Genomic DNA, 72,089 nt, shown 5'->3' with positions numbered 1-72,089 from the left:
TATGTTGTAATATAACTTATGTTGTTCAATAGAAGGGGTGTGTAAGTAGTTTAAACAATGGTGTTTACCTATTTATACACCCCGTCTGTTGAAACAACATAAGGTGTTGGTTTTATTAAATAATGATGAGTCTTTTTTATTGAGATGCCCAACTTTAAATGCCCTATCTTTCTGTTGTCCTTAGAGAATAACTCAGAGTACTCTTGAATTATTTTCTTTGCTGACTATGGATTGTTAGTGGAAGTTTGGTTGGAGTGTCAATGATGCTTGGGGACAATCTGAGTTAAACATAACATAGTGCAATGACATTTTTTAGAGCACTTTGTTTAGCAAAATAAAATGCTTGTTTCATTTCATAATAAAGAATTTGATTACATATTTATATTAACCTAATGTCATAAGCAAAACATGAGCAATAAATACATGTCAAAATATTTAACACTTGACCTCTGTTCACTAGTGTGCATTGGCATTTGAAGTAGATGCCTCATGATCAATGGCCATAACAGGCCTATATGCATCTATGTTTGGCCTTTCTTGTGTGTTGTGTTCTTCATTTGCTTGTGTGTTGTCAATGTTGACCTCTTCAGTGTCTTGCTCATCATCTGAGTCTGGCTTGTCCATGTACACTCTCTCCCATGCATCAATCACAGCCCACATAGGAGCTTATATAGGATCTTGCAGTCTTCCCTCTCTTTCCAGCTTATCTTTGTTAACATGTGGAGGTTCAAACCTGTTAGAACCTTTACTTTTCAGAATTTGATTCATTATGTGGCACAAAGTTACCCAAACCTTGAACAACCTTGTAGAAGGTAGCTCACTGAATGCATCTTCAACAGCCTTTATCAACTGGTCTGGTGTCTTAGCCATTTTCTTGTGTTGAAGTGATTGGATGCTTCTGAAAATCCCAAGTCCAGAACATTCACGTCTGGATTGTTTGGTGGCTGTTGAGTTAATATAAAAGTAAACCTTGGATGTTCACAATGTTCTTGCCAAACTGCATCATCTTGAGTAATATGAGCCTTTGCATTATCTTGCTAAATGTATATTGTGTTGTGTTGACCTATGTGAGGCCATTTTTCCATAATTGTTGGAATGACCTTTTCAATCAACATCCACCTTGATACATCCCTGTTGATTGGATCAATAACCTTTGTGACCATTTCTCCGTTTTTCTTGTATTTTGAGGACCTAAGTGCTGGCTCCTTTTTTGCAAAAGGAAAAATGCCTATTTTCCCATCAAAAATAACTTCCTTTTGTGCATTGTACCAAGGTTTTGCAACTGCTCCTTGGAACATGAATTTGGGAATAAACTTGGTTGATTGTGTTACTCTATGTAGACCTCTTTCTCCTTTTGCTAAGTATGACCTATGTGTTTTTTTACTTAGTGTAAACCACTTTTCATCAATGTGCACTGTGTTGTACATTGGCTGGTACACTCTTTTTGTGCCTGGTGAATCACCTATAATGTTGTTGAGAATGAATCTGAGCATATCTAGTCTGTTTGCTGGTGTAAGCTTTGGCTTTAATGCATTCTTGTGAGGTCTGACTTCCCCTCTCTTAATTAGTCTATGGATTGTGCTTTTACCAACATTAAGCATTGCTGCTAAGTCCCTTTGGCATGATCTGTTCCCCATTGCCACTTCCCTAATGGCATCATTTGGGATAGATATTCTCTTTCTTCCACAATTGTGGAAGCCTGTTAACATATTGTATTGTAGATGTGCTTCCCTTTGTTGCTTCCCCTTTTTCTAGATTCTGAGTACAGTTCTTGTGCACAGATTTAAATGATTAGCTTCTTGTTGAATGGATCCATATTTCAGGTTTCCATTTGTTGATCTTGTCAACAACCATATCAAAATGTCTAACTTGGCCCCAATACTGAGCCTCCTCCTTGTTGGTTAATGGCGAACTTCAGCATTTTCTGGGTTGATTGGTGCTTGCTTATTGTTGTTGTTGCTTGCTGTGTCTTGTTGATCTACTGATGCTTGTTGATTGTTGTTGTTACCTGCTGTCTCCATCTAGTTGCTGTTGTTACCAGGGGAAGGGGTTTGGTTTAAGTCCAACCCAATGTTGTCATGGGTATTTTTTGAGTCAATTTCATCATCGTAGGCAAAGTTGAGATCATACTCAAACATTTCTTGCATTTCAGCATCATTAGCAGCAGCATCTTCATCCATGTCATCATTCAAATCGAAGTTTGAAGCCATTTGGAGTTGGAGGCAATGATGTGATTTGGGCTTTTTTTTTTGTTTCAAAGATTTTTTTGATAATTATGCTTTGTAAAATTCCCTCTCAAATGATTTGAAAATTTGAGAAGGAGTGATTTTCATAAGGAATTCATTCTGAAGCTTAGTCATGAATCTATGTACTTTCATTCTATTGGATGTTGTAATTTTTCAGCTAATTTGATTGGTTTAAAATCAATCACATGGATTAGTATTGCATTGTTTTAATTTCATTGACTGTGTAATAATGACAAAAAAAACCAAGGGTTTCCTCTTTTTTATCCGCCCTTTTTAATGACAATCAGTTTCTCTCTCTCTTTTTTTGTTTTGCAAATGATTGGGTTTTAGTTCCCATGTACTTTCTTTATTTCTACTTAATTCCCGTGATTTTCACCCAAAAGTGACTATCAATCGGGGATGGAGGGAGTAGTATATATTGCTGGAAATTTGTGTAGAGAGGATTTTAATACTCTCCTATGATTTTAATTGTAGGAGACTTTGAAGTGAGTGATTTCTATTAATCATGGCGATATTAAGATCGTATTCAAGGTACGTTCGCGTACTTAGCATATTTTTGATGATGTAATAGCATGCTAGATGTGATTAATTGATTACAAGTAGTATCATGCTAGATTTGGAATGGAAATTATTATTTGGTTGTTATTGGTGATTGAATTATGAAGCATGATTTATTTGTGATGGATTAATCGTTGGAAAATAATAGTTTGGAATATTGAATATGAACCACACTTTTATTTATGGCATGATAGAAAACATGTTTAATTAAATTAAATGTTTAATTTGGTTTGGAATATTAAAAGAGAATTTTATTATGGTTCATATAATTTTTATTGATGTTTTAAGCATGAGAAAGGATCTATGTAAGTGTCTAAGTACACGAGGAATAAATTGTATGTTGGTGCCTTAGTGCACTTAAGGTGTTTTTAACACCGAGGAATAGGATTTTTGGCGTATTAAGCGTTTAAGGTGTCTTTGACACCGGAGGGAATATTTCAAGCATCCCACACTTGAGCCCCACTGTGATCATACACTTAAGCATGGTGGCGTCCAAAGGGAAGGAAGCTAGAGTAAAAGAGTTGTCAACAAGTTTTAGGAACTTGTAAACCGTTCACAGGGTGAAGGTTACACCCCTTAACGATCCAGAAGATCGTTAACTTCAATAGGTTTGGAATTATGACTGGAAGTTCGGGGATGAAGGTACGAATCCAACCTAAAAGAAATTTATTCTGCCCTAAAAATAGGTCTCTACTTTATTCTTCTCGTATTCATGTGCGCTTTTTGACTAACATACAATCAATATATTAACCCTAAACCTGTTTATCTATGTTGGTTGAATATTAATGGACAAACAAATATATTATTGGCGATCACTTGAATTATAATCATATTAACCTAAACAAGATTATTAATTATCTTATTAAGCGTGATTACAAGTACAAATTCCATTTAAACATTCATAAAAGGCGTGATCATCAAGCAACATAACAATAATCTTTATAATAATAAAGCATAATATTAATAGCAAGATCCTAGGCATGATACTAACAAGATTAATAACAAACCCTAGCATGTCACTAAACATTAAGATTAAATCTTTAGCCCTAACATGATATTAAAAAGAATAGGAAGCATCATATAAACATGCATGATATTAGAAATTTTAGTTTACCCTAAACATGATACTAGGAAACAATAAAACATCCTAACATGATACTAGGAATCAGCAAAATAATCTAAACAGGATTCTATATTAAAATAATAACAATTAAATTACTTACTTGGATGCTTCGTATCTCTTTCTAATAAAAAAAAATACACACGTTAGTAACTTCAAGGAAAATAATAAATCAAACAATTAAATTAAATAATTGAAATAGAGATTTGGGACCAAACCCTCAGAAATATTAAACCTTTCATGTAATACCCCGTATTTTTATAAGTATTTTATTTAAAGTATGTATTTTATAAAGTATTTAAATAGTTGTAATTATTTTAATTAAAGTATTTTAATTAATATTATTATTAAAGGAAAGTTTATTTAATTACTTTATTTAAAAGTTGGGGTTTTATTTTAGGAAAGTTTAATTTTTTCAACAAGTTTATTAGGGAAGGAATTAGGAAAACCTGGAAGAGGGTTAGTAGAGAAGGGGTATAAATATCCCACTTATGAGGCAAATCAAACTTTGCCCAGAGTGGAGAAAACCCAACGTAAACTTCTCTCTCTCTCCTCCTTATTTTTTCTTTCTTTTTCTTTTTCCCCTTCCCCTTATTTTTTCGGCTGCCCTCCTCCCTCACCACCGCTGCCAGCCACAGGCAGCTAGTGGCCACCGCCGGCAGCCGGCAGCCGGTGGTGGCTGCCGTTCTTCCTCCCCTTTTTCCCCCTTTTTCGAACTACATATATAAAAAAAAAAAAAAAAAAAAAAAAAAAAAAAAAAAAAAACCTAAGCTTTCTTGTTTTAATTTAATCTATTCTTGGATCTAAAAATAAATTATGAGTTTGGGGGTTTAATTTTGATGTTTGATAATTGTAATTGTATGAATTAATTTTCAGATTTGGTTTTTAATTAAAAAGCCCCAATTTTTGGAACCTTAGGTCCTTGATTTATGAAAATTATGAAAGTATATGAGGTATTAATGTTTAGATCTTCAATTTAAGTGTTTTAAGACTAAATTACAGCAAGTTTTAATTAGAAATAAAGTGCTGGAATTTTATGTAGAGCACTTAATATTATGTTTTTGAAGGAAATTTAAATTACCCATTAAGTGGGACTTAATTAGGGTGTTTTAAATATAATTTCAGCTTATTCTAATTATTTTAAGAGGGGTTTTAGAATAGTATATATTGCTGGAAATTTGTTTAGAGTGGGTTTTAATGCTCTATTATAATTTTAATGTGTAGGAGACTTCGAAGTGAGCAATTTTTACTAGTCGTGACGATTTTAAGATCGTATTCAAGGTACGTTCGCGTACTTAGCATATTTTGATGATGTAGAATCATGCTAGGTTTAATTTCAATCAATTACAAGTAGTATCATGCTAAGGTTTATGTATTGAATTGTGAATTATTGGTGTTGGTGATTGAATTGTGAAGCATGAATTATTTGTGATGGTTTATGGATTGGAAAATTATATTTTTGGCATGATTATATGGACTACATATTTATTTATGGCATGATAGAGAGCATGTTTAATTAAAATAATTGTTTAATTATGTTTGGAATATTGAAAAAAAAATTTATTATGGTTCATATAATTTTTATTGATACTTTAAGCATGAGAAAGGAGCTATATAAGTGTCTATGTACACAAGGAATAAATTGTATGTTGGTGCCTTTGTGCACTTAAGGTGTTTTTAACACCGAGGGATAGGATTTTTGGCGATTTATGCGTTTAAGGTGTCTTTGACACTGAGGTAGAATTAAAAAGGGTTCAACATTAAATATTATGTGGTCACTAAATATTCAAGAATTAAATTGGTATGTTTGAGTGATTGAGTTATTATTGATGATTGAATTGTTATGCTTTGAGGGTCATCACCAGGTCTAATAATATGTAAATAACGTAAAGTGAAAGAGATTACGCACCAAAACTCTTGGAACGTATATACCTTGAGTATGAACATATGGGGGGAGTTATGTGACTTTACATTTGATCATAACTTCTAACGGAGTACAGGACGCTGTATATTCCGATTTTATTTTATTTTAATTTATTTATTAAGAGGGCCGAAATTTTTTTTTTTCATTTTTTTTTTATTTTGGTCCGAAATTTTTTTTTAGGGACACTCGAAATTTTTTTTTAGTGTCCGAAATTTATTTATTTTTTTATTTTTTTTGTGAAGGCCGAAAATTTGGCCCCTTCCCTATAATTTCGAAAAAAAAAATTTAGCAGGGTAAAATATTTTTTAGTTTGTTAATTTTGCAGGGAGCAAGGATTGAGGTAAGAATTATGTGTTAAAAGCTTTTATTAATATGTTGGTGAGCTTGGGTAGGAAAGAAAAGGGCATATAGGCTAGAATTTAATTTCTTCCCTGTGTGCATGAATTTTATTTTAGGGTGTTCAAGCATGTTGTATGACTAAATGTTTGTGATGAAAGCATGCAATATATGTATTATTTTATGTGATTCTTCAGATTGTATGATTGAACACTGAACTTTGTATTATTTATTTAATTTTATTTTATTTCTTTAGGGAAGGGAAATATTTTCTAAAGCTTTTCTCTACAGGATGCCAATTTTTCCTAGCAAGTTTACCCAAATGGGATCTCTCGTAAAGAAAAATAATGAACACCCCTATGACTTTGTAGAAAAGATCAGATACTTTTGTTCCTACATGAGCAATGTCCTACGGGAGAAAGTTTATGACACCCCTGATCGTATTTCGGCAATGATTGTCCATTGTCTTCCAGAGGAGCCCCCTTACTTTGCTGTCAAACAAAGATTTTCTAATTTTTATCTTCCAGGAGACATCCCAAATTACCATAAATACAGAGACTATTATGGCCAGTGGTATCCAGACTATATTTTCTTAACCAAATATCTCGTAAGGGTGGAGAAAGTTTGTTGTCAGCGCTTAAACCTTCCCTACCCTGACTACTACTTTGATAACCCAGCAAAGAACAATCCTCCTCCAAATCAACAACCAGAAAATTCCGCTTCTTCTTCTTCTTCGTCGGGGGGTAATCCAGCAGAGAATGGAGAACAACAAGAGGGTAATAGTTCACTTATGGACATTTCTGATCCAAACCCACCTCCAACTCCAATAATTATAGATATTTCATCGGATGAGGAAGAAGAAGGGGAGTTTGTTCCAGTAGAACCTGAACCTGAATCACCTGAACCAATGGAGGAGTCAAATGATTCTAACTTTGATCCTTCAAGCTACAAGCAATCCACCGACAAAAAGGACAACGTTCGAAAGGATTAAATCTTATGACTTTCCTCGCAACGAGTTCATATTCTTTATTTTAAAAACTTATTTGTTATTTCAGTTTTAGCAAATAAGTGGCATGACCACATCAGTTTTTGGATCACACTTTTTATTTTAATATCTTCAGTCTATTTTAATTAATAAACCTTATTTATTTCTTTGATAGATTTTTATTTATAAATTCTTTTGTTTTACAAATATTCCATTTCCCACCATTATTCTAGTAATCACCATTCCAAGCAACTTATCTCCAACAAACATTTATAAACCACAAACGTCCATGGGAATTATTTTTATATTTATTGTGATGCTTTATTAAATGCATGGTTGGTTAGCAATCAATATTAATTGATAAAGCTACATTAAGGGAATTTTTAGCAATTGCTATCCCAAATTGTTAGCTTCAAATTTTACTGTAAGTGTTTAAAAGTCGTTAAATATATACGGGTGTTCGTCTTGAGAGCTAAACCTAGCCATTTCTAATAGTTATCCTTGTCCTATATTCAGGAGAAACTAAATGGCAGGGGGACGAAGCTCAAGTAGTGGTGGAAATGATTTGAATGATGTAGTGAGGCAATTGACAGCGGTTGCCCAACAATTGGCAAGGAACTCAACTGGTAACGGGGATGCTCAAGGGGAGCTCTTTAAAAAGGTGGCGCAAAGCAAGCCACCAACCTATCAGGGCGAGCCTGATCCTGTGGTGTTGGAAAATTGGTTAAGGGAATTTGAGAAACTGTTTGGAGCTGTGGGATGCCCTGAAAACTCCAAAGTAGGTTGTGCTACCTACTATCTGAGGGGTGAAGCTGACCTTTGGTGGCAACAAAACGAGGCTACCATTAGAGCATTACCTGGGTTCAACTGGACCAAATTCCAAGAAAAAGTGAGAGACAAGTTTTATCCTAGCTTTTTGCAGAAGCAGAAGGCTGAGGAATTTTCAAACCTTAGGATGGATAAGATGACAGTTACGGAATATTACACCAAGTTTATTGAGTTGTCCCGTTTTGCTGAAGGATCCGTCTCTACGGAGAAAGCAAAAGCTAGGAAGTTTGAGAGTGGGTTAACTACTGATCTGCAGTTGAAGCTGTGCGGGCAGGTATTTGAGACCCTGGATGAAGTATATGGAAGGGCCGCACACCTTTATGCTCTGGAGGAAAAGAAGAAGAAAGAGTTAGCTGAAATAGAAGAAAGAGAGAAGAGGAAGGAAGTGGGACAAGTTTCTGGAAACCAACAGGGAAACCAGAATGGTTTTAAGAAGCAGAAGTACCACCATAACAATAATTTCCCCAATAATAATAATTTCCAAAATAATAACCGCCAAGGGGGACGTAGCAACAATGGAGGGGCTAGAACCAATAACCAAGGGAATAATAAGAATGGAAGGACTTACTTCTGCAAGAGGTGTAGGAACAATCACCCTAGGAGGGATTGTGAAGGCAATTTGGTTGCTTGTCGCGCTTGCAACAAACTGGGGCATAGGGAGTACGAGTGTTACTCTAAGAATGCTAATGGGAATAAACAGAACAACTATAACTCAGGAGGAAACCAGAAGAATTTCCAAGGGAACAACAACAATTTTTCTGGGAATAAGGGAGTGCAGCAGAATGGGGTGAGAAACAGTAACACCAACAATAGTAACAGCCAACAAAAGGGAGGAACTGCAGGGAAACTGAATGTTTTGAGTAGGCACGAGGCAAAGGCCACGAAAGATGTTATCACTGGTACTTTTTCTATTAACTCTATTCCTGTTAAAGTATTGTTTGATTTTGGTGCAACTTTTTCTTTTGTTTCTAAGGGTATTGTTTCAAAACTTAAGGACTACTTAAAAACAGTAGAGGCAGTAGATTTACCTATAACCATCCCGACAGGTGGGGTAGTGAATTGTACCAAAACTTATAGAAACGTGCCTTTAGAAATAGAGGGAAAGATATTTCCGTCTGATCTTATTGAGTTTGGGCTGAGCGACTTTGACCTTATCTTAGGGATGGACTGGCTGAGTAAGTATAATGCTGAGATTAGTTGTAGATCACATAAAGTGAAGATGGTCACAAGTGGAAATGAATCAGTGACTTACTGGATGAATGGTAAAACAAAGTGCCCAAGGGTAATATCAGTGTTAAAATTAGCAAAGTACATGAAGAAGGGACATCCAGTATATTTCTGCAGCGTTAGGGATATGAACCATGAACAAGTGGCAAATCCAGAAAATATAGAAGTGGTCAACGAATTTCTGGATTTGTTTCCGGAAGAGATCCCTGGGATGCCACCAAAAAGGGCAATCGACTTTACCATAGATTTAGTTCCCGGAACAGCCCCAATATCCAAGGCACCATATAGAATGGCACCTGCAGAAATGAGTGAATTAAAGGATCAGTTACAAGATTTGTTGGACAAAGGGTACATTAGACCAAGTGCTTCTCCTTGGGGAGCACCAGTTCTATTTGTGAAGAAAAAGGATGGAAGCATAAGACTGTGCATTGATTACAGGGAATTAAATAAGGTGACCATAAAGAATAAGTATCCCTTACCAAGAATAGATGATCTGTTTGACCAACTAAAGGGTGCCACAGTGTTTTCGAAAATTGACTTGAGGTCTGGATATCACCAATTGAGAATTGGCGATGAGGACATCCCTAAAACGACATTTAGGACAAGATATGGACACTACGAATTTACAGTTATGCCTTTTGGATTGACGAATGCTCCGGCAATCTTTATGGATTTGATGAATAGGGTGTTTCATCAATTTATGGATAAGTTTGTAGTGGTGTTCATAGATGACATTTTGGTATACTCAAAGAACAAAGAAGAGCATGCAGAACACCTAAGGACAATTCTGCAAACATTGAGAGAAAACCATCTTTATGCAAAGTTCTCTAAGTGTGAGTTTTGGTTGGAAAAGGTAGCCTTCTTAGGACACTTTGTGTCCAAGGACGGGGTAGAGGTAGACCCAGCCAAAATAGAAGCTGTTAAGAGTTGGCCGACACCCAAAACAGTATCTGATGTGAGAAGTTTCTTAGGTTTAGCAGGGTATTATAGGCGTTTTGTTAAGGATTTTTCCAAGATTGCTAAACCTATGACTACTCTAATGAAGAAGGACAAGAAGTTTGAATGGGATGAGAAGTGTGAAGAGGTGTTCCAACTCTTAAAACACAAATTAGTTACAGCACCAGTGCTTACACTTCCAGATGATAGTGGACTGTATGATGTATATAGTGATGCATCAAAGAATGGTTTGGGGTGTGTGCTTATGCAAAATGGAAAGGTGATTGCATACGCATCAAGGCAGCTAAAAACACACGAGGTAAACTATCCAACCCATGATTTGGAATTAGCCGCCATCATTTTTGCACTGAAAATTTGGCGCCATTATCTGTATGGAGTGAAATGTAGAATTTACACAGACCACAAGAGCTTAAAGTACATTTTCACCCAAAAGGATTTGAACTCTCATCAAAGGAGATGGCTAGAGTATACGACGGATTACGATCTAGACATACAATACCACGAAGGGAAGGCAAATGTGGTTGCGGATGCTCTAAGTCGTAAAACTAGTCATGGATTAAACTCGTTAGTAGTAGCTAATGAGTTATGTAGAGAAATGGCGAAATTGAATTTAGAAGTCGTGGAATGGGGAGTACCAGCAGGTATTTTTGCGAATCTGAGTATCCAACCAACAATATTCGACGAGATTCGAGAGAACCAAGAGGGAGATGTAAAGTTGGATAGGATTCATGAGAAAATTAAGCAAGGAAAAGCTATAGACTTCAAAATTCACGAAGATGGGAGCTTGAGGTATAAAGGTCGATGGTGTGTACCACAGAAATGTGAGGAAGTGAAGAAAAAGTTGATGGAAGAAGGCCACAACATACCTTACTCAGTACACCTGGGAGGAGACAAGTTATATAAGGATTTGAAGAAGATGTTTTGGTGGCCTAGAATGAAAAAGGAGGTTGCTGAATTTGTGGCAAAGTGTTTAACATGTCAAAAGGTGAAAATAGAGCACAAGAGGCCTCAAGGGACTGTACAGTCATTAGAAATCCCAGGATGGAAGTAAGATTGCATTTCAATGGATTTCGTGACTGGCTTACCTAAGTCAAGGAGTGGAAATGATACCATTTGGGTAGTGGTGGACAGACTTACGAAATCATCAGTGTTTATAGCAATGAAAGAAAATTGGAAGATGGAGCAACTTGCGAAGGCTTACATCAAGCATGTAGTAAGGTTACATGGAGTTCCAAAAGATATTGTTTCTGACAGGGATTCCAGATTTCTCTCAAAATTCTGGAAAAGTGTTCAAGGAAATTTTGGTACCATACTTAAGATGAGTACAGCATTTCACCCTGCCACAGATGGGCAAACTAAAAGAACTATTCAAACCTTGGAGGACATGTTGAGAGCTTGTGTAATAGACTTCCAGGGAGGTTGGGAAGACAGTTTGGATTTAATTGAATTTTCCTATAATAATAGTTACCACGCAAGCATAGGAATGGCACCATTCGAGGCTTTATATGGGAGAAAATGTAGAAGTCCAATTTGTTGGAACGACATTAGTGAAACTATGATTCTTGGGCCTCAAATGATTGAAGACACAGTCAAGCAAGTAAGGGAAATTCAATCTAAAATCCAAGCAGCTCAAGATCGCCAAAAGAGTTATGCAGACTTAAAGCGAAGAGAAGAAGAATTTGAAATTGGCGATAAGGTGTTACTAAAAGTGTCACCAATGAAAGGAGTGATGAGATTTGGGAAGAAAGGAAAGCTCAGTCCAAAATACATCGGTCCATATGAAATACTACAAAGAATAGGCAAAGTAGCTTATAAGTTAGCCTTACCTATGGAGCTTAGTAAAGTACATGACGTATTTCATGTGTCCTAATTGAGAAGGTACATCCCCGATAATTCCCATGTGCTACAACCCGAAACCATCGAGTTAGATCAAAGTTTAACCTATGAAGAGAGACCTGTCAAGATTCTTGACAGTAAAATGTGTAGTACACGCAACAAGAACGTTAAGATTGTAAAAGTACTTTGGTCTAACCAAGAATATGAGGAAGCCACTTGGGAAGCAGAGGATGAAATGAAAAAGAAATACCCAGAGTTGTTTCAGGTATGTAGAGTTACGGGGGCGTAACTCGTTTTCTTTAAGGGGGGTAGAATGCGGTAGAATTTCGCGCTTTTTCCCTATATTTCAGTTATTTTTGCGCGCTTTTTCCCTATATTTCAGTTATTTTTGTGCTCTTTGCACGAATTTAAACAAGTATTTCGAGTATTTATGCTCTCAAAGAGACATAAAACAGTAAAGGAGTGACAAAAAGTACAACAATACTATACATATTAAGGAAAAAGGTTTGAATTTCGTTCCCCAAGTTTCGGGACGAAACTTTTTTTAAGGGGGGTAGAATGTAATACCCCGTATTTTTATACGTATTTTATTTAAAGTATGTATTTTATAAAGTATTTAAATAGTTATAATTATTTTAATTAAAGTATTTTAATTAATATTATTATTAAAGGAAAGTTTATTTAATTACTTTATTTAAAAGTTGGGGTTTTATTTTAGGAAAGTTTAATTTTTTCAACAAGTTTATTAGGGAAAGAATTAGGAAAACCTGGAAGAGGGTTAGTAGAGAAGGGGTATAAATATCCCACTTATGAGGCAAATCAAACTTTGCCCAGAGTGGAGAAAACCCAAGGTAAACTTATCTCTCTCTCCTCCTTATTTTTTCTTTCTTTTTCTTTTTCCCCTTCCCCTTATTTTTTCGGCTGCCCTCCTCCCTCACCACCGCTGCCAGCCACCGGCAGCTGGTGGCCGCCGCCGCCAGCAGCCGGCAGCCGGTGGTGGCTGCCGTTCTTCCTCCCCTTTTCCCCCTTTTTCGAACTACATATATATATATAAAAAAAAAAAAAAAAAAAAAAAAAAAAAAAAAAAACCTAAGCTTTCTTGTTTTAATTTAATCTATTCTTGGATCTAAAAATAAATTATGAGTTTGGGGGTTTAATTTTGATGTTTGATAATTGTAATTGTATGAATTAAATTTCAGATTTGGTTTTTAATTAAAAAGCCCCAATTTTTGAAACCTTAGGTCCTTGATTTATGAAAATTATGAAAGTATATGAGGTATTAATGTTTAGATCTTCAATTTAAGTGTTTTAAGACTAAATTACAGCAAGTTTTAATTAGAAATAAAGTGCTGGAATTTTATGTAGAGCACTTAATATTATGTTTTTGAAGGAAATTTAAATTACCCATTAAGTGGGACTTAATTAGGGTGTTTTAAATATAATTTCAAATTATTCTAATTATTTTAAGAGGGGTTTTAGAATAGTATATATTGCTGGAAATTTGTTTAGAGTGGGTTTTAATGCTCTATTATAATTTTAATGTGTAGGAGACTTCGAAGTGAGCAATTTTTACTAGTCTGACGATTTTAAGATCGTATTCAAGGTACGTTCACGTACTTAGCATATTTTGATGATGTAGAATCATGCTAGGTTTAATTTCAATCAATTACAAGTAGTATCATGCTAAGGTTTATGTATTGAATTGTGAATTATTGGTGTTGGTGATTGAATTGTGAAGCATGAATTATTTGTGATGGTTTATGGATTGGAAAATTATATTTTTGGCATGATTATATGGACTACATATTTATTTATGGCATGATAGAGAGCATGTTTAATTAAAATAATTGTTTAATTATGTTTGGAATATTGAAAAAAAAATTTATTATGGTTCATATAATTTTTATTGATACTTTAAGCATGAGAAAGGAGCTATATAAGTGTCTATGTACACAAGGAATAAATTGTATGTTGGTGCCTTTGTGCACTTAAGGTGTTTTTAACACCGAGGGATAGGATTTTTGGCGCTTTATGCGTTTAAGGTGTCTTTGACACTGAGGTAGAATTAAAAAGGGTTCAACATTAAATATTATGTGGTCACTAAATATTCAAGAATTAAATTGGTATGTTTGAGTGATTGAGTTATTATTGATGATTGAATTGTTATGCTTTGAGGGTCATCACCAGGTCTAATAATATGTAAATAACGTAAAGTGAAAGAGATTACGCACCAAAACTCTTGGAACGTATATACCTTGAGTATGAACATATGGGGGGAGTTATGTGACTTTACATTTGATCATAACTTCTAACGGAGTACAGGACGTTGTATATTCCTTTTTATTTTTATGCGCTGGAATTCCGCCACCTATGTGTGGCACAGGTTTGTTGCTGGCACGGTTAGCTCTCGTGTCAGTTAACCCCAATTTATTGGGATAGGTATAGTTGGAAACCCATTCGATGCGTAATCAACGCTAAATGAATTAGTTAGTGTCTAGTTAGAGTGTCTTGTTGATTGTTGTGTGTGCTTGTAAACAGGTGCAATGAGGTAAGTGTGTGTGATGATAGGAGAATGCATGTTAGTGTGTTTAATTACGCTTATGTACTCAGCTTTGCTGATTGTGTGTGTTATTTGTGTCTGGCCATGTCTTTATCTTGGCCCTACGATGATCCATTTTAATGGAGAGTAGTGGGGGCAAGTAGAGATACACTTTTCAGGTATTGAAGCATGTTCATGACGGGGCATGAGTGAAGAGAGAATCATGCTAACTTCCATTAGAATATGATGTGTTTTATGCATTGAATATTTTATTATATTACTTTATGGACTAACACAAAAGTTTGGTTGTTTCGGTTTTGAATAAGGGCCTTAAATGGTTCCAAGTTGTAGTGGATTTTATTTGACTTTGGTTTTGTTGATTTTCAACTTTACTTTCGTTGGTTTGGTTTTTAAATTGTGTTATTTAAATAGTTTTGGTTTTCAAGTCTTCCGCTGTGTATCTTTGATAGTTGCCTTGGCCGTTTTCACGGTGGCGGTAATGTCTTAGATATTCCTAAAACGTATTTTAAAAAGAGTAAAGTGTGTATTTAAAGGAAAGGAATTTCTAGGGTGTTACATTTCACGTCTAGGGCGAAGGCAACTTCGAACTTGGCTAGGTGTGTCTAGAACTAATGAATGAGGAATTTTGTGGGAGGGAAGGTTTAGAAAGAGAATAGAGAGAGAGAAAGCTTCTAGCTTTTAGAGAGAGAATAGCGAGAGATGATTATTGTGAATGATGAAAAACAGGGAGATACGATCCTTATTTATAGAAAAAAATAGCTCAGAATCAAATCAAGTCATATTCGGAATAAAATACCTCTTGTCTCCAACGAAAGGAGTTAGCGCCAGACGACAGCTGTCAGTGCCAGGCGACAGCTGTTAGCGCCAGGCGACAGTTTTGTCGTCTCGCGCTAAGTCAAAATTAAAACCGCGCTTGATACGCGGAATCATCTTCTTAATACGATTAAGCAGCTAATTCCGCGTTAAGTAGATTAAAATCATATTTGTGACAAATCACATATTTTATTCAAAATAAAACTCTTTAAAATATAATTATCAATCCTAATCTCATTAGAATTTAAAAGAACCTTCTAGATATTTCTAGAAGATTAAAATCAATCCTAATAACTTTAGGAATAATAATTAATAAGCCCTCCTCTATTTCATTGGGCCACAACTAAAATTTTTTTGGGCCTAATTTAATTTAATCCATAACTTCCTCTTTATTCATCGGAATTGGGCTTATAATATATCGTTGGAAAGCTCTTCTCGACCCCAATCCAACTTTACTATTATTGGACTCTTATCATGGACCAAACTAAATTGGACTGGCTATTTTCATAAATAGAGTGAAAGGAGAAATATTTTTTAAACAGAAAGAGAGATATTTTAATAAAAACATCCACATCATTAGACATTTCATACTTTCACTTTGTTCAATAATCAAATGACATGAAAGGTATTCATCAATGGGTTTGGTTTTGGGGAGACACATTTGGGTGTACAGACACCGGGTAGATTTAAAAAAGGTTTAACATTAAATATTATGTGGTCACTAATTAATCAAGAATTAAATTAAAGTGTTTAATTGTTTGAATAATCATGATGTTTGATGTTGTTATGATTTGAGATTCATCACCAATTCTAATAAATTGTAAAGAACATAAAGTGAAAGAGATTACGCACCAAAACTCTTGGAACGTATAAACCTTGAGTATTTACATATGGGGGGAGTTATGGGGTTTTATATTTAACCAAAACTTCTACTGGAGTACAGGACGTTGTACATTCCTTTTATTATTATTATGCGCAAGAATTCCACCACTTACGAGTGGTTCTTTTATACTGGCACGGTTAGCTCCCGTGTTAGTACCCCTTTATTGGGGCAGGTTAGGGGGGAAACTCATTCGATGCGTAATCAAAACTAAATAAATTATTTAGTTACTTAGTTGAGAAGTTTTGTTGAATTTTGTATGCTTGAAAAACAAGTGCAAGAAGGTAAGTTGTGTGTTGATAGGAAAATGCATGTTAGTGTGTTTAAATATGCTTATGTACTAAGCTTTGTTGATTGTGTGTTTGTGTGTTTGTTGGTCTTGTCTTTACATTGGCCCTATGATGACCCCTTTTTAATAATGGAGAATAGTGGAAACAAGTAGAGAGAAGCTTTTCAGGTGATAAAGCATATTCATGATGGGCATGAGTGAAGAGCGAATCATGCTAGTTTCCATAAGTATATGATGTGTTATTGCTTTATTTATAGGAAATTTTACAAAAAATTACCTTTTATAAGCATTTTTTTGCAAGAAACCACCTTATAAATTTTTTTTTTGCAAAGACACACCTTAATCAAAATTTTTTTGCAAAACCATACCTTTATGCTAGAAAATAGAGTCAAACCCTATTTTCCGGCGTTGACTACACCATTTGCACCCACGAAACTGACAGTGGAGGGGAAAAGGGTGGCTAGGGCTATAGAGGAGGGTTTAGGGTGATCAACATTGTTAAAGGGGTGTGTTTAGGGTGGTCAACGCCGTAAAAGGGGGTGTGTTTATGGTGGTCAACGCCATGAAAGGGTGGTTTTGTTGGTGGGGCTTAGAAGGGAGGTGGTTTCGTGGGTGGGGCTGGGGAGAGAGGTGGTTTCGTGGGTAGGTTGGGGTAGTCAATGCCAAAAAATGGGGTCAAACCTCATTTTCCGACATAAAGGTATTGATTTGCAAAAAAACATTTTGATTAAGGTGTGTCATTGCAAAAAAAAATTATAAGGTGGTTTCTTGCAAAAAAATTGCTTATAAAATGTGGTTTTTTGAAAAACTAGTTGTGGTGCACGCGCGCGATGCGCGCGCAACACTTTGGTTATCGGGATAAATAAATCAAATATAAATCAACAAGTCGAATAAATTGACAACATTATAGAACGATCTTTTAATTTAGTATCTACAAGCTAAATGTGTAAATTTATTATTGGAAAGCATTTAAGATGTTAGGGTGATAGATATATCGAAACAATGACAATGTGTTAATTAATAGGATTTGGTATATAAAAATCTTAAACAATAACCCATGTAAAATGTGGGAGGCCCAAATTCAATGTTGTTGGTTATTGAATTCACTGGAAAACTATCGTTGATTAAATGAAGCAGATCTATTTTCTGATCCTAAAAGAAAGCCTTGACGTTCAATTTATAAAAAAATAAAAATATTATTATATTAAATATTAATGTAACATCATTTTGATTTTATTGTCGTAGTAAATCTGCCTCGTAAGGAGGCCTTGCAAATTTTCATCACATTATTGCGATTTTTAATGATCAAATTTCTATATTTTTGAAGTACTTTTTTTACATTTTGAAATTATTTATTTATCAAAAGGACCTCTTATGTAACATTGAACCTAAAGCCAAGTTTTATTGGACTTACATTCATTCAAAACATAAAACTAAAAAAATGGAATATAATTAGCTTACCTTTTTTCGTCTTTGGATACTAAATTTCTCTTGTTATTACGTTTTGCCTTTTTTTTTGAAAAAAAAGAAAACTTTCTTATAAATTTATTAAAAAAAAAACAATTACAATAAAAAAAAATCCCTCAATAATCAATACTTGTATAGTTGTATGATGTTTACCCTTGATAAATTTATTTTCCCCTTTTTTTTTACAAACATAAAGGAATTTAATAAAAAAAAACTAAATAAGCTAAATTAAATATATTCGTTAGATGAATAATATTCGTTTTGATTTTTTAGGCGAATTATTTAAAAGATTTAAATGTGTTTTATTTAATATAGATGATTATTTTAGATTGTCGAGTGAAATTATTATATGGCGTTTGTACATGTAACATATTAAACTGAACAATTAAGAAAGAAACTTACATTTAATTTTTGGAAAATGCTTATGTAGTTGATATGCATAACAATATTGGATAATAAGATGTTTTTATCTAAAGTGCCTTTTTGGTTTACGTGTACTATATGAAACAGTGCAATTTTTTAGTCTTCCATGCAGTGAAAGACATTTGAAGAGATACACTAAAGTGACGGCTTGACTCTTAAATAGCCATCAACTTCAATCACTTTTCTGTATTGAAAGGCCTTTTTTATTTTATTTTACTTTCTATCTTCCATTTTCTTTTTCAAGGTTTGAGTTCTCTGTATTCACAAAAGTTTTTGCCTTTCAATCTCCTTTCTTTCTCTTTATTTGTGAATTTCTCCATGGCAGGGAGTAATGATGATACCATTTTTTATGATTGGTATCGCAATTTCCTTGTTAAAAGAAAAGATAATTTAAGGGGGAAAATGTTTGCAGCGGCTGAAACCCGGTTGGAAGCTACCAAGAAGTTGGACATGTTAATGGAGGAGATGAAGGATGGTGATTCTCAAATTGCTAAGTGTGATGAAGTGGCTCGAAACAGGAATAAGGATAAGAAGCCTAAAATTGGGAGCTCTTTTGACTGTCCAATTGAAGTTGACAGTGATAAGGATGAAGAACCGGTGAGGATGGGAAACGTTGTGAGTTTTAGAGGGCCAACATGTAAAAGCAAGGGTGAGTGTAGTAAGTTCAATGAGGTTCAAGTTGATGGTGTTCAAGGTGGGGAGGCCGATATGGATATAAGTGATGAGGAGACTGTTGAGAAGGAAGTCATCTCGTCATTAGTTGCTGCCAGGCTGGAGAGGTTCAGCAACAACTTGCAATTCAAGAAGACAATGTTAATGCATTTCAAGGAAGGCAACCACAGCCACAGCAAGGAGGGCCAGAGGAGGAGGACGAAGATGATGAGGAGGAAGGAAATGAGGAGCAGCAAACTGAAGAGGATACCTCGGAGGATGATTTTGGTGTTCCATACCATTATCACTCCCCTGAGGTCTCTCATAGTGATGATGATGCATATGGATTTAATTCTAATTAGAATTATCAGTTAGATTAAGTTATTAGTAATTTAGAAACAATGTAGATGTTAAAGTACTCTTTATTTTATATTATTGCTCTAAGTATTGGCTTCAATCCAATTTTGTTATGCTTGTAAGGATTGGATGCCTTGGTTTGTATAAGGAATCTATTTTGGATGTTTAGTAATATAAAAGGTGTTTGGATATGTTGGTTGGAATTTGCTATACAGTTTTTAAATTTGAAGTATTCTGCTTGAAATATGTTGGCTGCAATTTTGAGTTGAAATGTGTGATATATTTTGGGTGAAATATAATGTATGATGTGCAATTTAACAAAGAAATATGTAGTTTAATATTAGCTAAATAACTATACAAAATTTGGGTAATCAACTCTGAGTGACATATTTTTGTGAAATTTTTAACACATATATGATCAAAATTGAAAAAGGCAAAGGGTTCTAAATGTTTCAGTAATTTTTCTTAGGCAAATAAAATGCATCCTAAGGAGCACTAAATTTCTGAATTAGCAATATTAATGAAGTTTAGTTTAACAAATAAGGCCAATAGTGTAATCAGAAAGTATCACATAAACTAACAGTACTTGAAGTAAAATGTAATTAGATTTGTTATTCAAATTGATTCCTAACTTGGAACCAAATTGATGAATTAATTAAAAACCATGGTATCATTCAGGCATTCCTTGAATATTTTAGTTAGAACATGGTTGGCCTATTTCAAGGTCATCACTCAACACCAAATAAGCCATTACTAAGGAATACAGAACATAAAAGCAACAATTGCTTGATCTGAGATTTGTTGGTCATCATGCTTGCATAACAAAAGTGCAGCCATAAGGTCTTAGTTTTGAAGTTAGGCATGATAACCATACATAAGTTGCTACTTAAGTACACAAATTATATAAAAGTTCACATGGCAAAGAATTTAAGGAGTACAGAATCATCACCAGTGATTTGTGCAAAAGGAACTTACTATTGTTTCAAAAGGTGTCCAGCAAGAACACGTTCAAAATAACAAGCTACTCTTGTTTGATATAACGTGTTCTTACAAGAAGCCTTAGTTCTTGGCATTCATGACTTCTTTTGGAGCAACTGATTTGGCTTTCTTGACTTCTTTTAGAGCAGTTGTTTTGGCAGTCATGACTTCCTTTGCGGCAACTGATTTGGCATCTACAGCTTCTTTTGCACCCACTGATTTGGCATTCATGGGTTCTTCTATAATAACTGATTTGATAACCCATTTGAGGTAGCCAACCCTCTTGATTGCACCTATTGGCCCAACTTCAACTTTCACTGGTTTTCCTTTAAGTGCAGCAGCTAATTCGTCAAAGCCATCCCATCCTGAAATTTGCATAACAAAGGAAAAGAGTTAATTAAGGTGTGGTCTGGTTTACTTTAAAGCGTGGACAATAAGTAATTACTAAGAGCAGCATATTGAATGTTTTTACCTTCTTTTCAATCAGTTCTGCTTCTTTCAGGCCTAATAATTTTTCACACTGCTTCCCATATGCAGTTAACCGAATAGTTGCAGTATCATCGGCTGCATAGAAGGTGATACTGACCCTGTAAGAGGTCAGGTATAGTTAGCAATAGAACAAAATACAACTCATGATGTTAGTGAAAGGATATTCTACCTCTTTTCTGTAGTGCAAGTATCATTGCACATATCACAGTAAAATTTAGCTGCGTCAACATTGTCACAGTGGTTACCACAAACGCTGCATCCAACATAAGCAATAATATCCTCTTTCCGTGCAGTTAGTATTGTGATTTTGAGCCAGTGGCGCTCATGTGCAGTAGTTGTTAGAGGCTGCAAGTGCAGAAATTAACATCAAAATAATTCATCGAATGTAATATTTATACGATGTAGTCTTCATATGTATAAATAATGAAAATTTCATTATAGTTTTCTTCTTAAGATCTTCAAATGAAGTCAGGACATTTGAGCTGCTAGCTTCCCTGGACTGCAGTTGATGCGCCACATGATCAGCAAGGCGATCTTCATTTTCCAGCACCCTGTCCCATACAAAGTAGCAACCATTACTCAAGCATCTTGAAAACAAAAAAGCTTTAAAAATTATACTCAAGTATCTTGAAAGCAAAATAACTTTAAAAATTATATGAACTTACCAAGCTTTTAGTGCACTAACTTCAGGGCCTGCTAGATCGGGATCAATTATTGTGGACATAGAAGATGCCAAGGAGAATCCTAAGCAATGAAAACAAAAATAAGCTATAATATAGTTAAGGTACAGGATTCTAGTATTTTGAGTAGGAATTAACCTCCGTGGGTGGCTGCCTTCGGAAACTGACCACCAGGAAAGATTCACACCAAGAAGCTAATTTGGCACACTCTTTAGTAGCTAACTCTCCATACACAGAAATAACAAGAGCATCAGCCATCCTGCATATATATCAAATCACTATTAAAAGAAAACACAGAAATAAGTTTCATTTGCTTGAATGTATCTGTTAGTGTGTAATAACCTTTGCACACTGGCATCCACAACAACAATATCTCGTACATCAAACTCATAACCATTGCTTGTTTTTTTCTTGCGTGTGTCTTCCAGATGCACAATGACTCCAAGAATATCTACATGTAATCCACATAATAAGGGTTAAAAAGTAAGCTGCAATAGAAATAAAAATACCAAAGCACATAATATATATTACCATAGAGATCATCCTCACTGCTTGTAGGTGGGACTTCAGCAATGGGAGTGTATTTTGGCACAATAGGACCAGAATTGGGATTTAGTGATTGAATTGTTGTTGTGCCTCCAAAAGACAGGTAGTAGTCACCTTCTTTGTGACGAAACATGGGATTGGTGTTTCTGATTGGTGCATCTGATATGATGTATTCTTTCTGGTGCTCCAAAACAGTCTTAAAGTTCTCAATGTCATCATCAAACAAAGTTCCTCTCATTTCATTCCCCTAACAGCACACCATTAAAATGTATCAGAACATGTCTAATTTCTTTAGCTAACTACACAACAAATTCAGAGCACTATTGTAGGCGTCGTTCGAAGTGCACCTACGTTAAAAGCATGTGGTGAATATGCTTGGCACTCTTAGTAAGTGGGAATTGACATATACGATTAGGGACAAGGAAAGTAGGGAGCCGCCAACAAGTTTTTAAGGAACTTGTAAACCGTTCACGAATCATAAAAGGCAACCACGATTAAGGGACAACGATAGGCAACAACGATTGACCCGTGAAGGTTACACCCCATTCATAATCCATGAGATTACTAACTCCATATGGTTTGGAACCACGAAAGGAGGATCGGGGATGATGGTACGAAGTGAGTCATGGAGTCGCATTCGCCCGTATTGGCCTCTATCGATTCTTATAGTGAAAAGTGATTCCTGCGATCTCAAAGGCATGCAAACAAAGATTCAATTTGCTTCAAACTATTATTAGGCTAAATTGGTTGAATATTAATGCAACATATAATTCTAATATATTTGTGATCACTTGATTAAAAAACAAGATTAAAAGGAACCTAAACCGGTTGTCCAAATTATCTTATTAGGCGTGATTTTCAATCATATATTCCCTTTAAACATGCAATATGGTGATCAATAAATATAATAAAATAAACATTAACATTGGAAGCAATTTAACCATAATAGTGTTAGTCAAATCAAATATAAAATAACCTAATCATGATACTAGCAATAAGAAAATAAAAAAAGAGTAATTAAATTAAGGAAAAATTGATTTTAATAATCCCACCTTTTGCCGGTTCGCTGTTAATAATCCCACCTTTTGATTATTATCTAATAATCCCACCTTTATAGGGCATTCTCTTCTATTGGTCCATTTTGACCGGTAACCTGTACATTGGGTAATTTTTTGTAAAAAAAATTTAATTGACAAAAAAACCTAAAAAATATGTATATATATATGGCTAGCCAAACCTCCACGCGCCACCCGCCACCCGCCACCCCACCTTCCAGCCCTCACCGGAGTGCCGACCGACTCAATCTCCTTCCAACGCCGGCCAACCATCCTCCTCGCCCGCTCCATCTGACGACCCAACCCCCTCACTTAGTCCCTTTCCTCCTTAACCCCACCACGACCATCCACCGTCGGCTAAACCCTTAACCCGAAAAACCCTATTTGCTGCCTTTTTCCCCTTTCATCAGTCGTCCAAATTCTCCGTCGATCTCCTTTTCCTTTTAACCCTTTTCAACACAATAAATCGCAACCAGTTTGTCGCCAATTAGGTTCCGTCGTTCCGATAACCATCGATGTCACAATCTTCGTTTTCAATTTTATCAAGTGTTCATCAATTCACGGGGGAGGGGACTGGTCGGCCAGTGCGTAGGAGGGGGATAGATTGGCGGTGCAGGGGAAGAGGCTGGGTGAGCCGGTGCTCCGGGGAAGGCTGCAGGAGGGTTGGCGTGGGGGGTTAAAGTTAGGTGGGCTGGTTATTTTTCTGTTTTTTTTTTTTTTTTAGTTTTTTTTTAGTTTTAGTTTTTTTAATAAAAAAATATTTTCAACCAATCACAAAGTGACACATAACATCTTAACCTATTAAAACCGGTTACCAACAGGTTAGGAACCAATAGAAGAGAATGCCCTATAAAGGTGGGATTATTAGATAATAATCAAAAGGTGGGATCATTAACAGCGAACCGGCAAAAGGTGGGATTATTAAAATCAATTTTTCCTTAAATTAATTAATTACTCACATTCCGCGCGTTCCTTTAAATTGCTACATCATGAATAAACTGTTAGTAACTTCAATAAAAAATATAAAGCAAATTGAAACAATTAAATTAAATAAAAAGTAGAGTTGATTTGGTCCGAACCCTCAGTTAATTCTACCTTTCACGCCTTGGTTTAAGTATAGAACTTTGGGTTAAGTATGAACTCCTTGGAGTGCTTAAAGGAAGAATGGTGTAATTAGAAATATAGATTTAAGGCTTAGAATATGAGAGAGAGAAAGAAGAGAATGATTTTTGGTGTAAAAGAGAGGAAGAGAGAATGATTTGATGATCAAGATTGTTGATGATTGAAAAAGGGGTGATATGACCTCTATTTATAGGGAAAAAAGAGGGTCGAAGAATCAAGAAAAGATCGAGTTCGAATCGGATTAAAACTCTTGCGATAGACAGCAGTTTTTGTGGTTTTTGTTTTTATCATATCTTTTGATCCAGAAATCGAAATAAGATGAATTAGATATTGTTGGAATGCTCTTGAAGTCTACTTTCTAACCCAATTAGAATCAGTTAAAATATTTTGTATAACAAAAGATATAGCCGAAATGGTGTCAGTTTTGGATAGAGTTTGACATTTTATTCATATCTTTTCCGTTATAGCTCGGAATTGATATTATAATATATCATTGGAAATATAATTCCAAGGGCTACCCAACCATATAAAATTTGGATAAAAACTATGAGGCACGAAAATAATATCTTTCTATCTTTGAATGTCTTTCAATTCGAATAAAATTAGGACTTTAAAAAAAAGGAGTTTTATTCAATTTCAAACTCTTTAATCTTATCTTTTCAAAAAGGATAATTAGGATCTTTTAGAAACTTATAGAATTTTCTAATTAATCCTAATTGGTTTAGGAATCGGATTAAATAATTTGGACCCTCCACATGATTATTGGGTCGTAGGTAAGGTGGGCTTAGGTTCGGTTTGGGCTCAGTTTAATATTTTGGCCATAACTTATTCGTTATAACTCGGATTTAGGCTTATAATATATTGTTGGAAAGATATTTTCAAACCCCATCCAATTATTAAATCATTGGACCCAAATTATGGACCAAAATAAACTGGATTAAACGTTTTTATAAAAAGGACACGAAATGAATTATTTTGGGTTTTAAGGCACGAAAAGAGGAAAATAAGTTATGGTTTGGGGAAATGGGCTAGGAATTGGGTTGGTTTATGAAATGGAAATGTGCATTTAAGCTCTCCAAGATTAAATACTCAACCCAACTAATAATGGCGGTGAAAGGTTGTTCATCATCGGGTTTGGTTTTGGGGAGACATTTTTAGGTGTCTACAACTATATATACCTCATCATCTTCAAATACAAGCTTCTAGAAAGCTTTCTTGCCTTCTGGATATTTAGTAGGAGACTTCTCCTTCACCTTAACCTTGATCTTGTACCTCTTGTTTTTGGGAGTTAGCTTATGGAGAGGCACATATTGAGGTTTCATCTAGTTCATTTACATACAAGAAAAGGTTATTCCATAGCATTTAACAATCTTATAGATTGTATAGAATTACTTAACTTGAGATTATAAATGAATATTGTTCCAAAATGTTTATATATTTTGTTCACAAATCAAGGTATATAAGTTATGTTGTGCAATTTAACAAAGAAACATGTTCTTTAACATTAGCTAAATAATTATACAAAATTTTGGTAATCAACACTAAATGACATAATTTTGTGAAATTTGTAACACATATATGGTCAGAATTGAAAAAAGGCAAAGGGTTCTAGATGTATTAGTAATTTTTCTTAGATAGATAAAATGTATCCTAAGTAGGGGTGTTCAAATCCGGGTACCCGAGGTTTTGGGTACCCGAAAAAGCGGGTACCCGGATCTTCAGGTAGTTTGGAACTCGGCCCATGTCCCAACCCGAGAAAATCGGGTACCCGGTTTTCGGGTACCCGAGTTTTCCGGGTCGGGTTAGAGGGTACCCGATTTTTTTTTTTTTTTGGAGATTAACCATTAACAATTAGAAAAGAAGCAATTCAGTAGCTCTAATCCACCAATTAATACATATTCAACCGAAAATTAGTCTGCTTCCCTTCTCTAACCATGAACCCTATATAATTTATACATATTACATATCATAAATCTTTAATAATGTAAATCCCACATCAAGTTCACAAACACACCTTCAATGAAAGGGATTTATATGACAAAAATATTCAATATACAAATTGAAGAATACCAAAAATCGATTACGAAAGAGAAATTGAATAATACACAACAAAATGGACATCAGCTCCCTCTACCCCTCGTCCGACGACCACATCATAGTCAGCCTACAGGGCCCTACACCATCAATCTCCAACTCAAACAATCTCCGACCTTGATAAATGGTGAGGTGAGATGGTGAGGTTGTTGCAAATTGTGGATATTGTTGTCGCCGCTTGCATGCATTGGGGTGAGATGTAGAGAAAATTTTACATTTTACTGTGAGAAGAGAGTGGAGGGATGAATTGAAATCAGAAGAACAAAGAGAAAGTGAAAAAAAAAAAGGAAAGAGAAAGAGGTAGGAGGGAATGACGGCTAAGAATTTTGGAGTGAGAAAAAAAAACCCTAAAAGGCTAAGATTTAGTGGGCTGGGCTGAGAATACAAAGTAAGTGACGGTTGTTGTTGTTCATTTCTTTTTTTTTTTTTGTTGATTTATTTTTTAACCGGGTATTTGGGTACCCGATATTAGCACAACGTGTCCCATGTCCCGGCCCACAAAACTGTTATTTTACCGGGACGGGTACCCGACCTGCCTAAAACAGAAAAAAATTCCTAATTTCCCATCGGGTTTTTACGGGTCATCGGGTAATCGGGACGGGACAACCGGGTCGGGTTTTTTTGAACACCCCTAATCTTAAGGAGCACTTAATTTCATAATTAACAATAATAATTAAGTTTTTGTTTCACAAATAAGCCCAATAATGTAATCAGAAAGTATCACATAAACTAACAGTGAAGTTGATGTTTTTTACATAAATAAAATACACCCTAAGCAGCACTAAATTTGTTGAATGTAGTAGTAATAATTAAGTTTCATTTTTAAAAATAAGTGTAGCAATTTTATTAGTCAATATCAGATAAATTGACAGTGAAGTTGTTGGAAATACTATTAGAAAGATAGAAATGTGGTTTGTAATAAGAACTATATGAACTATGTATTAGCAAGTTAGGAATCTTAAATATAGGCTTGTAATACAACATTAAATGAAAGAAAACATGCTCAAAGCTGAAAATAGGACAAGGCTAGCAACTTAACTAAATTATGGTCAGAGAAACATTTTTTGACACTAAATATAGAAGTGCTATAGTAACAAGATGTGCAGCAAAGATACTAATAAAGTAATAACAATTATTACCATTAATGAAGGCATGCTATTTATTGAAGACATGTAAGAAGCAAATTTTGTAAAGAAATGAAAACAAGAACATTAATGCACATACCTTAACAATCGAAAAGTATGAGCTGCCAGCTGCAGAGATACTATATTTTAAGAGAGAAATGAGATAAGCATTTTGAAGGAAGAAGGTTCTTTTAAATAGAACAAGGACAACACTTGAACTCACATTTTTTAAAAAGGAGAAGGCTTCTGAGAATTCATAATGTGTATTGTCCAGTGGAAATAAACTTACCATGATGATACTTGGTTAACCAATAGATATTTTACTGCTGAAATTTTATTGGGACTTATGAATATTGCAAAACTTTTTGGTTAACATCTCTGTTAATTCTTGGAAGTGTAACAATAGTTTTTTTGAAATTGAACCATTTTAGTTTAATATTTGTTTAATATAATTTGCACAAGGCATTTTTTAAGATGCTTTATGGGAGATCATCAAATATATCTGTTTTAAAAATTAGTCTCCTAGCATTAAATATATGTAGTCTTATGTTGCACATTATATGCTAAGCAAATAATATATGTAATATGTAGATGAAAATATGTTTATAAATATCAAAATAGTCATGCCAGATACAGAATAATTGCAAACAATGTATTGTTGTTGCATAGCAAGTTGAAGGTGCATACAAAAAAGGCCACAAAATATAACAACATGTTCATAGTACTTCCTGTATAAAAGAACAGGGAAAAAATGTGTTGTTATAAAATGATCACTAAAAGAAGAAATAAAAAAAAAAAAACTTGTCTGACCAATGTGTGTTCATGCCAAAAAGAACTACTGCTATAACACATAGTCTACAAGTGTTTAATGTTGTGCCAAATGAGAAGCATGCATCATCAATGCCTGGAACAACTGCAGAACAAAGACATAAACATAAGTCTCTATATAATATGGTAATTTGTAGTAAAATTGCCTTAGATATATATATATATATAAGGGTGCATACCATAAATTCAACCTTATTTAAAACCACTTTAGTTAGATGATATTGGCTAGCCTCAAAACCTCATAGGACACGATGTTTCGAACAGCCGTTGATGAGACAGAATCAGATTGCTGAGTTGTATACACTGTCACTTCTTTAGACTTTTTTACACGTGAGAGAGCAACATACAGTTGACCATGCGAGAAGCATGGCTTTGGTAGGTACACTAAAACACGACTGAGAGTTTGCCCCTGAGACTTTTTTATAGTCAAAGCAAAGCTGAGTTTAAGAGGAAATTGTATCCGTTCAAACTGAAAAGGATACTTGGAAGAAGCTGAAGGCCTTAAGTTCACGCGTGGAACAAAATAAAATGTTTCTTTATAATGTCCATTGGCTATTTCACAAATAATTGAATTAGGAAAAAAGTGCCTACAAATAAGGCGAGTACCATAACACATTCCCTTAGATGGTGCCAGATTACGTAATAAAATAACAAGACTATTAACCTTAAGCACAAGTTGATGCGGGCTCATCCCTCCTAGGCAAAGTGTGTTTAGAAATTCTGTTGGATAGAGGCTGCAATTATCATCAAGGATTGAATCGTAGCTTAGATAGACAGTAGGTATGCAAGGAAACTGTTCAATTAAGTAGTCATTTATGGAATCAACTTCCTCATTCATTGGTGTGAGGATTGCTCTTTCATTGAATATGCCACTATCAAATGTTGGATTTGAAATTTCTGGAAAGATCATTGCAGTTAGTACAGAAATTGAATCCTCATTTGCAACTATATTATGAACTATGTGTTCAGGTAGTTGCACATTAGCACTTTCATCTGATTGTAATTGGCCATTGCCTAAGGCTAGGAGAAAAGCTGAATAGGATAAGTCTTCCTTAGCTCTGATGTTCTCTGTTAACCGAAATTTGACTAAAAGGGGCCAAATGTAAGAGCTGATAACACTGACACCAACAACCTCTCTTTGTGAACGACGGGGCAAAATAGGCAAAACTTGTCTAAAATCTCCCCCAAAGACAATTACTTAGCCTCCGAATGGCTGATCAGGATGGCAGAGATCGCGCAACAACAAATCCAATGATTCTATGTTCTCTTTACGAGCCATGGATGCTTCATCCCAAATTATCAGGGCAGTAGCTTTGATTAGAGCAGCTAAGCTTCCCTGTTTTGGGACATCACAAGCAAGTGACACCTCTGAATCAAGTGGAATTTTAAACCTGGAGTGAGCTGTTCTGCCAGAGGGAATATTAGAAGTAGCTATGCATGATGTCGCTGTTGGCAGCACAATCTTGCCTGCCAAACGTACTTCAGCATATAAAGCATTATAGAGAAATGTTTTTCCTGTCCCACCTGGCCCATCAACAAAAAAACAACCAGGTTTCTCTTCATTGACATAAGCCATAATGTTATTGAATGCATTTGCTTGAGCTTCGTTGAGCTTCTCTCGACAATCAATGCATTCTGGAGGAATTGGTGCTTCAAGTGCATCTTCGATATCCTTTGTAATGCGTATTTCAATACTGTCTTCTTCAATCAAATGGCCTAGGCCAAAATCTTCCAATGACTTTCCCATGGCTTCTAAGTTTTTTTCAAGGTCTCTTACAGTTAGTCTCATCACTTTCTCTTGCTGGTTGGTATTTTGATATGCAAAATCTTCAGAGAGTGAAGTATAAAAATGCAACCAGAGAGCATTTGGGTTGCTTGGTTGGCAAAAGATCAACACGGTTGCAAACAGCTGCCTCAGTGCAGAAGGCATCTGTGCTTCTGATGCTTCCTGCAAACATAATGTAACTGCATTGTCTTGTTGAAATAACCCGAGCTTGATTGCAGCTTCCTGGAAGGTAGGGTAGAGCACACCATCTACAGTTCTAAGATGGTCAAATGAGATTGGACTAATGACTTTACCAAGCAATAAACGTAATAAGAAGCGTTCTCCTTCTACTGGGCTCACAAAAGCCATTCGCCCAACATTTTTTTTTTTGTAACTTCTTCTAATCCATATTTTCTTGCTAGTGTCCCACCTATAATGTGCATTTATTTCAGTGTATCGATACCCTGTGCCTCCAGGGATGTTTGCATTTAGTCTAAAGAATTCTAGCAAAGCAGTAGTACTTCTCTTTTCATCTTGCACAACAGAACCAAGCTGCTCATGAGACCTCATATAAATAGTTTGCATATTTGGTAGGTGCACTGGAAGGAGCTGTACAGAAGGAGTCATCTCAAAGAGATCAAATCCAAATATTCGCCAAGCCGCCTCACATGGTGAAACCCATCTACCAACTTGGAAAGCATCAATTTCATCAACTCCTTGATTTTGTTCACCAACAACATTAAAAGATACACGATTATGACCTTTGTACACATATTTGTACAGGTATTTGACAGCTTGAATAGTTGAACAGACTTCAACATTTAAATGGCAGTCAAATAGCATAGATAAATATGGATTATAAGGTATAACCCAACGGTTATCAAGATTAGCACCGCTGTAGGGAATATTTCAAGCATTAACCCCTAGCTTGAACCCCACTGTGGTCATACACTAAAGTACGGTGGAGTCCAAAGGGAAAGAAGATAGAGCAAAAGAGTCGCCAACAAGTTTTTTTAGGAACTTGTAAACCGTTCACGAGGTGAAGCTTACACCCCTTAACGATCCAAGAGATCGTCAACTCCAAAAGGTCTTGAACCAAATAGGGTTCGGGGATGAAGATACAAATCCAACCTAAAAGAGATTGAACCTGCCCTAATAATAGGCCTCTACTTTATTCTGATCGTATTCATGTGCGCTTTCTGACTAACATGCAATCAATAGGATTAACCCTAAACATGTTTATCTATGTTGGTTGAATATTAATGCACAAATAAATCTATTATTGGTGATCACTTGAATTATAATCATATTAACCCTAAACAAGATTATTAATTATCTTATTAAGCGTGATAACAAGTACAAATTCCCTTTAAACATGCATAAAAGGCGTAATCAAGCAATAGAAATCAATATACCAAGCAACATAATAATAATCATAAAAATAATTATCGTAACAATTATAATCATGATAATAATAATCATCATAAAATAATCATATTTATCATAATCATGTTAAAGTATAATAATAGCAAGATCCCAGGCATGATACTAACAAGATTAATAACAAACCCTATCATGTCACTAAGCATTAAAAATCAAAGCTTTAACCCTAACATGATACTAACAATCATAAATATTAGGAAGAACATAAAAGGCATCATACTTTTAATCATACTTAATATTAAAGTTACCCTAGACATGATACTAGGAAGATCAAAATGCCCTAACATAACATTAGGAATCATAATAATAACCTAAGCATGATTTCTACATAATAACATCAATAAAAACCATTAAAGTACTTACTTGGATGCCGCGTACCTCTTTCTAATAACAAAATACACACGTTAGTAACTTCAAGGAAAATAATAATCAAAACAATTAAATTAAATAATTGAAAGAGAGATTTGGGACCAAACCCTCATAAATTAAAACCTTTCACGTCTAGGGCGAAGGCAACTTCGAATATGGCTAGGTGTTTCTAAATCTAATGAATACGGAATTTTGTATTTGAGAGAAGGCTAGTTTAGAAAAGAGAGAGAGAGAGAGAGAGAGAGAGAGAGAGTAATCAAGAGAGTCTTGATGAGAGTTGGTGAGAAAGAGAATTGATGAATGAAAACGGAGTTTTAGGAGACTATTAATAAAGAAAATCAACCCAAAAGATAGAACATCAAAAAACAGAGTTCTGACGCATATAAGAATAGAACATCAATTAGCATAGATCATTGGGCCGCATATAAGGCTCAAACCAGGCCCAGTTCAGTAATTTGGCCATAACTTCCTCAATATTCATCGGAATTGGGCTTATAATATATCGTTGGAAAGCTCTTTTCAAGCCCTATCCAACTACACTACTATTGGACCCATATCATGGAGCAACCAAATTGGATTGGCTATTTTCTTAAAATAGGTTTTCAAAAACAAAGAGAAGAGAAAAGAAATTAAAACTATCTGCAACACTAAACTTTCCACACTTTCACTTCATTCGATTATGATTCGACGTGAAAGGTACTCATCACTGGGTTTGGTTTTGGGGAGACACAAATGGGTGTCTACAACCGCGAATTCTTACATGCTCACCAGTGTTCCTTCTTCTGTACATGGGAAAACCATCTTCATTTGTGGTAGTCTCCTCTAAATATGGCTTAGGGTACTTGTACTTACAGAGAACTTCATTGCCATGATTTTTTTTCATACATGCACATCTAGGATTTAAACTAACACATGGACCATGCATCATGTGACCAAGAACAATTTTGTGTAACTGAGGACATTCAGTTGAAGGGTTTTCTGCAGCTACGAATTTGTCATAATCAGAAGGCCCCTTTAGCTTGTATGCATCTTCCAAGATAATTAAAAAGTGAGCATGAGGTAGACCTCTCTTTTGAAATTCCACAACATAGACCATAGCTGCAACTTTTCCAAAAACCATGTCTTCCATTATTTTTTTCTTTAGAGCTATTGACTTTGCTCTGAAAATTCGAGCAACAATGTCTGGTCGATCACATGCAACTTCTCCAGGAGCTAGCTCAGCTGTGATTTCAGGCCATTTGGCATTACACGTCATTGTTACAAACAAATCAGGCTTGCCAAAGCACTGCACAAGGGCCATTGCATTTAAGTACCTTCGCTTCATATCTCGTGGACCACCAATAAAAGTTGGAGGCAATATCACTCGATGACCAATGTTGTTGGCACTTGTTTCTCCATCTTCAACTGTATCCACAATACCTTGGTAGAAATCAGCCCTTATTGTCTGCTGATTTCGCCTAAAAAAATCAAGCCTTGTGTTCTCAATTTTAACATACATATCCACAATGTATTGTTGAAAACATCGTCCTCCCGGAAGTAGCATGTTCCCTGGCCTTATCTGTATCTTGTAGGCATAGTATTCCCGAGGGGATATATGCCTTTTAGAGGTGCCTGAATTATCTGCTGCCTCTGTATACAGACAACAAAATGGCAATTAATTTGGCTATTTAGACATGCAAGAGTACAAGACAACATAATTTGAATTAGCTATAATTGAGCACGTACGTTTTGCTTCCTCTGCCACCAGGTCCTCTTCAGTATGAACAACACATGAAGAAACAGGGTTAACATCCATTATAGCCTTTTTCTGTGCACTGACATAATCCTTCCTAAGACCTTGTGTCCAACCACAATCACCACTTGGAAATAAAAGAGGATACTGCAATGGATCATAACATCCATAATAGTGATATATCCGATGAGGCACAGTGGATCTCCCTGATACAACTATGTATGGACTATTAGATTCACTGGAAGACGCATTCTCTGGCCATATAGCAGCCACTTCATCAGTTGAAGGTGCATTATACACGCGCTGATCTAGAACTGTGCTCTGGTTGATGATTATTTGTGTAGTCTCAGTTACTGTGAGTTCTCGTAAGGATCTAAAAAGGCGAGCATATGGATTTACACTCATGACACGCATTAGAATGTTTACTATGTCTTCCCTCACTTCAGGGAAAATTTCTGTTCTGCGCGTAGCTTCATAATGTACATCATAAAAATAAAGCTGCAGGTATTTAGGCACTTCATTGTCAGGCAGCACATCTGGCAATTGGTGATAAATTTGTCCATGTAATAAGAAGACAAAGATCCCTTTCTCAAAGCTAGCATTTGTTTTGCCTCCAAGCGAGCAAAATGCAAACAAGTTATTATACATACGAGCATATTTTGTGAAATGCAATGAGTCTTCATCTTGAGATGTAAAAAGCCGATGCAGCTCAGGAGGAATATTATTTGTAACAATTCTAATACTCCCATTGCCACAACAAAAGTGAAGCCATTCATACTGAAATTTCTTAGCACCACATTTAAGACAATAATGAGGTGCTTCCAACTGTAAAGAGGTCAATGGTAGTGGCTAACCGATAGCAGCAGCTTGTTCATCTAGAAAATAGGATACTAAAATCATATTCCTACTAACACTGGGAAATTTTAGGCAAAAGAACTGAAGATAGACTCACTAATTTTTTCCTTCTTAGGTTGGTTTTGTTTGCCTTTAACCCCCCTTTTTTTGTCAGTGTTTCTCAGCGCACCCCGTGCACTGGTTTCACCATATTCACTATATACACACAGATCAGCAAAGAAGTTAGTGCAAGCACGGCTATAAAATAAAAATAAGTGCACTCCAATATTTAAGGTGTCACAACCTTACTGAATAATCTACTGAAAGATTTGTTGTTGTCTGTAAAGTACCACAAGCAGCAGTTCCTGCTTCTATTAAGAAACCCAAAAGAAGATTGTTAGCCAGTGTTTGCAAACCTTAAAACATAAGAAAATGCTACCTGGTTACCTTTGTTTTTCCCCTTAGTTTGTTTTGTATTTTTTTTGGAAGATTTTGCTTTGGGGCCTCTATTTTGTGAAGCTCCCTGTGCACTGATTTCGCCAAGCTCACTAAATGTATAAATGCAAGGACAAATCCTCTAAGCAAAATACATTCATATTTCATAATACTGATGATAGATTTAGAACACAAATTCTAACCTAGCTGAAACTGGTTCAGAAAGAGCATCAATTGCTCGTTAACGCTTGCTAGAACGTTTCCTAACATAGTCTGCATATCCAGGTTCCTTATCTGGAAGCCCAAGCAGTTAAATATCAGTGACAATTGCAATGGCCATAATATTGTTAAGTGCAAATCAATCCTAACATAAAATCTGCTCCAATGTGAACAGTTTCTTTTTTCTAAAAAATGCAAAAATAGTTTTCCAACCCCCTAGCTAAAATGTACATACTCATTTAAATTATCACGCTTGTCTAAAATCTCTCTTGTAGCAATAGAATATATGAGTAAGGCCTGCAAATAAAATGTTGGTTCATGCTTAGTAAATCTAATTAAGCACGAATAGGAAACAACTAACAACTGACAGTTGAGAAGTAGCAACAAGCCAACCAAAATATATACCAAACATAACACCGATAATTTCATTTAATTAAAACGAACATAATGTAGTACATAGAACATTGCTGCTAAAAACGAAACTATTACACCCCATAGTTTAATAAACTAAAACATAGAGAAGACAATAAAAGCTACTTAGACATCAGAAAGCCTGGAAACGCAAAATATTTAAGCAGCAGCATAACCCTAGTAGTCTAGATAAGTCAGGGATATAAGGACTCCTATTTAAATCTTCCTACGCTTAAAAACTATTTCTAAGTCAGCTGGGATTGGAACAGATATAGCACTTGGGATCGAAGCAGGATGTGCTCTAGGCCGGTTACTAAAAGAAGATGAAGCCTTTGGCTTGCAAGGGGCAGCTGGAGGCAATGCATGACTTGGAATCTTGTTTCCACCAGACTTGGGTGTCACACAGTCAGCTTTACCAAGGAAAGGAGCTAGATGCAGGTCGCCTTGCTTACCTAGAACGCGTTCCCTTACAGTCATGTAGCTTTCTCTAGCCAATGAGCACTTGATGCCAGAGTAAACACCATTGCCATAGTTCAGGTCCACTATGTCCACATTGTAAAAAGCACGTAGAAACTTCACACCTCTCCTTGCAGCATCTTGCTTCGCACCCTTACAAGTCCCATTCAAAGAGCTACAAATGCACTCCATTCCAACACTGGAAGGAGTATATATTGTCAGCCAGGACACCCATTTATTTACAGCAAGCTCAGCCACTTCTATGCCAGAAACCCTAGCCTTAGTTGCTACTGCAACAACACGGAGAACATCAATGTAGTCAATGGTGATGCAGTTGGCACTTTGTTTCTTGACTGGGATCGCGGGCCATTTAGTTCGACCACTCCTTGTGGGCTTATTCAGTGATTCCAAGGAAATGCGCTTCATTTCATATAAGAAGGCACACTGATCCAACTTGTAGATATTCTCTGAAGTGATGTCAAGGATATGCAGCCCATACTGAGCTCTCAGGAAGCGAATAGTTTGCTTAGCAGCATTTTCACGAGACGCATTCAATGTAGCAGCAACACCACCTTCAAAGATGTAAGGTGACAGGATACAATCATTGACGAACTTTATGTTGACAGCATTCCCATCATCACCTGCAAGGGAGTAGGTCGGAGCAGGCAACCTTAAGAACCCGACAACCTGGTTAAGCAAGCTCTGGAAAGAAATGGCTACTTTGAGTGGTTCTGACCCCATAACCTATGCGAACGATAATGTATCACATCAGAAGGTAGTCTACAGCAGGAGCCTCCAACTTACATTGCATTGCAGCTCCAACTTCTCAGCTAATCTTAAAATAAACTACACCTCTAACTAACAAAAACCTCCTAATAACCATAAGACATAAGGATACACACTTGAGAGTAAGGCCAGAAATTTAGTGACACATGCCTTAACAACTAATAGATTCAACTAACAACAACAAGCACATGTATATTAAGACAACAACAAATAATTGTTTAAGCACAAAACCATCACCAGAAATAACAAAATATGTGCCTAGACAACTAAAAACTAAAGAAAACAACATATAGCCTTGCAGGGATCAACAACAATAGTCAAACACAACAACATCAAGCTATTCACATGCACAGACATAAAAATGCATATATAAATAACAATAAGCAAACACAAGAACACCAGGTTCCTTAAGTATAGACAACAAATAACAGTAAGCAAGCAGAAGATATAAACTTACAGCCACCTATGCAGCATAAGGAATGCAGGACACCTGGCTCAGATCACCTGCCAACACAACAGAAACCAAGCATCACTAATCTATGATCCAATAACAAGGTTTCAACCTTAATAACATCTGCTCGAATTAAGTATGCATATAAACAAAAATGACAACTCTATATGGTTTAAAAATTAATGAGTTTAGACCAAAGTGTTAGAAATCGCAAACCTCAAACACACCATTACTTGACTTGTTTTTAAAAACAGCACCACAAAAGGGCACATTAAAACAACCAAAATCCACAAAAACTTAAAAATCCTAAATTATGTAAGTTGCAAAACTGTGTAATTATCAAGCACCCCCTTTTTGCAAAGAAATTTTCAGAACAACCCAAAATATAAACATTTGTTGCCATTACCATGACAACAAACCCAATTCTTTTGCTAGAAACCCAAACAAAATACTATCTAACCTATCAAAAACTATTTACATGATCATTAGTTATGGCTGGAGGTGGCTAATGCATTTTTCTTGTACAAACTAAGATAAGCAACAGTCCATATTATACATTCAATTCGGTACAAATAGATGTGTACAATGTCCAAAGCATCAATCCAAGTTTAATACAATAGTCATACTCTTAAGTTTAATATAATGTAAATGGGGCTAAATTGATCCAATATTCAAAGCAATAGAAACATAAAGCAATTGAACACTACCTCAACTGGAGGTTTTGTTTGTTATTTTTCTCTCTTTCTGTATTGTTGAAACCCTTACCTCTACTGAGCAAGGGCAAGAGAAGCAGCTCCCTTTATATAGAAAGTAACATATAACTTTTGCACCCAACAACCACTTTAAGCATGATTACACAGCTGTAATACAATAACACATATACCCTCAAATGCATTTTTACATAGGTAATCTAAAGCATGCGCATAAGGGTGCAGAAGTACAAAAATGAAACCAACAGACAGCCCTATTACCCAGCAGGTAACAAGGTATATCTACATCAACAAGTAATTCAAATTGAATTAATATATCCAACAATGATAGAAGCCTCAATTTCAGATTAAGCAAATAATAATAAGGTAGATGGAACATATATCTTGACACAAATTAGATTAGCTTTTCCTTAAGATTGAAATCCAAATGTACATAGAACACTAATCGGAACAAATCTAATATTCATGAAATTTTTAAAGACAGTAATACATCATTAAGTAAACATACCACATTAACATGCAAGTTAAGCTAAAAAAACAAAAGAATTTTAAACCCAAAAAATTCTAGCTTTTAACCAACAGGTAATAAGATGATACTCCATCATTAGGGATACTCAATCTTTGTGCTTAAGAAAAGCAGCAAAGCTATCAACTGTGACATAAAACAAGCAATTGCTTATTTCCAAGATTTGTAAAAATTTCCATACTTCAAATCAGTAAAATTACCAAGACCAACAAACTGATAAATCCTAAGGAAACCCAAAATGGCGCACAATTTTTACAATCCAACTATCAAAGCATTGAAAATAAAGCAATCACAAGCTTAGTTCAAGCAAAACAAAATTAGCCTTAAGAGTATAATTAAAAATGTGTTATGTTTCTGTACAAACTAATCTAAAAATTGAATAACCACTCAACTCATGAACCTAAACTTAAAAGTAATAATTGTACAATGAAATTTGTAACTTAAAATTCAAACTGCCAAAAAATACAAATTTAAAAAAATTAAGATGAACAACTACAAAAGTACAATCGCTATTAGTACTCCAAAGCCAACCAAAAAATAAGAACTTTGCCTAAAAAAATACAATTCAGTAGTTGAAGGATGAACAACTATGAGCAATTCCGGCAGCTATCCACCATGAAAGAAGAGTGTACATAACGTGGCTTGCAATAGAGCTATCAGCACGCATGTGGCAAAACAAAGAGGAGAAGCTTGAGCATGCAAGTGGCAACTGTACAAGGAACACCTACAGTAAGGACAAAACAGTAAATACACTTTTTGAAGGGAATTTTGTAAGGGTAAAAAGGGAAGTATACTGTTCAAAAGCATAGGAATGAAAGAACCATTTTTTCACCAATTTGGCTTTTAAGGTGTATAGATATCCTTATTTATATTATGACATTTCTATTGCGAGACTAACGTAAAAGTTTTAAGTTGAATTGATTTGGTTAAGGGCCTACAATGGTTTCAAGTTGTAGGTTTGACTTTGTTTTACTTTGGTTTGACTTTACTTTCGTGAGTTGAATTTTAAGTTGAGTCGTTTTAAATTATTTTAAAGGAGAGTCTTCCGTTATGTGTCTTTGATAGTTGCCTTAGCCGTTTTTACGGTGGCGGTAATATCTTTGATGTTCCTATTTAAAGTTTTAAATAGAGCAAAACAGGTATTTTAAAAGAAAGGAATTTCTAGGATGTTACACCAATCATCTCACATATCGGTAAAATGCTTGTTTTGAGCAAATGGGGGTTATAGGTGGGATTGTTTCAAGATTTCAAAAGGTGGGATTGTTTTCAAATTTCCAGAACATGGAATTGTTTTAAGCAAAAATGATAAAAGTGGGATATTATTTTTCCATTTTTCCTTTATAATTTTATATTATTATTACATACAGTACATATGAAGTTAATAAAAAAAATTATAAATTAAATTAGAATTAATAATCCCAATTTTTACGAATTTTTTTTCAATAATCCCAATTTTGGATTATTCTAGAATAATCCGAACTTTAGGGTTGTTTTTTCTTCAATTCAAAAAACCGGTACTGGTTGAATGAGTTCATTTTTTAAAAGTGATACATGTCACAAGTTAATTGGTTAAATTTTTTTTAAAAAAACAAACAAACATGTACATAATAATAAAAAAAACCAGCCAAATTAAACCTTTGACGTTGGCCACCAGCCACGGACGCTGGGCACCAACCATGAAGTCTTCTTTTCTACTAGTGACCAGAACCATCAACTGTGCTCCAGCCACCACCACCACCACTTGAAACTCCCTTTAAACCACTTCCCCAACTCTCGAAAGCCCCCAAACCACTCGAAAATCCTTTTAAACCACCTCTCTTACTATCGAAAACCCCCCAAAAACTTTCCCCCACCATCGAAAACCCTAGTTGCTAGGGTTTTGAGGTGGAGGAGGAGTGTTTGGGGGGTTTTTGGGAGTGGGAAAGGCCGAAAGGGGTTTTTGTGGTTGTCGCGTAGAGGAATTGGAGGGGATTTCAGGGAAAGGGAAAACAGTGGTCAGGCGATAGAGACGTGGCGGGCTGGGCAGTGGTGTGGAGGGTAGGGTAGGCCGGTGGGGAAGGGGAGGCTGGCTAGGTTTTTATGGTTTTTTTAAAAAAAAAAATGTGTGGACTAATCAGGACTTGACACTAGTCAAGTGACCTAATAAAATAGGTCATTGACTTGTTTTTAACCAATTAGGGATTTACAAAAATCAACAGCCTCCAAAATTCGGATTATTCTAGAATATCCAAAGTTAAGGTTATTGAAACAGAATACGTGAAAGTTGCACTGCGTGGTTCCTACAGGAACTTGTACCATGCATTGTACAGACGTTTCTCGCGGAAAGAACATATTATACAAATGTAAAGAACATATATATATATATATATATATATATATATATATATATATATATATAGTGAAAAGAACATACTATTAAATTATAATGAACACATACCTAGAGTAAAAAGAACATATTTTAACCAAAAAAGAGTAAAAAGAACATTTTTCCATGTTCTTTTATTGTCAGTGTAATGTAGTTTTATTTGTAATATTATGTTTGTTGCTTATTGCGAAATGCTCTTTGAATTTCATCTTTAAATTATGGTGGGTATATATTAATAATGTTTATTACATAATATTGTAGACGCCTAATTGTGTCTCTCCAAAACCAAACTCAGTGATGAATATCTTTCACGTCATTTGATTATCGAAAGAGGTGAAATGTGAAAAGTCTTGTGATGTGGTTGTTTTAATAAAAAATACTTCTTTCTGTTTTTGAAAATATTTCTTTTCTTACTCTATTTATGAAAAACGTCCAGTCCAGTTTAGTTTGTTCCATGATGTGGGTCCAATAATGGTGTAGTTGGATGGGGTTTGAAAATACCTTTCCAACGATATATTATAAGCCCAATTACGATGAATAATGAGGAAGTTATGACCAAAATACTAAATTGGGCTCAAACCGAATTTTACCTACGGCCCAATGATCATGTGGAGGGTCCAAAGATTTAATCCCATTCCTAAAATAAGTAGGATTTATTAGAAGATTCTATAAGTTTCTAAGAGATCTTAATTATCCTTTTTTGAAAATATAAGATCAAAGAATTCGAAATTGAATAAAACTTCTCTTTTTGAGAGTCCTTGTTCTGTGCGAAATGGAAGATGGCCAGATATTATTTTCGTACCTCATAATTTTTATCCAAGTATTTTATGGTTGGATAGCTCTTGAAATTATCTTTCCAGTGATATATTATAAAATTAATTCCAAGCTATTATGAAAAATATATGAAAGAAATACAAAACTCTATAAAAAAAAATGACACCCTTCCACTATTTCGGCCATATCTTTTTATCTACAAAATATTTTAATCTGATTAATTGGGTTAGAAAGTAGACTTCAAGAGCTTTCTAAGATCAAAAGATATGATAAAAACAAAATCCGCAAAGAACTGTCCCAACGCTAAACGACAGCCTTGTCGCCAAATGACAGAGCCTGTCGCCATGCGTGATCCTTGTCGTTTCGCGACAGACTCTGTCGCGCGCGACAGCTCTGCGACAAGAGCTACTTTCATTCTGATTCGAATTCTAACTCTTTTCTATCGTTTCCAGGCTATTTTCTCTATAAATAGGGGTCGTATTTCCCCCTTTTTAACCATTCACAATCATCATCTAATTTCTATTCTCTCTCTATTTCTCTTTCTAAACCTTCCCTCTTACAAAATTCCGCATTCACGAGTTCTAGACACACCTATCCAAGTTCGAAGTTGTATTCTCCCTAGACGTGAAAGGTTGATATTTTCTGAGGGTTTGGTCTCAAATCTCTATTTCAATTATTTAATTTAATTGTTTGATTTTTTATTTTCATTAAAGTTAATTACTAATGTGTGTATTTTGTTATTAGAAAGAGATACGAGACATCCAAGTAAGTAATTTAATTGTTATTCTTTTGATGTAGAAATCATGCTTTGATTATATTAATTTCTAGTATCATGTTAGGATGTTATTTATTGTTTTTTAGTATCATGTTTAGGTTGCTTCCTATTCTTTCCAATATCATGTTAGTATCATGTCAGGGCTAAATCTGTGATCTTTATTATTTAGTGACATGCTAGGATTTCTGTTATTAATCATCTAAGCATCATGCCTAGGATCTTGCTAATATTATTATGTTTTTTTTTTATTATTATTTTATTTATTTATTTATTTTTTTTTATGATGATGATTGTTATATTGTTGCTCGATATATTATTATGTTATTGCTTGATCACGCCTTTTATGTATGTTTAAAGGGAATTTGTATTTGTAATCACGCTTAATGAGATAATTAATAATCTTATTTAGGCTAATATGATTATAATTCAAGTGATCGCCGATAATAGATTTGTTTGTGCATTAATATTCAACCACATAGATTAAAAAGGTTTAGGATTAACCTATTGATTGTATGTTAGTCAGAAAGCACACATGAAAATTTAAAAAATAAAATAGAGGCCTATTTTTAAGGCAGATTCAATCTCTTTTAGGTTGGATTTGTACCTTCATCCCCGAATATCCAGTCATGGTTCCAGACTAGTATGGAGTTAGCGATCTCATGGATCGTGAAGGGTAATCTTCACCCTGTGAACGGTTTACAAATTCCTAAAACTTGTTGGCGACTATTTTATTATAGCTTCCTTTCCGCGTTTGTTGTATGTACCAAGCATGGTACTACCGCCTAGCCTAAAATTTTCATTAAAGTTGGGATCATTATTTCTTATTTTCCTTGAATTGGAAAAACCAAACTTTAAATTCTTGAAATTGAATAATATAAAGTAATATGCTATGTTATACAGAATAGACCGCATAGCGCAGTGGATTAGCGCGTCTGACTTCGGATCAGAAGGTCGTGGGTTCGACTCCCACTGTGGTCGTTTTCTATTTTTATTTTTTTTTTTGAAAAAAAATGCTCAAAACAACAAGTTATGGGATACGAGTAAAATTGTTATGGTTTTTGGTATGGCGCAAAACCGCCATTGCTCTTGATTTTCTCTCTCATTCAAACCCTAAACCTAGTTTTACTCATCAATTCTTCAATTGCAATTCCCAATTTTCTGAAGATCATCAAATTCAAATTCGGAGTGATACAGATTAATTGATGGAGACTCAGATGTCGCATAGTTTGTTCGACAGACGACCAATTGTAAAATCCAAAACACCAGCTTTGAAATGGGTTAAAGAATGGTATTTCTCACCCTTTTAATTTCTGCTATTTGCAATTTTTATCTATAATAATTTGTAAAAAAAATCTTTTTTTCTTTTTCGATATTGGTTCAGTTGATTGTTATGATGTGTTAATGATTAATCGAATAATCGTGATTTTTAATACTTGTGATTGTGATTTAAAATAGTCTGTTGATGGGTGTCCATTGATTTGATACTGCTGATTTTGGTATTTGATGCTATTTTCTGGGAGAAATGATTTTGGAATTTGCGCAATTTATCTTTCATTGATTGAATTACACTTGGTTAATCATTATTATGATCATTAGTTATTATGATCATTAGTTATTATGATCAATATTATTATGATCGTTTTCTATTTTTATTTTTTTTTTTTGAAAAAAAATGCTCAAAACAACAAGTTATGGGATACGAGTAAAATTGTTATGGTTTTTGGTATGGCGCAAAACCGCCATTGCTCTTGATTTTCTCTCTCATTCAAACCCTAAACCTAGTTTTACTCATCAATTCTTCAATTGCAATTCCCAATTTTCTGAAGATCATCAAATTCAAATTCGGAGTCAATCAATCAATCAAAGCCTTAATCCCAAAAGTGGGGTCGGCTAACATGAACCAAATTTGATTATTCCGTGTAGTCATCAACATAAATCTTTCTCCTCCATCCCTTACGATCCAAAACTTCATCCTCACGTAAATCCATGCACTTCATATCCTTCCTCACTCCTTCCAACCAAGTCATCTTTGGTCTCCCTCTTCCTCGTTTAATCCCTCCATGGTCCCACTCTTCCACTTTTCGCACCGGTGCACCCTCGGGTCTCCGTCTTACATGTCCAAACCAACGCAGACGATTTTCCCTTAATTTATCTACAATGCCCGCCACACCTACTTTCTTGCGAATAACCTCATTTCTGATTCTATCTCTTAAAGTGTTTCCACACATCCACCTTAACATGCGCATTTCCGTAACCTCCATCTTTTTAATATGCTCTTTCTTAGAAGCCCAACATTCTGTACCATAGAGCAACACTGGTCTTATGGCAGTCCTGTAGAATTTTCCCTTCAACTTTAAGGGAATGCTGCGGTCGCATAACACTCCCGTGGCCGCTCAAATTCGGAGTGATACAGATTAATTGATGGAGACTCAGATGTCGCATAGTTTGTTCGACAGACGACCAATTGTAAAATCCAAAACACCAGCTTTGAAATGGGTTAAAGAATGGTATTTCTCACCCTTTTAATTTCTGCTATTTGCAATTTTTATCTATAATAATTTGTAAAAAAAATCTTTTTTTCTTTTTCGATATTGGTTCAGTTGATTGTTATGATGTGTTAATGATTAATCGAATAATCGTGATTTTTAATACTTGTGATTGTGATTTAAAATAGTCTGTTGATGGGTGTCCATTGATTTGATACTGCTGATTTTGGTATTTGATGCTATTTTCTGGGAGAAATGATTTTGGAATTTGCGCAATTTATCTTTCATTGATTGAATTACACTTGGTTAATCATTATTATGATCATTAGTTATTGTGATATTTTTTTGGTGTTCCACCCGGTTCACCTCTGGGCTAATCCGGATTCGAGGATCAGTTTTGGGTGGTTAGGTAGGTTCTGGTCCCCTTCCAATTGTTGCTGTGGGGGATCAAACACGGGTTCTCCCTACCAAGTGCAGTCTCAATCACCACTGCACCAACAACCAGTTGGTAGTTATTGTTATATTTGATAACCGTTATGTTTGGGTGTCTATAGTGGAAGTCGAAAATTATCTAAGGGCGTCAAACTTGAAGTAATTATGGTACAAGATGCCGTGCGAGTATGAGGTTCGAGGAATATATGACATTGAATAACATGTTATGCTTGATATAAACATAATGAATAAATGGTGTGCAATTGTGCATAGAGAAGATTAATCAAACCATGATAGATGCTTAATGCTCTATCTGCATTCTTTATCGACTAGATTATCATCTACTCGATGTGCTTTATCACAGAAATAACGGTGGTATTAGATGGTTAGATAGACTTTGGTACTTGTGAAGTATCAGTTGAGAACAAAATATAGTATTACGTTGTGCTACTTTTTGGGGAGATGTAGAAATAACCAGAGAAATAGTGATTTATGTAGTTACCTGATTTTAAGATATGTAGCTGAAGTATAACAAATTGACTGTGTAATAACATTCTGTAAGCTATAGTTTTTCAAATGTAAATGTTGGAAGACAGTTATTATGTTGAGAAATGAGGGAGTTCAATGTGGTATAGTATTGAAAATTTGTGTGAAAGTGTAGCTACTTGTGTGTTGTGTGAAGTGTGTGAGGTTGGTCTTGAAGGATTCCTCCAGGGGTTGCTGTTAATATTGCTTTAACATAAAGATTATGTTAATGATGGTTTTGAAATTTTGTGTATAAATAAGAGGAATATGATTTATTCCTCTAATTTGCAAACATAAAGGGGTAAAGTCAAGGTGAGCTTTGATTCTGATTACGACACAAGGAAAGGAAATAAGAACAAAGCAAGAATTTATGTAGTCAATACAATTTAAAAGCTCATAATTCCAAAGGGTGAATAAAATTAATCAATCAAACAATAATGAGTAACAAAAGACCTTGAGATAAAACATTTTCCAAGCCTCAAGCTTCATTTCTCTTAAATCTATTGGCGCTTCCATAACTTGAAGTATTATCAGAGGCAAAACCCAAGTGAAAATATGTTTTTTGGCCACAAGTTCATTCAGAATAGATATGAGTCAAAAGCATGTTGTCAAGGGCTAGGGTGTTAATGTGAAAAGGTGGTTTATTTGGCCAATGGTACCTTTTACTTGAACACTCGTGCCGGGAGATCTTGCCTTCTTGCTTGGCCTTATTTGGTTTTGTGCCCCACAGTCAGCCTTCTTATAGTCCTCATCAATATGCTCCGGAGCTTAAGATATCAATTTTGGTATGCTCAGTTGCTCACATATCACTGGTGGTGTGCCTTGCTTGCTTTATTCATATTGTCGGATCTTTTGGATTTTTTTTTTTTGCAAATTTCCTTTATTTACCTAATTTATTCATTGTTTCTGATAAGCCAGTGGCTTTTTGTAGGGTTCCTCAAGATGTTGTGGCTACTGGAGGGAAATGCTATCTTCTAAAATGGATTACAGGTTAACTTGCTCACTTTGCTGCAACTTTTACGCATATGCAGCTCTTTGCCTCTTCCCATTGTCTCGTTTTAAATTTTTTTGAGTTCGAAATGAAGTCACTTGTACGTACGAGTCTGAAAGGTTTAGGTAGTCTTATAATTATAATAGTACTAGAATAAATGAGATGGATGGTTTAAAATACAAAAATATATAGTGAGAAACATTACTAAGGTAAAGAAGTCCTATTTTGTCTCTCCAAATGTCTGTTTCTTGTTGGTGACTTTTTCCTTCTTTCACCTTTTAAGTAAGGCAGGGGTTGGTGTTTGGCGGTAACAACACAGATACTTATAATTTATGCAATTGAACTAAAGATGGTGACCATGGTGTGTTCAACTCCAGAAAATTAATCACATTAGGATAGTTGGGACCCCTTGGATTGAAATATCATTCATTCCTTTGTTCGTGCTTTCAATCTGAAGTTAGCAGATTGTAGGTGATGTTAATCTTGCTTTCAAGAATACTGTGTTGATTAAAGTACTATAAGGATTCGCCTGTTCTCATTTGCTACATATGTATTTACTGTCAGATTTACTGGAACATTATATTTCTTCACTTGATTACTAGTAGGGTTGTTCATCGGTCAAATACCGGGCCAAACCGACAACTGATAATTTAAAAGTTGAGACTTGTAGACCGGAGTGATAAATTCGGTCCAATAGCCTAACCAGTCCGATTTCTAAATTTTTTTTCTATATTTTACAATATTTCTGTAGTAATATATGGAAATAAGAAAAAGAAAACTAATTATTTAATGCTTTTTTTGAAAGTCTAATACATAGTACAAAATAACTCATAATATGTAAATATTCTTGACATATTCGAAGATGTAAAGTATCTAGAGGTTTTTATGCGTAATTTAAACAAAAATTGGTCCAAGACCGGTTATTAAAAGGTTTTGGACAAGACTGAACTAGGGACCGGTAATTTAAATTTCTCGGCTTGGAGGAGGTAATGATTCTCTTTGGTTCGGTTTGATTCGGTCCATTTTTTCTGTCTTGCTTTTAAACTCTTCGTGCCTGTCTTCATCCTTATGTATGATGGCATTTATAAAATTATTATTTATTGTAGCTGTATCAAATATTCGTCCAACTTCTTAAATCTTATACCCATTTATTTTTTTGTTTTTAATTTCAGAGGATGCCTTGAAGGCTTTGAAAGAGAAGGCAAAAGAACCAGAGGCACCAGAACCAGAGCCTGAACCAACAACGGAGGTTCTTTTCCTTTGTAGCTATGAAGGTTGTGGAAAGACTTTTATTGATGCTGGGGCTTTGAGAAAACACTCTCATATCCATGGAGAGAGGCAATATGTTTGTCACTACGAGGGGTGTGGAAAGGTTATACTTTTGTTTTGCCCCTTGTTTTACAAGAAGTCCTTTATGGCACTGTGTCTCAATTTGGGTTTTTTTTGTTAATTATTTTATTAAACCCTGAGCATGAGATAATCTTGCTAAGGTAAATTCTAAATTTGTAGTATGACTAGAAATAGGTACTCAATTTCAAACTCCTATTGCTCCATAGATGATTCAAGTTCTGACTTGTCAAAATTATTGTGGCCAAAAAAAAAAATCTCTATAAAAAGAATAGATAATTTAAAAAGTAAATAAATAAACACTAGTGTAGCTATGAAGCATACTTTGTGCATTGATTTGATTATTTGGCAGCTTTTTTTTTTTTTTTTTTTTTTTTTAACAATTTGAGGAAAAAAAAATCATTAAATAAACAATCTCTACTTTAATTTTGATCTCCTTACTCCAAAATTATACTGTTGTTACTTTCATTCTATAGAATATTTACATGCTCTCACATGTTCTTGTGGATATTGTGTAGTGATGGGGAAAAAAATTAAAGATACTATCAGACTTGTGTTTTGCTTATACACCTTGTTTCTCATCTTTGTACTTGCTCCTTTACAAAATCTTTGTGAAATATGTGAACAGCTAATGTTATAAAGCGACATGAACATAGAATCTTAGGCATTGCCAGGTTTTAAAACAAGGAGAAATAATACTTCTTGCATTCTTAATTACTTGCAAAACACCACTTTCGCTCGCAATTTAAGAAATATATTAGACTAGGTAAACGTACAAATTAGTAATAAAAAAAATAAAAAAAATAAAAAAAAATAAAAAAAAATAAAATTACCGCCATTAAGAAGTTGTTAAAGTATAGATTTTATAGTATGATGGAACAGAGGAACTTGCTAATGGTTGTTAATTGTATCCCAACTTAGACATGCCATTAATTGGTTAAACCTCTGTGACTAGTTTTGATATTCTGATATCTAGTAGTGCTGCAAATTTAGTCATATATTCTAAGTTGTGCTTTGTTCTGGTCTTTAGTAATATTTCCATTGATTTATTCTCATAGTTTATATCACATCTATGTATGGTATCATAAACAACTGTCTGTTTTATACTGCAGAAATTTTTGGATAGTTCAAAGTTAAAGAGACATTTTCTTATTCATACCGGTGAAAGAGATTTCGTATGCCCCCACGAGGGATGTGGTAAGGTGAACCATCTATCTTTTAACTAACTCTAGTACGCCCACAAGTGAATTTGAAATGGACTTATTTTTATTTTTTCAAGATTATTTATCTTCCTCTCCCTCATTGTGGCTATCTGTCTTTCTTTGATTTCTTCTTGCTCTTTTAATAGTGTTTAGACAAGACATACACTAGCACAAGCATCGAGAGCAGTACCGAAGCACCAACTTCTTTTTCTTTTTCTTTTTTCTTTCTTGATGTGAAATATCAACTTTCCATGCTAAGAGCTAATATGCTTTTCAAATTAAGTTATGGATTAACCACCCTTTCTGAGGGTTTCCTTAGGTGTTTTTCGTGCTGTTAAAGAGAGTGTTCGACTTCTCAAGAACAAAGAGACAGGCTGGTTCCACCATAATGACTTTCTTTTAACAATTTTTACATGTATACTGTAATTTGTGTTACTTAGACTCTTCATTTTACCTAAAGTACCCATGTCGGACCCTCGACATTCGCACATGGGTTTGACACTTGGACACTTCATTTTAGTTAAAAAAAAAATATTTTTTTCACAAATAGTCAAGTCGGACGCTTAGACACATACTCATGTCGGACGTGGGTACTCGAGTCCAAGTAACATAGTCTGTAATGTTAATGTTAATATTCTCTGAGTTAAAATGAGATATGGCAAATATGCTTACTCCACAAAATGTGTTTTTTTTAATGTATTATATATAGAGCTGAAGAGATGACTCGACTCGAAAACCGACTCGGGCCGATTATTAACCGACCCGTTTGAACCCGGAAAAATGGTGTCCCAAACCCAATATGACCCGAATTGAAACCAACCCTAGACCCGAGTTAACTCGAGTATTTGAGACCCGAACCCGAACATGAACCGGCTTGGAGATGACCCGACCAGAATATAACTCGTAAATTATTGACTTGAATCGAATCCGACCTGAACCGAAATTGACCCAAACCTGTTTCAACCTTTCAAAACCCGAATGTAACCCAACCTATTACTTACCCGACCCAGATTTAACCCAACTTGTTACTAAACCGGCCTGAATTTACTCTATCTATTACTAACCTGACCCAAAATTCAACCCGATCTGTTACTAACATGACCCAAAATCAACACGGCTTGTTATTGACCCGACCCAAATTCAACCCGAATTGTTCTTGACCCTTTTTGAACTCAACCTAACCTGTTATTGACTTGATTTGATTTCAAATCACCTTAAATTCAATTTAGGCCACCTTATTAATATTTATATCAGTATAATTATATAATTACATTGTCACTTGTTTAGTTGTGTGCTTTTGCAAACGAGTTACTATGATAATTTCAATAGTGAATAGTTCAAAACATACGATTTCTTACATAGACTGATTATAGATATGTGCTCATTTCTAATTGTTAGAATATATTAATCCAATATTGGCGACCCAAACCTGAACATGATCTGACTTCAAAATGACCCGACCTGATTTTAACCCACAAATTATTAACTTGAACCGAACCGGTCTTGAATCCGAGAATGACCCGACTTAGAAATGACCCGACCTAATTATAACCTGCAAATTTTTTACTTGAACCGAACCCGACTCAAACCCGAGTATGACCTGACCCGATTATATCCCACAAATTATTGACTTGAACCGAACCCGACTCGAACCCGAGAATGACCCTAACTCATTATAACCCGTGAAAACCCGAATTGAACCCGACCCGAATGAAACCCGACGTGTTATTGACCCAACCTAAACCCGATAAGATGTATGACCCGACGTGACCTGACTTAAGCATGATCCAATCTGAACCTGACCCGCATAGATTACGACATTAACCGGAGTTGACCTGACCTGAATTGACCCGACCCACACTTACCCAACTCAAACTCGACCCGTTTACCCGAATTGACAGCTCTAATTATAAATATCAAAATGTAAAAAAAAAGAAAAAAAAATGTATTCAAGTGAGACTACACTGTAAATGTAGCTGTATAAAAAAGTCTTAATTAACTACTGTTTTTTGTATGTTTTCTCTTATTACTACCAGGAATGCATAATTTTTTCCTTTAGGCTTAGCAGGCTGCCTTGATGAGTTGATTCAAATTGAAAATTATTCTACCAACAAATTTTTTACAATAACAGAAAGTTCGAATTATGAATTTCAAAATAAGCGGATTATCTCCACCCTGAGCTATCAAACCGTTGAGCCCTTAAACGTTGATTCATTCTTAAACCGGATTAATTTGACGTTGATAATTAGATAAAGTAAACACCTGAGCAATTTGTGATATAGTATGCTTCACACTTTCATTTCCTTGTGGATAAACTGTTCACAGTTTGGCCTCCTGGGTCGTATGTAATTGAATCAACCTGAGTTTCATGTCCTGCATCAAATATGTTTTCATTGTGTTATTAAAGTCAAAGCATGCTTCTGCATTTTTCTTGTAATACTGTTTATTTTGCTTGAATCTTTTTTATACCCAATTTCTTACTCATCTATGGTATACATGTGCAGGCTTTTTCCTTGGATTTCAATTTGAGATCCCATATGAAAACGCATTCCCAAGAAAATTATCACATCTGTCCGTATTCTGACTGTGGAAAGCGATATGCTCATGAATATAAACTTAAAAATCATATTGCATCTCACCATGAAAAGGTCAGTGCTTTGTGCATTCCATATATCTTTTATCCTTATTATTATTATTATTTTACTGTAGCTTTTATGTCAATCTATGCCTTTTGATTTTGAATATTTTGCTCCTATTTTTATGGTCCAAATCCTTGATAAGTTTCATTGCTGCCGATCCAAGATAAGTATCACGGGAACCCAAGGGTTTTGAACTCTTGACATAATAGTTTTAACTCAAAGCTTTTTATATTGGGTCAATACATCTTAAATGCATATTTTTGTGTTGTTTATTATATTTTCAATAGTAAATCAACAACTTGGAGTAGTGAAGCTTTGTTACAATCTTTTAGTTTCACCATTGCATCTGGCATCTTTCCTCTACACTCAATTTAAAATCTGAATGTGTTCCCATAATAATTTTTTTTTTTTTTTTAATTATATTTCCCCAATATACTGCATTTGGTCTTAGATTTTGATAAATAAGAAGGTAGGAAGTCAGTTGTATAATAAGCTAAGAACGAAAGTTTTTCTAAAATTTAAAGTTTCAAATGTCAAATATAAGAAACCTTATTACTCAAAATATTTTATTTATATTGCACAAACAATCCTCCGCAGTTAATGATCAAGGGGACAAGGTATCCTCGAAAAGAGACATTAAAAGAGAATTATAAGTTTACCCAATTCCTTGTATGGCTCCCATAGAGTAGCTTGGAAAGCTCCAGCTGTCTTAGCTTATAAAGAAGCTAGTAAAATTACTTTATTTTTCAGTGGATCATGTGACAGCAACACCATATAACTTCAGCCATTTAACTTTAATCAATCACACTACAAAATAGCCATTATCATTCATCAACTTATATCTCTAAACTCTGTATAATATACTATATATGATACTTTTCCTGTTTTCTCAATTTAGGAAACAAAAATGAAATGTCTACTGATATACCTAGTAATTTGCACAAAAATATGTTAATCTAAAGAACTGTGATTAATCTACCAAATACTAATTTCTGGGTTATACATAACTAGATTAGACACTTGAGTCAGAAAAAGCTACCAAAAGATAGCAAAATTATCTCTATTAAGCTTTCAGCAGAACCATGCTTTTGAAGTTGACACTCAAAAGAAGCCTTCTAGGTAGAGATGGAAATGGATCGGGTTCGGGGCGGGTGGACCATCACCCGCATCCATCTACCCCACCCGATCCATCCACCACCCGCTATTATTTTCACCCGAATCCATCCATCCATCACCCACGGGTGAAACGGATGGTTTGGGTGATAATCGGATGTATAATAAGAGCATTTAAAATGAATAAAAATTACCTAAAGTTTAGTGCGTTTCAAACGTTATCGTTTTATTGTAATATCAACATAATTATCGGATGATTTTGTGAACTAATAAACTCATAATTCATAAACTTCAAAAGTTCAAATCCAAACTTTAATTCACAATAACATAAAAGTTCAGCAAAATAAAATAAGTAGGAGTTAGCCTACATATTACATATGAAATTCTAAAATTTTATAGTCTTGAAAACATCTAAACAACTAAAACAGTAGCACCATTATTGCAACAATGGCCTTGTAATCTTGTAGGAGTTTATCTTCATACAATCATATGTTCATCTTCATCTCCCTACCAAATTAACAAGGATTAATTAGACAATGTGAATAGTAGTTACTAAAACAATAAATTAGGGACTTAGTATATAAAAACGATTACCGAGTCTAAGTCAACCACTTCACTCCCTCCACTACCACTTCCATCATCATCTACTGTATCATAATGATCTAGAATTGTAGAACATGCTTGAGAATTCTCCAAAGTAGTACCTAAACCAATACATTGGTAGCTAATTAGCAACAATAATTAATTAAAAACAAGCAACAAATTTGTGAAAAACAACCTTAAAAACAAGCATTATAATCGAATTAATTTCGTGAAAAATAAGGCAGCAAAATTCATGAATTAACAAGGGAACAAGTTCGTGAAGAAAGGTAGCAAATTCGTGCAAAAAGGATAGGAAATTCGTACAAAAAAAATGGAGCAAATTCATAACATTAACCCTAAAACAAGCAGCAATATTCGAATTAATTTCAAAGGAAAATACGGAAATTAACAACAACAATTACAACAACCAACGACATATATAATTGCTTTAAACAAGAGAACAAACAACATATGAACAAATTCATTTCAGTTTCGTATCAACAAATTACTTACAAAATTCGTATGAACATATTACTTAAAAATGGAGAGAGTTTAGAAATCAGATACCTTTAAAATGGATCCATCGTTCAGTAGTGCGGCCACCGACCACCGTGACTCCGTGAAAGAGAGGGAGAGAGAGGCAGAGAGCTTTGAGAGAAAGAGAGGAACAGAGAGCGGCGAGAACGAGTGTTTTTTTTGGAAGGTTAGGGTAGGGTTTAGGAATTACGTGAGTAAGAATTAGGACTAAGGAGTTTGGTTTAGTTGGGCCTAGCCCAGTATAAAAATTCAGCAAATTTTTAAAAATTTATTTTTAAAAAAATATTCGGGTGATGGGTCGGGTTAACGGGTCGGGTGACGGGTGAAAATTTTCCACCCGAATCCGATCCGTCACCCGCATCCGTTAACCCATCACCCGCCTATCATCCGTTTAAACCGGGTTTTTCACCCATCCAATAAGACGGGTGGAGCGGGTGATCCACTGGATATTTCCATCTCTACTTCTAGGTGACAAAAACTCTCAATTTGAAAAGATTGTTTATTTGGGTGCTAGATCTTGTTTCAAAAGAACCTCCGGAATCATGGCATGAACCACTAGGTGATGGTGCAAGCATCAGTATCATAGTAAGACATAATCCGTGTTGAAGTGTCCAAATATAAAGTCGAAGTGTTTAAATATATAAAAAAACAGTCGCGGTTTTTTGATGTGTATGAGACGTACTGTTGTGTGTTCAACGCGTGTTGGTGTCCAACACCGTGTTCCAACATGGACACAGCTGTTGGGTGTTTACAAATACCAATACTAATCAGCTGCCTTGGGTGTCAACGTCAAGAATGATCTCAGTTTCTCTCTAAAGTACTACTTAACCTCTGAAGCTGTTTTTATATGTGGCTATTAACCATTATGTTTATTATTTTTTTGGTTTTTAATATCAATTAAAATAATAATTATGTGTCATTCTGTACCACAATACCATGGTTTATTAGAATGCTTGTTCTCTTCCATCAATGTTGAATGTGATGACTTTCTCCATTTTCCTAAGTGCATTGGTTTGACCGTCATCAAGTTTTAGGAGGGAGAGTTGAACGAGTAAAATTTTGTGTGAGAGGGGGGGGGGGGGGTTGTTAGGGAAATAAAATCTATATCAAGGATAAAGTGGGTGAATAAAAATGGATAGGTCCAATAGGAACATAATATTTATGAAAAAAATAACGTAAATAGTAGGGACCATGATAGGGGAGAGAGATGATAAAAAAAAAATGAAGATATCCTAAAACAAAGGCCAATTATGGAATGCATTACTCTAAATATTCAGGGAGTATAATAACGTTTTTTAATATGCAATTTTGATAGATTATAAATGTCTCATTAAGTGACCAGTGAGGCACTACGCGGGATTGTAATTTTGATTTTCCTTTGTATGAATATGGACTGAAGGAGCTTAATAAACAGTTGATGGTTTAGTTCAATGTAGTCTAAAGTATCTGATGGTCTCTTCTTTTTCATACTGTTTGATTGAAAATATTATTTGATATTGTATAATTGTTAAAAATGATTATGCAAACCTTGGAAATGAATCTGGTCTTTTGGGATACAATATGTTTTTGCCTACCTGAGTTGCTGACATTGGACAAACTAAGCAGACTGCAACTTCTACTCTCTTTGGATCCAGTTTTTTGTTTGCCACATGGTTTTTGATAATCAAGCCTTATGTATTTAAGTTGTATCGTATGAAGGATTGGACTTGTTTATGTTTTACTCTCGTTGATTTACATTTTTCATGTCGTGGTGATTTCAGAATTCAGCTGAAGTCGTAAAATACACCCCGCCCGTGGAGAAACCTGTAAAAACTCCCAAGCCTGCTAGTGCAGCGTATTCCGCATCCTCAGATAGGCCTTTTACTTGCCCTTATGAAGGATGTGATAAGGCCTACATTCACGAGTATAAGTTGAACCTCCATTTGAGGAGAGAACATCCTGGCCACTATGCAGAAGAAAATGCTAAGACTCCACAGCCTAACAATGTTGATAATGAGATGGATGAAGCCAGTGACCAAGATGCTTATGCCTACAAACGCTCAACTGGAAAGAATTTGAAACAGAGTAGACCTAAGCCAAACATAAAATTACCGCCGTCAAAGATGACACAGCGTAAAAGTTCTGGTATTTCTCCTGCTAACGTGAGTATGATTAAAAAACCTTGGCCAATTAAAGGGGACATGTATGAGGAAGAAGACAGTGAAGAAACAGAAGAAGATCGTGATAATGGTGAAGATGGATTGAGGTATCGGGAAAATAACGAGGATGACGATGAGGAGACGGACGAGGATTAACTGTCAAATTAATGCAACATGTAATTGCAACCTTTCTGTGTTGCTCAGCTCTCTATGGTTTAACTGTAAAAATGGCGGCCTCTGGAAAACTTAGGTGTTTGATTGCGTCTTCATAGCTAATATTGATCATCTAATCAATCTCTTTTTTTGTTTCCGGTGAAAGTTTAGCTAAAAAAAAATACAAATGGGAAAGATGTATCAACTTGATTTTACCTAGGCAATATTTCAGTGTACCTTGTTTGACTTATTGCCTATTTATCTGATTAATTTTATAGCAGATCAATTTAAAATAAGAAGAAATTTGGTCAGAAAAAATAGAGGGGAGGGGGGGGGGGGGGGGGGGGTGGGGGGGGTGGTGTGGGGGACCATGCAAACATTATATTTAGAACTAGTTTTGGCTTCGTGCGGTACACAGATTTATAATAATAAGATTCATTACTAACAATACTCAATTGAAATAAAATAACTTATGTAGGTTAGTTTTTTTTTTTTTTTTGGATGCGGGGGCTACTGGAAATGGAGGGGAATGGGCTTAGAGGGCAAGGGGCTGTTAAAGAGGTTGGGAAATTTTTTTTTTTTTTTGGGGACCAATACTAAGGCAACATGTGGACATTGTTGAACCCGTTAACAGATGGGGAATTTTAAAGGGAGGAATGTTAGGCATTTAGAAATGCATAACAATGGGTATTCATGTAATTATGCATATGTACAAACGAATAAATATTCTGATATCATTGGATGATCAAATGGTACCATTGAATATATAGTGATACTATATGTGCACATAATGGTATTATATATGCATTCAGTTGTACTAAATTTATGCGTAAATAGTACCACCGGGGATTCAATGGTACTATATAAACTTTCAGTGGAACAATCAGCATGTGGTCCCCCATCACGTGATACAATCCGATCAAAAAATAGGTGTGGTCCACCTAAATGTCTCTCTCTTCTTATCTCTCTCATCTTTTCTCTCTCTACCATGTGTTTTTATAATATTTTAATCAATGTTATGCATTAGTAAATGCATAACTTTCCTCCATTTCTAGTTCCTCTTAACAGATTCCATATATATATTAGTGTTTTTCAAGCTTTTTTGTTGGGTTAAAAATTAAATTCCCTTTTTTTAATTAGCTGTAGTAAAAAAATTGTGGAGAGAAAATGAAGGAAAGAGAAAAACAAAGAAAAGATGATACTCCCTTTGTTTTGAAATTAAGTTTTAGTTGAAAATTTATTATTTCCTTAAAATTTAACTGGAGAGGAAGTATGGAGGAAATTAATGTCAAAAGGAAATTGTCACTGAAGAGAGGAATTAAAAACATCATACTAGTTTGTCAAAAAAAAAAAAAAATAACATCATACTAAAAGCGAATCAAACATGACACTATTAAAAATTTCCCGCCACTTTAACTTTTCCTCTTTTCTTTTTATTTTTTATTTTTTATCTTCGTAAATATTAATTTATATATTCTATAACATTTACCTTTCTATTTGACAACTATATACAAGTATAATCTATATACATTCAATGAAATAGATTAACTTTGTCAAAAAAAAAAAAAATGAAATAGATTAACGTATCTTTCATACATTTTATAATAGGTATAATAAACAACTATGTACTACGTATACGTAATATATTAGAACAAAGTACAACTCCGATACTTCGTATTATTCTACATTGTATTTGTTAGTTTGAAAGTTTTTTTGCTCCAACCATGATTGTCACTTTATTTATTTATTATATATTTTTATAAAACATTATGCCGGTCAAAGTATGCTATAAAACATTGTGCCGGTCAAAACATGCCGACAAAATAGGGACATATGGGGTACATAAGTACACTGCACGAGTTATAATCAACATAAAATTTCATTCATATATAAAACCCTATAATCATTAAATTTCTATTTTTTATTTTATGTTTTTTTTTTTAAAAAAATGTATAATGATATCATATATAATTCAAGTAAATTTTTTTTTTGAAAAGAAATTCAAGTATTTGTTTCAATTAAAAATATTTATTTTTATAAAAATTATTGTTAAATTAACGTTGTAATTCATAATTAGGTTAAGTAAAAACTATGCAACACACAAGACTTAAACTAGTGTTAATGTTAAAAGTAAGAATACATTTGTTTAGCATTAGTGCACTTATAAGTTGTAACTAGAGCTGTCAATTCAGGCATTCAAGTCGAATTCAGGTCGGGTTAAATCGGGTCTCGGGTCAAATCAGGATTAGGTTGTGTCGGGTCAATCTAGATTCAGATCAGGTTCAGGTTTCGGTCGGGTCAATTTTGGTTTAGGTTATTCCGGATAGTTCATCCTTTTGGGTGTAGGCCGGGTCCAATTCGAGTCAAATTCATAAAGGGTTCAATTTCAAGTTCGGGTTGTATTGAGTCGGGTTTGGTCGGGTTAATAGATGGTACATTCGGGTTCGAGTTAAGGTTGGGTCAGATAATTATTTGGTTGGATAATCTTAAAGTTGGATCATTCTTGGTTTTGGTTCAAGTTCAATTTGAATAAATTCGATGTGGTCAAGTTAATTTATTTAATTACTAGCATAATTTGTACAAGCATTATCAAGATTTTATTACATCTATATACGAAGTAATAAAGAACAAAAGGTATATAAAATTTTATTAAACCGTCCACGACTCGCTTCAATAACAGGTTGTGTTGGGTTATAAACGTTTTCAGGTTCTAATAGGGTCGGGTACTAGTTCGGGTTTGGATTGTTGTCGGGTCGGATTAAATCGGTTGACGGTTACTATCGGGTCGGGTGCGGGTTTGGATTCAGGTCATAAAGTATCGGATCAAATCAGTTATCGATTAACATCAGGTTGGTTCAGGTCGGGTTACAAGTCACTAGTTTCACCCCATTGTTCGGGTACAGGTCAGGTTCAGATCATTATCGGTTTAGGTCGGGTTCCCGGATCGGGTCAATTTTTAACAGCTCTAGTTGTAACATAAGACAGACTTAAATAAAAATTTGTATTATAACTTTGTTGGGCTTTTAACTCGGAAATTTAATTATATCCTAGCTAGTAGTGTACTATCACGTGAAATCAATATATATTTAGCATGGTCAATCCTGGAAAAATAAAATCAAAATTAATATATATACATCTTCCATAATAGAATCTACCCACTATTAGGGAGTAAAGACTAAATACGGTCCCTAAACTATCGTATTTGTGCCGTTTTAGTTCCTCTAAACTATTTTGTGCTCTTTTAGTCCCTCAATCACCTTCTTTGGTGTTTGTCAGCCAAAAGTTTAGGAACCTAGCCTAGTCAACAAAAGTTGAGGGACCATGACTTATTTTTTTTTTTTATTTTTTTTTTTTGAGAATTTATTAAAAAATGCATCTTTTAATTATTTGTTTAAAAATTAATAATAAAAAACCAGCCACCCTTAAAAAAGCCCAGCCACCCTCCCCCTACTCCTGCCGGAAGTCGGCACCGGCGACGGCGACCACACCTACTCCCTTTCCCCCACCTACCAGCCACACCCACCACACGCACCACTAGCACCATAAAAATTCAACAAACTCCACTAATCAATCAATCATACAACTCAAAACCCCTAATTTATCACAAAATCATGAATTCAACCCAAACTATTCAACAAATTGGGCAAAATCATACCATTTTTCGCCAATTCTACAAGCCAACACAAATCATAATTAAAAAATCATTTTTCGCCAAAATATACCACCAGTAACACTACCCAAATAATTAAAAAAAAATCCCCACCCTAACCCTAAACTCGCCTAAACCTACACTCTACAGCCACCACAAACCCAGCCTAAGCCACGCACCACCACCATCACCATCACACACGCACAACCACACCCACCACACGCACCACTAGCACCATTACTACCCAAAAAATTAAAAAAAATCCTCAACGTACCTTATGAAATCTTCAACGTTTGGTTTATATGGTTAAATTCGACCTTCGACCTAAAAACCATTCATTGATAGTGGTCGAATCCGATCAAAAGCCCTGAGGGGTGACTGGCGCTGGACTTCAAAAACCAAGGAGAGAGAATGAGAAGGGAGGAGGGAGGCGGAGATGAGAGAGAAAGAGGGAGGAGGGAGGCGAAGATGAGAGAGACCGAAGGGAGGAGGGAGGTGGAGATCAGAGAGAAAGAAACTAAGGAGATGGAGAGGAGAGAGAATGAGAAGAGGAGGCTGGGTTTTAAAAAAATAATTAAAAGATTCATTTTTTAATAAATTCTTAAGAAAAAAAAAGGAAAAAAAAATGACTCATGGTCCCTAAACTCTTGCTTAGTCATCAAGGTCCCTCAACTTTTGGCTGACAAACACCAAAGAAGGAGGCTGAGGGACTAAAAGGGCACAAAATAGTTTAGAGGGACTAAAATGGCACAAATACGATAATTAAGGGACCGTATTTAGTCTTTACTGGCAATGGATCCATATCCGACCTGGATCTGTGTATCCGTTTTCACGGATATGGATCTGTAAAATTTGGACCCGATGGATCCGAGTCGGATACGGATCTCGTACTAAAAAATGGATCTGGATACGGGTCTAACTGAAATACCCGTATCCGGATCCGTTTATCCGTTTTTTTTTTTAAAAAAAAAATTAATTTTAAAGCCCAACCTATTTACAAAAGAGACTTTGAGTGAATTGAGTCTGTCTCTAATAAACCCCAAATGTTGTGGGAAAAAATACCCCGTATACATGGACCAATCCCATAGTGACACATGGCCCAGTTATAGGGTGACACGTGTCACCACGGGAAGATGCCACGTAATTCAGAGCCCTTAAAGCCGCAGGCCAGTCTCGTCGCGACACGTGGCCCAGTCAGAGGGTGACACGTGTCGTCACGAGAAGATGTCATGTGTTAAGGACATTTGTTCCCTTAATAATCAACCTGCCAGAAAACCCTAGCAACGTCAGGGCCCAAATCCCGAGAGATAACAATGAAAGCCGCAAAACGGCACCCCCAGAGTAGCACGTGGCATTCACTGATTGCACAGCCAATCACGTCACGCAAATCTAGGGTATAAACCCTAGAGAGGGGCACGAGTCCCACCCCTATAAATACCTCAATCATTTATGATGGGAGGGGATTAAGACATTTACAAACAACAGAGCATTAAATAGCTCCACCTTCTCTCTACTTTCTCTCTCTAGCCTTTTCCGTTCTGATCACTGACTTGATCGTCGGAGGCGAATATTCCGTTGATCGGAATATTCGTTGTTTTGCAGGTTGGACCGTCTCGTTGCTTGAAGAGCGTGACCAGTATCCCAGGAAATCCAAAAAACCCCCGAAACATTTGGCGCCGTCTGTGGGGATACTCGTACGTTATGGCGATAGACGGTCAGACACCTAATCCAGGCGAGGATGGACATGTAGAGGATTTAATCCCTACGATCCGTACTAGCGATCCTCTGATAGCCACATTTGAAGAAGCTGATGACCCTCCTGTTACCGCTGTCTCTCTTAAGGCCGCTCTTAACAAACTCAGAAAAGAAATTGAAAATGGAGCCTCTACCTCTAGGCAGCCGCCCAGGAGAGAGGAACAGAGGGCTTCAAAGAAGACACACAGCAAAGCAGTCCATGCAACGGACGCTAGAAACACTCCCTTTCGAAGGCCGACTGGAAGGTCCCCGAGAGTACCGCGGACTAATTTCTCTGACTTGCTGGGGGAAACGCAGTCGGCTGGGGGGAGGGGTAGGCAGCCTCGAAGAGAGGAGCCTGAGCCGTCCAGACGATGGAAGGACGCAAGAGATTACCTTCGGCATAAGCAGCGGGAGCGCGCCGCCTACTCGGACACGGCCTCAACCCCAACTATGCCGGATGATTTTTCACATCATTCTCTTTCCCAGCATACCAACACGGCCATCTCCAGTGGAAGTCAAGCAGTCCGCACCCCAACTCCTATTTCAGTCTTCCATGCTCCAACTCCTATTCCAGCCCAATCACTACAATATCAACCTCCTTAGGGGTTCAATGGCTTGATGCAGCCAAACCCCCAGGCATACGGACAATTTGGTCCATACGGGCAGGTGTACGGACAGGCTCCCTACCTGGCTGGACCTTCCGTGCAACCACAGCCCATCGATTGGCAGATGCGCCTACTTACTCTGGGAGATAAGCCGCCCCCGTTTTCGCAAGATATCTTAAATGCCCCTCAGCCACCAAAGGTGAAGAGTGTGCTTGTGGGAGCCTATGATGGCACGGGCAACCCAGAAGAGCACATCACCTCGTACAGGAACCTGATGTACTTGCAAAGCGTAGATGACGCCACTTGGTACAAATGTTTCCCGGCCACTCTGAAAGGTGTGGCGCAGGATTGGTTCAACAGTTTGCCGGCCGGTTGCATCAATTGTTTCACTACTCTTAGTTTGCTGTTTGTGGGAAATTTTGCATACAACATATCGCCTCGAAAGACTAGCCTTAACTTGGCGACAATCGTCCAAGAAAAAAATGAGGGCTTACGCTCGTACGTCCAGCGATTTAACCAAGAAAAAGCCCAAATTCATAATCTGCCGGACGAAATGGCTTACTCTGAATTTCTCCGGGGATTAAGGCACAATGGTTTTAAATTTGACTTGGTAAGGAAAAAGATTCAGACATACGCAGGTGTTCTGCGGGAAGCCGAAGCTTATATTGAGGCGACGGACTTTTGTTCGCTCACAAAAGCAGAAGCGCCGGCCAAGGGGGATGAGAAGAAACCTTCTCAACAAGACTCGGCCGGCCAAAAGAAAGAAGGAAAAAAGAGAAAGGAAGTCTGGGTGGCTGATGCCCAGCCACAGAAATCCAAGAAGGTCAAGGCGTACGAGCCTCAGTTTGAATTCAACAAGGATTGTTATTCTATCTTGATGGAAATCAAGGATAAGTTCGAGTTTGAGAAGCCACATCCGCTGAGAGGCCCGGCTCAGTATAGGAACAAGAACAAGTATTGTCATTACCACAAGGACGTGGGACATGACACAAATGATTGTATCAACTTGAAGAGACTGCTGGACAAGTTAGCCGAGAAGGGCATGCTGAATTCATATGTGATGAAGTCCAAATTCACTTACACACGGACAAACAACACGTCCGAGCAAAGACAGAAGAATGATAAGAACAAAGATAAAGAAGATGATGGCAACAGCACTGGTTCAGGCTTTGTGGCCATGATATCAGGAGGATTTGCCTCAGGCGGGCCCACTATGAAAGGGATCAAGCAGGACGCCCGGAACCTGGGAAAGGTGATGCAGACGGACTCAGTGAAGGCTGAACCCTTCCCCGAAGTAATCATCAGTGAGGCCGATCGGGGGGAGGTTAAAGCCTCGCACAATGATCCCATGGTATTCATTATGAAGATAGCCAATTTGAAGGTCGGACGGATATTGATAGACACGGGTAGCGCGGCTGATATTATCAGCATGGCCGCCTTGAAAAATCTAAGCTTCCCAGAGGATGCTCTCCAGGACATCACTCACCCGTTGGTCGGATTTGGGGGGAATGTCATCCACCCGGTAGGCCGGATAGACTTACCCGTCCGATTTGGGCAAAAAGGGGAAGGAAGGGATATGGTTGTCCGCTTCTTGGTTGTGAAAGAACTGACTGGATATAATGTCATACTCGGCCTTCCTACACTGAATGCAGCAAAAGCAGTCATTGTGCTTCACCTAATGCTGCTAAAGTTTGAGAGGATGGACGGGAAAATAGGTACAATCCAAGGAAGTCAGAAGATGGCAAAGGAATGTAATCAGTTGGCGGTTAAGCCCACAGCGCGCGGACCTAAGTTATCCGAGCCAAGAGAAGAAGGAACCTCACTCCCAACACACCTGGTCGGCCAGAAGCGTAAGGCGGCCAAGATAGAGCAAGCATAGCAGCTAATGACTGTCGGTCGGCCAGAAGAGTTACGACCCCAGCCGGCCAGCAGTCACCAGGATATAGTGCTTGACCCCGATCAACCAGGTCGGACGGTTAGTGTAGGCACTATAGCTGTAGGTGTGCTTGGGGATGAGTTAATTCAATTATTGAGAGAGTTCAAAGATGTATTTGCATTTGATGTTGGCGAGATGCCAGGTATAAGTCCTAACCTGGCCGTGCATAAATTGGCTGTAAACCCGGTCGTTAAACCTGTCCGCCAGAAGAAAAGGAATCATGGAGAAGAGAGGAATCAGGCGGCCGCAACAGAAGTCAAGAAGCTTCTGGACGCCGGTTTCATTCGGCAATGTTATTACCCAGAATGGGTGGCCAATGTGGTCCTTGTGAAGAAGCCGAATGGAACTTGGAGAATGTGTGTGGATTACACCGATCTAAACAAGGCATGCCCTAAGGATAGCTTTCCCCTGCCCAAAATCGACCGCCTGGTTGATTCGACGGCCGGGCATGCCCTGATGAGTTTTATGGACGCATACTCCGGATTCCATCAAATTCCATTATGGGAAGAAGACCAGGAGAAAACAGCGTTCGTGACTGAGCAGGGGTTGTATTACAAAGTTATGCCATTCGGCCTTAAGAATGCCCCAGCTACCTTTCAACGACTCGTTAATACATTCTTCAGAGATCAGCTCGGCCGGAATATGGAGGCGTACATTGATGACATGATTGTCAAGTCAAAAGAGTCGGCCGACCACTTGAAGGATCTACGAGAAACTTTCACCGAACTCAGGCGGCATAAGATGATGTTAAATCCAAAGAAATGTGTCTTTGGTGTTGAGTTCGGTAAATTTCTCGGGTTTTTAATTGATCAACGTGGAATTAAGGCCAACCCTGAAAAAATCCAAGCTGCATGAACATGAAGTCACCAAGGATAATTAAAGAAGTCCAAAGACTGACCGGCTGTTTGGCCGCACTTGGTAGATTTCTGTCAAGATCAGGGGATAAGTGCCGCTATTTCTTTTAAACCATAAAGAAGAAAGCCATGTTTGAGTGGACAGAGGAGGCCGAGGAAGCATTCGTACAGTTAAAAGGCCATCTACATACATTGCCTCGGCTTGTCAGTCCACTTAAGAACAAGAAGCTATTTATCTATCTTGCCATCTCAGAACACTCCTTAAGTGTCGTCCTACTTGCTGAACGGGACGGCCGCCAGATCCCTATTTACTTTATCAGCCACGTACTTCATAACGCCGAGCTAAGGTATCCCCCTATTGAAAAGTTTGGCTTGGCATTATACATGGCATCGAAAAAGCTGCGGCCATACTTCTTGGCACATTCAATTGTGGTCTACACAGACCAACCTCTGAAGAAGCCATTTACAACTTTAGAGGCAAACGGTCGTATGCTTAAATGGGCCTTGGAAATGAGAGGCTTTGACATTTCATTTGAGCCAAGAAAAGCAATTAAGGGCCAAGCCTTTGCTGATTTTTTAGCTGAAATGACTCGACCGGATCTTCAGACGACCGGCGATCAGATCTGGAAAGTGTTCGTGGATGGTAGTGCGACAGCTACTGGCTGTGGTGCAGGTGTTATATGTCAGTCTCCTGAGGGAGACAAGTTTGAATATGCTCTGAGATTCCAGTTTCAAGCCTCTAATAATGAGGCTGAGTACGAAGCCCTCTTGGCCGGCCTTAGAATGTGGAAGGCGGCAGGAGCGACAAAAATTGATGTATGCTCGGACTCCCTACTTGTAGTCGGCCAGGTGAATGGAGACTTCGAGGCGAGGGAGCCGGCCATGATAAAGTACTTGAAGATTGTAAAAGAGGAGGCTGAGAGCCTAGATCATTTTACTCTACAGCAGGTCCCTCGTTCGTCCAATCATCAGGCGGACGCCCTCTCTAAGTTAGCATCCTCAGCATCATGTGATACTCCCAGGTCAGTGTTTTGGGAAGTGAAAGAAAAGAGGAGTATTGACGCTGAAACAGTACACGTCATTGATAGAAGCTCCACTTGGATGGACGGGATCATATCTTACCTAAAGGATGGATTACTCCCGGCCGATCCTAAAGAGAGCTGGCTGACGAAAAAGAGAGCGGTCTGGTTTGAAATTAAGCAAGGAGAGTTGTTCAAAAAGGCATTTGTAAACCCGTACCTGAAATGCATCAATCCTGAGAGAGGGCATGATGTCTTGGATGATCTTCACCAGGGGCAGTGTGCTTCTCACATTGGAGGACGAGCTTTGGCTGAAAAGGCTGCCCGCCTGGGTTCCTACTGGCCGAGCTTAAAGTCAGACGCAATGGAAATGGTAAAGAAGTGTGACAAGTGCCAGAGGTTCGCCACATTAATTCACCGGCCCGCCAACAGTCTTTCGGCCATCAGCAGTCCGCTCCCCTTTGCCAAATGGGGGAGGGACATTTTAGGACCATACACACCAGCGTCCGGCCAAAGGCGGTATGTGTTTGTAGCAGTAGACTACTTCACAAAATGGGTAGAGGCCGAGGCCGTCCGGGGCATCAAATGGACGGATGTTTCCGCCTTCATATGGAAGAGTATTATTACCCGCTTTGGCGTTCCTCAGTCTATGGTGTTTGACTACGGACCTCAGTTCGAAACGCCTCAACTAAAAGAATGGTTAGAAGACCAAGGCATAGCTCACTGCTTTGCCTCAGTCGGCCGCCCACAGGCAAATGGTCAGGTAGAGGCATATAACAAATTGATCTCCAATGGAATTAAGCGCAAGCTTGAAAGAGCCGGCGGCTTATGGGCTGATGAGTTAGTCAATGTGTTGTGGTCCATACGAACCACGGCCAAGAGTTCCACAGGGGAAACTCCCTTCTTCTTAGTCTATGGTGTCGAGGCGGTCCTTCCAATTGAAATGTATGAGCCCACCCTTAGGGTAATGTTATATGATGAAGCGGCCAATTGGGAAGCCATGAAGACTGCCCTAGATTTCCTTCCTGAAGCCAGGGGCAACGCGGCACTTAGACACGAAATCTATCGTCTATGGATGACAAGGGCGTACAATCGCCGAGTGTCTAAGCGGCCGATGAAGTTGGGAGATCTGGTCCTAAGAAAGATGGAGGCTGTGGGACGAGCAAATGAAGATGGGAAGCTGACCCCAAATTGGGAAGGGCCGTATCGAGTCAGGGAAGAAGTCTGAGATGGGACCTATCGTCTCGAAGCCATGAACGGCCGACCCATTCCGCGTACATGGAACGCTGACAATATGAAGAGATATTATGTTTAAGTACTTAGCTAAAAGTTGTGTATACAGCTAGGTCTGTTGACCCCGAGCAATGTAAGCCGTACGGCCACAACAATGTAATTTTGACAAATTAATGAAAAGTCAAACATTGTTATAATTATTTTTCTATTTAATTTATGCTTATTTGCACAGTCATAACTTATACAGATAGGCCACGTGAAATTTGCAAGTAGGTTGCTTGCAACATAGCAACTCGGTCGCAAAACAAAAGTAAATTAAATAAAATAAGAATGGGCAAACTTGATCCCAAGTCATATGAATCCGTCCGCCCTTAATTAAGGCGGACGGAAAAGGTAAGGTACCCTGTGAAACCCATATAATGGGGTAAGGGCATACCTAGGAGTTTCAGCCCAGCCGAACATGAAAATTTTAAGTTGAGATCATACTTGGAATTTTCTGAGTGCGTCCGAGCGATAGTTTCAACGGACAAACTCGCATAAAGCCAATTGAACGGCCAATTAATGTGTTGATTCGGCGTACCACCTAGTCCAAGGGCAATCATTATTATGATTTGATTAACTTGGTAGAAGTCATACCACCTAAGGTATAAATTCTACCAAGTCAATCAAACCACCAAAAGTATGGACTAGGCGAACGCCGAATAAAGGGGCATACCCCCTCGAAAGCACGAAGATACAAAAACACACGTACATTAAATCGCTCAAGCATGAAAAAATATGCGTACAAAAATGCAAAAACTTAAGTGTAAAATTTGCTAAGTATGAAGCAAAACCTGAAAGCTGAATTAATAAAAGGACCGCTCAAAAGGCGGTAAAATATCTTACATAAAACCGCTCGAAAAGGCGGTTGAAAAAGTCAAGAAAAATATACATAAATAATTGACAAAGGCAGAAAAAGGCTGAAATTACAGGGCGGCAGAAGTAGAAGCTGGAATCTGGCCCGGGCCGAGCTCTTGAGCGGCGGCAGGAGACGCGTCATCAGCAGGCGTCCCCTTGCTCTCAGCCTCACCATCTTTGCTGGCCACCACTTCTTCGATTTCCTCCTCTTCTGAGGTAGTTGGCGTGACGTCCAGCTCAGGTGAAGGTTGCCCGGCCTTCTGAGCCTCTTCTCTGAGGCAGACAAAGTTAAGACGCTTGGTGAAGAGTTCCTGATAAAAGACCGCCTCTCCCTCGTATACCATGAGCTCAAAAGCCTCAAAGAAGTGGCTCTTCAGCCTGTCCTCAGCATTCTGCTCGATGCGGACCACCTCGTCCGCACTGGGAGCCCGAGGTGTTTGCAATTGGAGAGTTAAGTCCTCAACGGACTTCTTTAAACTTTCCACCTCGGCTCTCAGGGTGTCCGCCTCGTCCAAGGCCTCCTTCAGGTGCTTGCGGGCCAAGTCCACATCACTTTGAAGCTTCTCGGAGGCCTCGAACCCTTCCCTCCAGCACTGGCCGTCCAGCAGGGCCTGATCCCTCTCCTGTCTCATGGCATCTCTGGCCACGGACTCTTGCTGAAGGGCCTCGCCCAGCTTCACCAAATCTTCCGCCTGCCGCGTCGCTTTTTCGGACAGCGCGTTGATTTGGGTTTCGAAATACCGGCGCTGGACGGCCGCCTCCCCAGTAATGGCATCCTGGGTCTTCTGAATCTGGGCCCAGGTATGCTTCAGCCGCTCATTCTCCTTGTCCTTCCATTCCAGGAAGGCATTCAGCCGCAGGAAGAGCTGCGTAAAGGGTAAATGTATTAGCAAAGCAAGAGTGAAAAATTGACTAAGAGCATTTGAGGGGAAAGTTACCTCAGCGCTGCAGTTAATCATGGGGCCGAGGAAGCCCTCATGTATCCCCCGCAGCTTATCTCGCTGCTCAGCAGGGACGGCCCGGGCCATGGCTTCCCGCATAACCTTTCTGTCCGCCCCAGTAAGGGACTGGCCGGGCGTCTTCATGTGTAGCTCCTCTGCAATATCTGTATGCGGACGCAAAGAGTTTAATGTAAGATCAGTAAAAAAGAGAAGATACAAAATTAAAAAAAAATCCAAAGTTACTTGGACTGACCGTCAGAGAAGCTTGGAGGGGTAGGAAGGTTGAAAGTGAATGGCGGGGGCGGCGCAGGCTCGGTATCCTTTTCCCCCGTCCGGTCAGGCTGATCGCCGACCGACTGACTGGCATCAAGCCAATCAGATTCATTGACTCTTTGGACGGGCGGAGTCACTTTTGGCCCGGTCGGTTTTGCCGGGGTCGACTTACCCCCATCATCCGATTTCTCGGACCTAACATGACCCGGCATGGCGGCCGGATCTATGGACTTGGAGGCCCTGCTATCACTCAGCCGGGGTTGTTCTCCTTTGGACTGCTTAGAGGCAGTCCGCGACGTCGTCTTGGCCGCAGAAGTGGAAGTGGTCTTGGACGCGACCGTCTTCCTTTGTTTGGACGCCTTGCCATCTTGGTCCGTCTTGGACGCAGGGGACGAATGCTTCCGTTTGGACCGAGGGGTTGGAGTGGCCAGCTGTAGAGCCAAAAGTTAGTAAAAAGAAAGCAAGATAATATAATTTATAGGTCGTGCCAAGTTAGGAAGAAGATCTCTTCCGTAATACATACACGGACGAGGGGAAGAAGTCCAGATGGGTTTACTTACTCCTTTAGTTTGCTCGTACAGCTTCTGGCGAGCCTTGTATCGAGCCAAGTTAATCTCGGCCATGTTGACCTCCCCTTTCTGCTCTTGGTCAAGCATCTTGTACGCCTCAGCTGAAATAGAAAAGGAAAAAGTGTTAGAAAGTTTTTCAAGTTCAGATAATCTGCGTATGTGTAAGAATATGTGTCCATGCGTCCACCTTGGGGCAGGTTCTTGTACAGGCCATAGGCGGACATAAATGTGGGATCCCGCAGCCAGCTGGATAAAGGAACCCAGTTATTTGGAACGCGTTCAGTTCTGCCGCCCCTTCTCACCCGCTTGACTTTGAAATATTAAAGCTGGTACTCCTGGCTGGGGTGGACGGGTGGCTTATCAGGCTTGAGGTCCCCGCGTCCGAGTTGAATTGGCTCAGCATTGAACCGATTCATCCGCAAGTTAAATTCAACGTCCTTGGTTTTGATGCGGTAGAATCGGTGCTTCCAGTCACGCCACTTAGAGACGCGGTCCACCACCATCATGTAGTCTCTAGTGGTGCTTAAGATGAACCAGTCGTCCGTGTCCGCGTCCATCTTAGTCAGTGAGTGCATCTCACAGAAAAATGCAAAGTCTGGCTTGAAGCCTTTGCAGATGCACGTCACCAAGTACCCAAAAATGTTCAACCAGCTGTTTGGCATCAGCTGGAAAAGGGCTATATCATACTCGTCCAAGATTGTGCGGACGAAAGGATGGAGGGGGAAGCGCAGTCCAACGTCTAAGGCCGCCCTGTAGACGCTAAAGGATCTTTGGCGCGGCCTCGCTTCTTCCCAAGCGGCCACGGCGCAGGACTTCCGTGGGGGCTGTATCTCGAATCCCTCCCCAAGGTGGAGGAATGCCTTGTAATCCTCAAATTTGTAGTTTAGGTAGCCCAAGGCTGTGCTACCCACCGTGCAGGCGTACGGATCCTTGAAGTTGTCAATATTGGCAAAATCCTCCTCGGCCGCCTCTTTTCCCTCTGCGGCCGCCGCTCCACCCTCGGCCGCATTCTCAACTTCACCCTTCTCTCGCTGAGGAGCGCTCCCAAACTCGGAAGACAGCACTCTGTCCAGGTCGGCTGCCTCCGCTGAGCTGCGGCTCCTAGAACTATGGCCGCCTCGGGGAGAGATAATGTCTTCAAGTGGCCTTTTGCCCTTATCTTTGCCACCGGCCGCCTGACTCCCGGTTGGAGGAGCTCTGCGAGGGGGCAGGTCGGACGGTTCATTAATTGAAACCCCCGTTCTTGGTCTGTCCGACCTGCCATATGGGAGATAGAGTTCTGAGGGAGTGGGGACGGACGCATCAGAGTCCGCCCTAGAAGAAGAAGGAGGCCCTTCACAGAGTAGCAACTCGGCCCCATCCATGACCGAGCTGGCATATTGGGGGAACCTCAACCCCGGGGTTCGCCCGGACGCTCTCCCCGTAGTAGAAGCGCCTTGAGTTCTTTGGCGCTCCTCGAACGAGGAAGTTACTTCCACGGCCGAGCAGTGGGTGCCCGTGGAAGCGGTCGTAGGAGTGGTAGAAGGGGTCTCTAAGTTGGCATTATTTGGGTCATACGGAGGCCTAGGGTTTACCAGACTTCCGTCTGGATTTCTGGCCGCATGACGATCGTACGTTTGCATCGTCCGTGCCATGTTCGACTGCAGGGACAGAGAAGAATGGGTGGATGTGAGTTGGTATGCACTAGAAATGGACCCACTCCATGAAGGAGACAACTCGTCTCCGTCCACTCTAGACTCCTCAGTCCCAGGCGAACGGCCGGCCTCATGAGGAGAAACGGACGAAGCTGAGTGTTGAGCCAGCTTTT

At 37.2% G+C, this 72,089-nt stretch overlaps 2 protein-coding genes, 1 long non-coding RNA gene and 1 other non-coding gene across 4 annotated transcripts; 2 read left to right on the top strand and 2 right to left on the bottom strand.

Annotated features, from left to right (window-relative positions):
• Positions 1-666: 666 nt before the first annotated feature.
• LOC145635628 (uncharacterized) lies at positions 667-2,210 on the bottom strand. The gene is made up of 3 exons (XM_081686949.1): positions 2,039-2,210; positions 1,064-1,699; positions 667-944 (listed from the first exon to the last, which is right to left on the bottom strand). Exons 1-3 carry the CDS (start codon positions 2,208-2,210, stop codon positions 667-669), a joined length of 1,086 nt encoding a protein of 361 aa, XP_081543075.1.
• A 41,118-nt stretch (positions 2,211-43,328) lies between these two features.
• Positions 43,329-43,402, top strand: TRNAR-UCG (transfer RNA arginine (anticodon UCG)). Its single transcript has one exon. It is a non-coding gene; the product is annotated as a tRNA-Arg (tRNA).
• Positions 43,403-44,112: 710 nt separating this feature from the next.
• LOC145557904 (zinc finger transcription factor YY1-like) lies at positions 44,113-56,726 on the top strand. The gene is made up of 7 exons (XM_081619083.1): positions 44,113-44,273; positions 44,831-44,931; positions 46,799-46,857; positions 48,031-48,230; positions 49,318-49,407; positions 51,912-52,055; positions 56,039-56,726. Exons 2-7 carry the CDS (start codon positions 44,846-44,848, stop codon positions 56,570-56,572), a joined length of 1,113 nt encoding a protein of 370 aa, XP_081475209.1. The 5' UTR covers positions 44,113-44,273; positions 44,831-44,845; the 3' UTR covers positions 56,573-56,726.
• Positions 53,445-54,567, bottom strand: LOC145603465 (uncharacterized). Its single transcript, XR_014104867.1, has 2 exons — positions 54,309-54,567; positions 53,445-53,666 (listed from the first exon to the last, which is right to left on the bottom strand). It is a non-coding gene; the product is annotated as an uncharacterized LOC145603465 (long non-coding RNA).
• Positions 56,727-72,089: the final 15,363 nt, after the last annotated feature.

Source organism: Chenopodium album, chromosome 1 (genome assembly GCF_948465745.1).
Source record: "Chenopodium album chromosome 1, dcCheAlbu1.1, whole genome shotgun sequence".
In the NCBI taxonomy this organism is placed as follows: domain Eukaryota; kingdom Viridiplantae; phylum Streptophyta; class Magnoliopsida; order Caryophyllales; family Amaranthaceae; genus Chenopodium; species Chenopodium album.
This window is presented reverse-complemented; position numbering and strand designations above follow the sequence as displayed.

Excerpts from the sequence above, each read along its gene's own strand:
- LOC145635628 (XM_081686949.1), bottom strand. The coding sequence starts at position 2,210 with ATGGCTTCAAACTTCGATTTGAATGATGACATGGATGAAGATGCTGCT. Across the intron at positions 1,700-2,038 it reads AAACCAAACCCCTTCCCCTG|GCTTCCACAATTGTGGAAGA; the intron begins GTAACAACAGCA and ends ATATGTTAACAG. Across the intron at positions 945-1,063 it reads GGAAAAATGGCCTCACATAG|CCACCAAACAATCCAGACGT; the intron begins GTCAACACAACA and ends TTAACTCAACAG.
- LOC145557904 (XM_081619083.1), top strand. The coding sequence starts at position 44,846 with ATGGAGACTCAGATGTCGCATAGTTTGTTCGACAGACGACCAATTGTA. Across the intron at positions 44,932-46,798 it reads TTGAAATGGGTTAAAGAATG|GGTTCCTCAAGATGTTGTGG; the intron begins GTATTTCTCACC and ends GGCTTTTTGTAG. Across the intron at positions 52,056-56,038 it reads TTGCATCTCACCATGAAAAG|AATTCAGCTGAAGTCGTAAA; the intron begins GTCAGTGCTTTG and ends TGGTGATTTCAG.